We start from the raw sequence: 69,622 nt of genomic DNA, 5'->3' as shown, positions 1-69,622 counted from the left end.
TTAGTCTGCACACAGGAAGTTGGTGGGTTTGCCACCGTTGCATCTTCAGGGTCCAGAACTGAGTTGGAGGTAAGGCCAGCGCCTCGGAGAGCCTCCCAGGGACAGAACGGGTCACCGCTGCCCACGTGGCGGCCCCTCAGAGAACCGGCACAGGGCCGGCCCGTGCAGCCACTGGGGCGTGTCTGTCAGGCCCGTGCCCTAAGCCCCCATCAAGGCAGGGTCTGACTCACTGTTGGAAAACTCCCTCCAAACCCGTTAGAACCTGAAACCCTTAAATAAGCCCTTTCCGAGACACGGCTCAGACACCCAGGGGCACGGGCAGGACGCCAGCAGAAGCTGGGGCAGCCTGGCTGCCCCGTGTCCTGTGCTCCGCCTGCTTGTCCGTGTGTCCGCCTCACACCCGGCGACCCCAGCTCCTCGTGAAGGTAAAGGGCGGCGAAATTCAAGTGTACTTTCACAGTGTCTGTCCACGAAAGGCCATACTTAAAGTGGACCGTGTAAAATAGCTTTATAAATAGAAACCAGATGTGGAAAGATGTCTGTCTTCTCCCCACACAGGTACCCTGACACGCAGAGGTAGGGTAGCATTCCCCGCGACATTTCCGTTGTTTGGTGTAAATGGCCCAGTTGGAAGTCAAACAGGCTTCCCTTAATTTTCACTATTGCTAAAAATACTAACCGTCTCCCAGGCCTCCGGCGAGTCGCACCGTTTTGCTGGTTGAAGGTCGTCTTGCCCGGATGTTGAGGAGACCCCGATATACGAGAAAGTGACGCGCAGTAAAACGAGGCGTGTCTGTCCGCAGCACACAGCACTTCGTGCTCCTCCCGTTTGGCTTTCTGAACAAAGTCCCGGACCCCACACTTCATTTGGACCAGGTGAGGTGACTAATGTCAAAATAACAAACTACCTAAAACACACAGTTCGGCTGTGAAAGAAAGATGGGCTGGATGGCTCTTTGTTGCAGGGCAGGGCAGATGCTGTTGCCCCGGGAAGAGCAGTTTTCGAAGCTTTTGCACTTTTCTGAGTCAAGAGAATATGGAGCCACGAAAGGCCAGGTTTCGGCTAAAGCCTGACAGCGGCCATCGCCGTGGGTTTCAGGGACGGCAGCAGCGGGCAGACTCCCAGCCCGGCTGTCTCTGGGCGGGCCTCCCCCACAGAGCTTCAGCCTGTCTGTAAACCAAAGTCGGGCGTAGGTCGAAGAGCCTGTCAGAGCCCCGCGTGGAGCCTGCTGGACTCGTGCCCTCTTCGCCCTGTGCCCCTGGTGTGTGTGGAGGCAGCCTGGCAGTGTTGGGCGAGCCCCATGTGTTCCTGGGGGTGAGGGCTCGTGGGCGTCAGCAGGTCCCCACGTGGGGTCCTCGTGACCCAGTTGTCTTTCAGAGTCGATGGGTCATGATGGACACGTGCCTCGGGCAATGGTGATAGGGTGCCCAGGGATTTTGCCCCTCCCACTGAAGCTCTGGGCGGCAGCTGCATGTCCCCTGTGCTGGTGCAGGCGGCTGGATCAGGACGGGCTGCAAACGGGTGTTTTCAGAAGCCGGCCTCTGCCTGCCCCCTGGCAGGCTGTGTTTGCACGTGGGCAGTAGAGACCAGGGTGGCTTCGCTCTGCTGCAGCGCGGTGGCGGCTGCATTCAGCAGCTCTGCCTCCTGGCTCCGCCCTCCCCTGCAGGTGCCCAGCGCCCTCTGCCCCCCTCCTGACCCAGCGCAGGCACCAGGCTCACCTAGAGGGTGCTGTGCGCACATGTACCTGTGTAGTGGATCGCATGTGCTCGTTGTAACCACAGCTTTGTTCTTTATGTCGCCAGAACTCTAAACGTTACGTAAACTCACTCGTGTATCACCTGTAACCCTTTCAGTAAACTTAGGGAATAAAGTCTTGCTGGAATAGCCTGTGTGTGGTCACTCCATGGCGACAAGGGGATGGTTGAGATGACGTTGTGGCCATGGGTGCGGGGTCTCCATGTGGAGTAGACGCTTTGTGAGGATTCCGTGGCTTTTTCGGGGTGCAGGCAGCGACAGGCGGGAGCAGGATTTAGGAGATCGCTGTCGTGGCAAGCAGAACGGACTCGGAGACGGCAGACCTGTTCCCCAGTTGCAGATTTACGAAGATGCACTCGTGGGAGCCCAGCCTCCCGCCTCCCGGCAGGATGGCTGCCACCGGGCTGACCAGGGACCTGCTGCGCACAGAGGTGCCGCGCTGCCGGGAGGTCTGGCCGTGGGCACACAGCACCACACGGTTGCCTGGGGCTGCCCAGGGTGCGGACAAGCCTGCTTGGCCATTCCATGTGCAGGGAACTCGGCTGTCGTTTTACCTCAACTTGTCAAGTCCCAGATGAACCCACAGGCCAGCCACAAGTAAACTTCTTCCCTTCCCATGCACACTGAAGGTTATCCTGCCTGCCTGTGGGCTGTGTGCTCTTTTGTTGAAAACTGTGTATCAGGCTGCGGCTCTCACAGGCTTGGCCTGGCTGCCTGTGGTGCCTCTTGTCTCACCCAAGTTCAAATCCCAGGTCCGGCTTCCCAGTGGTCACGGAGCCCCCACACAGCACCCCGTCCCCCTCGCCCAGAGACGGAGAGACAGTCTCGTTCTCGGTTTAAGCTTTTGTCTTGTTGGAGTAATAAAAGCAGCTTTCCACGATTTCAAAATACAAGCGTAAAACTCAGCACAGCACACTGCTCTTGCATCCACGTTTAAGTTCGGTGCTTCTGCTCGTGAGAAAACGGAAGACGGGCGCAAGGGCAAACTGAGGCAGGGAAAGGAGGAAGCAGGAAGGAACCACTGGGTCCAGGTAAAGAGTACCTGTTCCCATCGCTGCCCACTTAGCCCAGCTCTCGGACAATCTAGAAAAACCTTAGTCCACTTGGTTTCTCAGCAGCTTAAAATGGGTCTGTCTGTACCGAGAGAGAGAAAGCTACTTTTAAATTCGAAGTTCAACATTTAGTTTCTTTGATTATAGTTCAGTTCCCCCATCTGCTAAAGGTTTTGGGGAGAGGCATAGCTTAGTTTCAGAAATCTGGGCATCAGAACCCAATTCCTTTACGTTTATTCCTTCTACCTGTGGTCATGTTGTTTTGCACGTCAGCTGTAACTGGAATCGTCTTAATCGTTCTTGAACTGTTTGGCGAGAATCACACGCCCTTCCGTGGCTTCTACTTCTGTAGTCGAGGAAATCGGAATCTTCCTGGGCCAGCACGGCCAGTGAGACGTCCAGGGTTGGGGTCGTCCTGCAAGAGTGGGCGAGAAGAACAGCTCAGGCGGGGTCAGTGTCTTCCCTCCCTCGCCCCATCTGCCCGGGCTGTGGAAGGTCCCTTCAGGCTGGAGTACCGGCATCCAAAAGCCATTGGTCTCCCAGACACCTGCTCAAACGCGGGGCGCAACCCCCGGGACTGAGGCCCGGCCCCCTTGGCTAGGACAGTCTGCACGATGGGCCAGGGTGGAGCTGGGTCCAGCCAGAGGGCGGTGCCCTGCAGCATGGCCCATAGCAGAAGAGCCATCACCAGAGATGGCTGGTACATGAGTATCTCTGGACGTGGTTCTATGAGCCCCCAGGAAGGGAACCCTGCTTCTCAGTGCACCACCCAAGAGAGCATCTGAGCTGAAAGGCTCCGCGGCGCTGATGACAGGACCATTCTGCAGAGGCGCCAAGGGGACAGGTGGCCAGTCCCAGCAGGAGGTCAGTTGGCATGGACCTTGCCCAGCGTCCAGCCCACCATCAAGAACGCCCAGGTGAGCCCGTCAGTGGCCATGCCCAGGTGGGGCCTCTGAGCACCTGGGTCCCCGTGTGGAGCGGGACTGGAGGGCCGAGGGGCTGCCCCTGCCTGCCTGGGACACTTCCCGACAGGACCCCGTGCCAGCACAGCCCGTGTGAGGCTGAACAAGCGCAGACCAGCTCCGGGATGTTTACTGCAGACCATTAAGTCCTTAAAACCCCTCACGAGGTGAATCCCAGAACTGATCACAGACCCAGGCTCAGAGAGGCGGACCCCAGGGCCCTGTGGTCAACCCAGACGGGTGCCAGGCCCTGACTCCAGGGCCCAGCTGTGCCCCTCGAGCAGCCGGCCGAGAGCAGCTTGCACAGCCCTGCACCTGCCCCCCAGGGCCTGCTTCTGGGGGGAGGGGGCCGTCTCTCCACCATGTCCCTGCCTCCACACCGCCCTCAGGTTCCCCTCCGACCGCACCTCCTTCAAAGACCCCAGCCTCGCTGCTGCATCTCTCCCTGCTCACACCCTGCACTCAGCACTGAGCCCCCCACACCCCAGCACACAAACTTGCTCGAACCAAACCCAGCAGCGCCTGAAAGGGGGGTCATGGGTCCCCCCTTCCCGAGCAGAGTGCATGGTCACAAAGCTACAGTCTCATTCCTCAGCCAAAGAAAAGGTCCTCTAATGGTGGAATCTGGCCCCCTGCAGCCGGGGGCAAAGGACCTACGAGGGACAGAGCACCTTTCCTCAGGGCTCAGGCCATGCCCCTCCTGTCCTGGGTGGGTCACTGACATGTCCACCACCCCCTGACCACCTCAGGGGCTTGTTCACGGAAGCTCCCACGGCCTTGCAGGGTCCTGCCGTCCACTGGGGCAGCCTGGGCGGTGGAGGGGCCTGCCGTGGCCCAGCTCCTCTGACCGCACCTTCCACACTGGCCATCTGCCCTGTCGTCGGCCCTGGTCCAGCCAAGTCTGTCCCGCCTCACACCACTGCCTCTGCAGATAAACTCACTCTGGTTTCTGAACACACTGTGTTTCTTCGGCCCTCCCAGCCTGTCTCTGCGCACGATTTCCTCTCCTGAAATGTGCCCCCGGCCGAGATCCCTGTTCAGCTGGAACACCCTTACCTACTTGCCACAAGCAGCCGCGGCCTTCCGGCTCCCGCTCTCCCCTACCCCCAGGAGTTGACAGCCTGCCCCTGTTTGTCTGCAGGAGCTGAGCACCCCCTCGCCACCACTCCGCCCCAGACAGGCTCCTGGGAGGCACCCCCATCTCCGAGGGCTTGGCTGCGTGGTGCTGGGAAAGCTTATAGGGAGAGGCGGGTGGGTGAGCAGACAGGACAGGCTGTTTGCTTTGTTCGTTTGTTACGAACCTTTTATTTTAGTGCGTGTCCCAGGGTCCATTTTGCCCTGCCCCACATTTGTGGCTGCCTCTCCACCTCCAGCGTGAGAGCCTCCCCCCATCCCACACCCACCCCAGCGGCAAAGGCTTCTTTAAACCAACCTCTGCCTTCAGCGAGTCAAAACAGCTGCTCAAAATTAGAGGCAGAGTGGGTTCCTCCAGATCATCTTACTGCATCCACCTCCTCATCCCGCAGACGAGGAAAACGAGCGGACCAGCCAGGGGCTGTCCCATCCCCAGGAGAAAACCCTGGATTCGGGGAGGGGGAGGGCGGTCACAGCACAAGAGGGAGGTGCCCTGCCCTGGGAGGGTGCGATCAGCATGGAGACTCAAGGGAACTCGTCAGAAAAGGACCCCCTTTCCTCCCGGCTGCATTGAAGGCAGCCCCAGAGGTGAAGCGACGCCCGGTCCTCGAGAAAACCCCCAGAAAGCCTGAGACTGTACACCTGAGAGGCAGCAACTGAATGTGAGCTGCAAGCCAGGCTCTCTGGACCCCACCCACACTCCTGCCTCCAGAACCTTCTCTCTGAATCTCCTGGTGCTCGCAGGGGACGTTCGCGGGAGACAGCCAGTTGCCACCGTTTGCACCAAATCCGAGGCAACTTGAACAGGTGTCTGCTCTGCAGCAGGTTCACGAGAGTCTAGCAGCCCCCTCCCGAATGCGGAGGCTCCTGCGAGCCGCTCCACAGGCCTCGGGTCCTCTGCTGCTCCCAGGACAGAGGGAGTCATGGTCTATGGTGTCAGCACCCCCCCCACACACACACCAGCTGAGGCTGCTCTGCAGTGCACACAGGCTGGGGGTGAGCAGGTGCCTTTAGCCCCACCCCCTGGGTGGTAGGTGTGGCCAGCGGGGGGCGGGCCCTGTCCTCCGGGGAGGTCCAGAGAGCCGTGGGTCCTGCCACTGGGCGGGGTGGGCGGGGGTCGACTCTAAGAAGAGGAGTTTGTCCTGTGGGTGAGCGATGAACCAGACAGTGGACCTGGGCGGAGGGTGGGCGGCCAGTAAGGAGTTTTTTGATGCTGATGAAGACCGAAGGGGCCAGAGCAGGAGCAGACGGGGAGGCCCTGTCAGCTCCCCAGACATTTCAGAGGCCACGTGGCCCATCAGGAGAGGGAGAGGAACTGGGGGAGGGAGGCGAAGGAGAGCTCCCCCCACCTCTGATGCAGGGGCACATCCGAGAGGAGACCCTGCGGTCCTAGGACATGGGCCCTGTCCCCCTTCATTAGCGCCAGCAAGTTCCAGCCCTGGGCAGGCCGAGGGGCCGTCGGGGGCAGCCCATGCCCATGCCACCTCCCTGTGTCCACAAGCTGGGGCCGGTGGGGCCCAGCGGGGGGCAAGGGGAGGTTCCAGGGTGTGTGTCTCGACAAGGACCCTCACAAGGTGTCCCCAGGCAACCTCTAAAGGCAAAAGAGCTGAGAAAGAGCCCGTTTCCTCTTTTAGGACAATTAGTTGGTATAGCTGCCCCGTCCATACCCACCTTCACCCTCCTTCCTGCGTTCCGAGCCGGTGGCCTGACCTGCCAAGGACACGGCCTGTGGTTACAGGCCTCGTCTGGGCCTCTGCTGCGGCAGACGGCACCGAAGGGCCTGGAAACAGGGGGCCCCTCCACCCACACGCCTCAGGCTCCCAGGGCGAGTCCCACCCCACCCCAGTCACACAGCCCCCCACACACAGAGGCACGAAACAAGCAAGGTGAGCTGTCCAGAAAAGTTCTGGCGGTGGACACAGCTGGCAGAACTTCCCTGGCCTCCACTCAGCTCATCTGTAACCGTGGCAACAGTCATACACCTCAGACTGACAGCCTGCAAGAAAGGGGCCAGTTCCTATAAACACAACCCACCAAGACTGAATCGCGACTCAGCCCCCTGGGAAGGCGAAGGAAGCAGACGCCCAAAACCTCCCGACCCCCAGCAGTCCAGGACCGGGGGGCTTCCCGGGAGAACTCTACTAAATAGTTGAAGAAGAGTTAATACCAAAAAATTAATCCCCAAAAAAATTGAAGAGGAGGAAAGGCTCCCCAGCTACATTGTGTGAGGGCACTGTTGCCCCGAGAGCAAAACCGGACAAGGGCACCACAAGGAATAAAACCCCAGGCCGATATTCCCAACGAACGTAGATGCAGAAGTTCTCGACGAAGCCCAGTTAGCAAACCAGGGTCGCAGCCGTTCGACAGGGTCGTACCCCGTGACCAAGTGGGGTCTACCCCAGGACGCCAGGCTGGCTCAGCTTCTGCAGATGGGTCACTGTGGTGCGTGGCGTACACACGGGAAGGGTGACAACCACGGGATCGTGTAGGTGGGCACGGAGAAGGAGGTCGACAAGGAGGGAGGCCCAACGAGACAGGGTCCATCTGCAGTCGATGACCAGGCCTGGGGGGCAAATGTGGGAGGGGCAGTGGAGGGGCGCAGGCTGAGTTGGGGGTGGCCCCGGAGGTGGCCTGGCTACAGGCCAGGGCCCCAGAACCACAGTGACGGGGCGCCATTATTTCAGTTTCTTTTCAGGTTCACAGTGACAAAGACGTCACCATCCTTGTCTAAGATCTGAAGAACTCTGAGTGAGGGGAATCGGGGAGGGGGGCCGAGGCGGTCAGCCTCACGGCCTGAGCCCCCGACCACAGGGCCTGCAGAGTGCGGCCTCCACAGTCCTTCCTCTGGGCCACACAAGCGCTGGTCACACCTGGATTTGACCTCCTGCCATTTCTGAGCCCTGCACCTCACTCACCACCCCCACATCCAACCCACCGGGCACTCCACAGCAAAACGCCGTGTCCGTGTCCTGCAGATGTGGGGGCAATCGAAAGCCGACACCTGCCTCCTTCACAGTCAGCTTGATCTGCTCCCCTCCCCGCTCTGCCACAGCCTGTCCCCCAGTGTCACTCACCCTCACGTCCACACCCTGGGTACGCCCATTCCCGGCCTCACCTCCTCACCAAATTGTTACTGAAGCCAACCAGTATGGGGGGCGGCGGGAGCAGGGGGTCGGGGGCGGGGGGAAGTACCAATCACTGCCTACTAGGTAAATCTCCAAAGACAAGAATTTGGTGGAAAAAGGAAATCTTTTATTTACTAGCAAGTTTCTGCCTAGAATATCTGGGTAACAAAAGTAAGGGGAGAGGAGAAGTCAGCGAGCCATCAAAAACAGCTACCACCATATCTGCCATCACAACTACCGCACAGGTTCCAGAACCGGAAATAACTCCAGGACCCACACCTGTTCCCAGCGCTGCACCAGGGGCTTCGGAAACAACAGCGAGTTTCTGCCTCAGAGCCCGTTCCCTCTGAGACACCCAGGGGAAACCCGCCCTGCCGCCTCGGCCGGCTCCGTTCAGGGCTGCGCCGGGAGCCTCCCTCCCACCCAACAGTATCAGCCGTAGGTGGCCGAGCTGGTCTCCAGTCGCTGCGCAGCTCCAGGCATCTGTCAGAGTCTGTGCCGCAGGCCTCCCCTCAGCGGCCCGCACTGGCCACCGTTGGCAGGCCTGCTGACTGTTGGCACCCCCCGCCGGGGAGGGAAGAATCCCACTGCCTTTCTGCTTTCCAGCACACACGGTTTCGGAAGTCCTCTCTCGGAATCCCAGGCGCGTCCAGGGCCAGGGGGCGCGTCCAGCCTTCCAACCCAGGGGAGCCAGTGTGGGCCGTGTTTGCCTTTGCCCCTCTTCCGGCCCGTGTGTAGCAAAGGGGCCAAGCCTCTACTCACACGTGTGCAGCTCAAAGCCCTCCCCCCTTTCGGGGGTGGGTGGTGTGTCCCCCGTTACATCTCAGCCTAAATTTGCTCATCACGGAAAGACGGTTTCTTACTGGACTGAACTTCCTTCGCCAGCCAGTCTCCCCCAAGATGAGCCCGCCCCACGTTCAAAACGCTCTTCAACCCAGAGGAAACAAAATCACGCCTGCAAGCAGATCGGTCATTCCCGGCGCCCGCTCGGCGCGCAGGCCCGAACCATCCCTTCACTCCACCTGCCTGCAGTGCCATCGGCGATGCGGCTTTTGCTCCTTCTCTGCCGGTGAAGAGACCCAGGCTTGGGGAGGCCGGGGCTGGCGCAGGCCACAGGCAAGCAGGCGCAAAGCTGGCCTGCAAACAGGTCCCTCGGCAACCCAGCTCTGCCCTCACCTCAGGGTCCCGCCCCCAGGGCCGCCAGGGGACCAGTAAATGATAACCTCTGGGTACGTGTTGAGTAAATGTGCCCTGTGTTTTTAGGTGCTGAATCTGGCAGCCCTCCCAGGGGACATCCCCACCCACCTGTGTCCTGAGCCCCGTCCTGCTGCCTCCTCCCAGGGCAGCTGGGCTCCTTCACGCACACGGCCAAAACTGCCTGCAAGGTGCACATCCCGGGGAAGCCCTCAGCAATGGCCAAGGGGTTAAGGGCGTGAAAGCCCAGGCTCCTCGCTGCGGCTGGGCCGCCCTCCGAGGACTGTGTCCGAAACCTCACCCGGCTTGGCCTCCTCCACAGAATGGCCTTCAGAGCTCTGGCCAGGTGGGGTCCGGCCCGTGCTGGGGTGAGGGGGCAGGTCTGCGGGGGAGGGGACCCAGGTGATGTCAGGCAGGCTTCCTGAAAGGGTCAGGTTCACTCACCTGGCCCCACTTTGCCAAACTCAGAAAGTTTGCACTTAGCAGCCAGGCCCCTCGGGAACAGGGGCCACGGACCCACAGCTGGACCCTGTCGGCCTCTCTGCCGGCACCAGCCGGCCTCCCACCTGGAGCCTCTGCCTACAAGGAGCCGGCATGGCCCTCCCGCCTGCTCTGCGTCCCCCACGGTGGTTCCCTGCCAGATGCCGGCCAGGCTTCTGGGTGGGACACCGGCAGAGTGCGGGGTCCAGGCCGGGGGGCCGGGGGGCCGGGGGACTCGAGGGTGACATTGGACTGCAGGACTTGGGTTTCGTGTGTGCTCTTTTGGGGCGGCTCTGTTTAGAAGTTTCTGTTTGGGGTTTTTTTCCGGAGGGTGCGGTTTGTTTCGTTTTGTTGGACCGAGGGGCCTGGGTTCTAGGGAGGAGAGAAGAGTGAGAACTGGGACAGAAAACATTTCTTTGGGCCCCAGAGGCACTGCCCTTGGGCCTCCTTCCCCCTTTGGTCGAAGTGTGAGCCGTTCCCGGAAGGGGACACGGGAGACGTCCCGGAATTGCCGGCTGTGATCCCGTCAGCAGGAAGTCAGCAAAAGCCAGCCCTCGTTTTCCCTGGAACTCACATCTTCCTGGAGGGGACACGGGCTGGCCGAGGAACCCTGTCTTAGGAGCGGCTGGACTTACAAGCTGACTCATGTAGAAAAAAACATCCAGCTCAGCATCTGAAGTGTTTATGATTAATTTGGAAGGCAGCTGGAAGGTTTCCCCACCCTGTGGGGTGTTTCCTGGGAAATGGCTCAGAGCAAAGCCTTTTTCATAGGAAACGACCTCTGAAAATACAGGTGGTTTTTCCTGAGGGGTGCATGTGTGACGTCATGGACCCCAGCCCCCCGGCTGTCCACTGGCTGGGCTGCCTGCCCCGGAAGCTGAGCCCAGCTCTGTCTGGACATCGTGCGAACGCCGGAGTTCTGAACCGAGAAGGGAGTCCACGGGCACTCGGCAGGCCCGCCCCGGCTCCCCCTGCCGGGCCCTTGCTCTGGTGGTTCCCATGGGCCAGTCAGCCCAGGGCGCCCCGGCTCGCTCTCTCAGCGCCCTTGGTGCCCCACAGGACAGGGGCCTGTCCCTGCAGAGCAGTGTGACTGGAGCATTGCAGTCTGGGGTGGTCCCTGGTGGGGCCGGGTCCTCGGGGCGGCTTCACTAGCGGTGAGAGGACACCTGGACCTCAGCCTGGGCTCGGCTCCTGCCTGCTCACAGACTCCGGTCAGACGAGGCCCGTCCTCGGCCCGACACGGAAACAGACCGACACTGTCACCTCAGCGCAGTTAGCGGGAGGACAGCTTGGCTTCTTCTGCTGGGGCCTCGGGCAGAGCTCCGCCCCAGGGAGATAGATTTGGGTGTGGAGGAGGCCGGCCTGGAGTCCTTGCCCTGTCCCCAGCTGTCTGCTTGGAAGTGCTTGCTTTCTATCCCTCTAGAAAGTTCTAGCCACGCAGCTCTCTCCTGGGGAAGCTGCTACAGGCACGCAGCTCGCTCTGCCCTCACCGTGGACCACGGGCTGGTCTGTGGAGAGTGAGGAGTCGGGGAGGCCAGGACCGCAGCGCACCCTCTGTCCCCTCTTCTTGTTAAGGGGAGTGACCCGAGTGGGTCCCAAAGCGGAAGGGACAAATGCAAGACAGGCAGGAATGGGGGACGGGGGCGTGAGAGCTGGGCCACCTCTGCCTCTGAGACCATCCCTGACGTCCATCCCGAAGGGGGTGGGCCTGTAACTGGGGCCACGTCCTCCATGAAATGGGGGCCTCGCCACTTGCAAGAGCAGCAGGGGGACACTCGAGGGAACTTGGGGAGCTGGAAGGAATTTGGAAACGCTGCTGCCGTGAGGGAGGAGAGGGGAGGGGAAGACTGCAGAGGAGGGTGTGGGGCCCAGTGGGGTCCCGGCGGGACAGGTCCCCTGTCTGATTCCTGGTCACCTGGAGCAGGACACTCCTGACCTCTGACAACGTCAGACTTTGCATTCTGAAGTCTAGTTTTAACACCTGCGCAGGTAAAACCGTAAACCAGAAGTGTAACCTTGCATTGAAGCGGTGCGGCAGCTTTATTAATTGAAAGGTCAGATGCAAAGGGCCTTGAAAGAGAGTGTTCCAGAGGCTGCTCCCGCCCACTCCGACGCCAGCACGGCCCTGTTTCCAGGTGCGGGGGACACGGGGCCTCGCTCCCAGCTGCGTCTCCGCCCCTCTGCTTCACAGTTTGGTTTCCATCTCCAAGCCCAGGCCCCAGGACACTCCCTGATGACACCTCACCCCCAACACAGTGAGGGGGCAGGACGGGGGTGCGGCCCTGAGAGGAAGGTCAGCAGAGCCGCATCTAGGGCCCCGGGTCCCCGCAGGGCCACGCACCTCGGATGGGACAGCCCTGTTCTGAGTCAATGCCGACCACTCGCGGCCCGAGGCCTCTGCAAACAGGCAGGGCCATCTGTGCCCCTGAGAAAGCTGCCCCCAGCCAGCCAGGCCCGGCCCGGCCCAGCTGTGGCGGGAACGGGGCCGCTAGCAACCCTGGCCGTGCTCCACTCTCCCGCCCCTCGCAGGAGACACAGGCCCCGCCACCCCCTTCAGCAACGAGGAGCCCTGGTCACCCACGGACACAGACCCAGAACTAACCACCGCGTCACTGAGTCACTTCTCTTTAAAATGCCTCTTTCAGCCAGTTGGCCCTCGACAAAGCCTGTGGGTGGCCCCCAAATGTCAGGGGTGGGGCAGTCACCCGATCGAGAACCACTGATAGAAGCGAAGAAGAGACACCCCACCGTCCCCAAGCTGTGGTGGGGACAGGAAGCTGTGAGGGCTGGGGATGGGGGACAGAGTCCCTTCTGGGGCTCCGGGCAGGGCGGGTTTTTCCCACACAGGGATCCGCAGCTGTGGGGAGGCTGGGCCTGGCCTGACCCTCTCCTTTGTCACCCCCGTTTCTGCCAGCCTGGCATCTGTTGTTGGACAAGGGAGGCTGTTGATGGGCACCACTACAGCGGCTGTGCAGCCCCCAGAGCCCGGGGAAAAGGGGTTTTATCAGCTTCCCGGGACCTCACTGAGACCCAGGGGACCTGCTGTGGTCTCTCGGTGTCTCCGAAGAACGTGCAGGGAGCCTGCCTGGACACAGGGGCGGCCCAGGACGCCAGGCCGGGGCCACCCATGACTCTGTCCCAGGAGGTGGTCATCAGCAGCCGCCACGTCCTGTGGCTCTGCAGTGAGCAGCCAGCTGAGGCTGAGGGTGTTTCTGGAGCCCCTGGGAAAACTGGCCCTTGTCCTGTTGGAAATGCTGGCCCCCGGGAAAGCCCCCGCAATCCATCTGGGACAAAGCCGCCTGACTTACTGCAACCCCCCTCCCGCCTCTGCAAAGGCGGCAAATATGGACAATGGTCAGAGGAAGCTGATGGGAAGAGGGAGAGGAACGGAAAGAAAAGGAAAGAGAAGGAAGAGGCAGCAGAAGCCAGGCGGCAGGATGGGAGTGGAGCAGGGAGTAGGGACGGGGGTGGGGGGTCGGGCAGGAGAGGCAGGGGTCAGGGGAGAGGCGGGAGGGAGAGCAGAGGGAGCCGCTTGGTCTCTGAGGTCCCCTGCTGTCGGCCCCGCAGTCAGACTGCGCTGGATTTCAGCTTCGAGAGCCTCATCAGGGCAGACGGTCGTGGTGGGGGAGGGGACTCCCTCCAAGTGCACCGTCCCCACCCTCCGCTACAGACTTTGAGGAGGTCCCCCAGCGGGGGTGGGCAGAGGGTCACAGGAAAGAGAACAGTGTGGGCACAGGCTGCCCCTCCGGCAAGTGCACAACCCGAAGGTGGGCTGAGGAGGGCCCTTCTGGGACCCTGGAGGACAGGCGGTTCCCAGAAGTGCCCAATCGCACAGTGGCGGTGGGCGTCAGGGCAGGGAGCCCACCACAGCCGGCGTGTCCCTCTGCTTGGTCCCTTCCTGCCGCCCGGACACAGGGCAGCGCCCGCCCCAGGCCCCGTCCCTGATGGTGGCTGTGCTGTGAGCAGGGGAGAAGGGGGTGGGGCAGGGTGCGGCCAGCACCTGAGGCTGAAGGAGGGCAGAGAGCTTCGGGACAGCGGCCCTGCTGGCCTTTGCACCCCATCAGGACGCAGCCACTGGCTGAGGAAAGTGACCAGGGACACCGCAGGGCAGGTGGGGCCACAGGCACCCGACACCAGCCTGGGGCAGACACCAAACGGGGGGCAAACGCTGCTGTCCCACTGACCCTCCGCACTCAGCGTCGGTCCTGGAGTGGACGGGGTCAGAGTCCCAAAGGGGACTGAGTCACAGTCCCAAACAGTCAGAAGCCACGCCCTGGGCTGCGGGTGCTGGGGTGTCAGGGCCTGGGGGCGGGAACCAGTTTCAGTTCTAGGAAAGCACAGCAGCGTGTCTGTGCCGCTGAGATGGCGGCCCAACTCCTCACAGCCGCCTTTCGGCCGTCCCTGGCCAGAGAAGTCACGGCCACATGTGAGGAAGTCTCCCGACACCACTGTGGTCAGGGTCTTGCCCAGTGCCAGTCCCAAGTCCCCGGTCGGGGCAGCTGAGCTGGGCCTTTGCCCTCCCCCCCAGCCTGTCCTGAGCTCGGGGCTCAGCTGGGCCAGGGCAGGGAGCCCTGCTGCGGGGGCAGCTGCCGTGCCAGCGCCGCTCAGCTGCTTCTGGGCAGAGGCCCCCCGAGGGGGTGTCTATGGCACCCTGGGCTCTGAGTCAGCAGGATGTTTGAGGACAAAAGCCACTGAAGCACTGGGTGTCTTTCTGCCCCAGGCGAGGGTGCAGCACAGAGGAGGGCAGCGAGGCCAGCACTGGGCAGCGGGGTGGTGGGGGGCGCGCAGAGAGTGGGCGAACCTGCTGGGCCCCATGCTGTGTGCTGGGCGAGAGCCCTCAGGGGCGGGGTGGAGGACCATGCCGGGTGCTCGAGGCTGAACGAAGGGGACGAGGGGCCTGGGCCACTGTCAGGGCAGGATCTGCTTCCTGCCCCCATGTGGAAGGACAAACGGGAGATTTCAGGGCTAAATCGGGGGGAGCCTGGCGCCCCAGGAGGCCAAGGTGATGGAAGAGAGACAGTCCCGTCAGGCTGGCCCCTGGCAATGCAGGCGCTCGGTCTGAGGAGCAGCCCCAGCCAGGGCCACGACCCTGACCCAGCTCCTGGGGAAGGCTGGACACATCCACCTCCGGGTCCGCTGTCCCTCCAAGTCCACCGGCCACAGTCCTCCATGCGAGCGAATCAGCTGAGCCAAAGGAAACTGCGGCTTTTCCTCGGTGAGGCGCCATCCAGGGGCCCGCAGACACGCCCGGCAGCAGGGAGCGTGGGGGGCAGGGTGGGCGGGATGGCTGGGGACGCGCCCCTGCCCGGCTGGGCTGTCCCCTCTGCAGGCGTTGGGCGCAGAGGTGCAGAGGGACTAGAGCCCCGTGGCACCTAGATTTCCCGCCTGCTGTGGTCTGGAAGCGTTCCGGACACGAGAAACTCTCTAGTTGGCATGGAGTTCTTCAGGTAGGGGTTTGGCGCCCCGTCCTCCAGCAGACTGGCCGGCCCAGCGCCCTGCGCAGAGGGCAGCAGCGGCTCTTCAGCTCCCGGGCCGGCGCCCCCAGGCCGCCTGGACTGCGGGGGCTGGGGCTTTCCGGGTGCCGCCTCAGTCGCCGCGCGGGGCTCCCTGGAGCTCTTCTCAGGGGGACAGTAAGGCCTGGCGGGGGAGGTCACGTACTCATTGTCTTCCCCTCCCAAAATGTTGCCCCGACCCTTTCTGGATTCCTCTGAGGAAACCTCCTCCAGAAAATTCCCGAAGTTCACCACCAACTTGTCAATAAGGTCACTGGGGGTGGGACAGGGTTTCAGAATCCTGTCTTCTGCAGTTGCAGAGTCATGGAACCCCTTCTGGGGTAGCTTCGTCTGAAAGAGAGAGGGACACCCCAAGGGTCATGGGGGGCTATGCACAATGTAACCGAAAGCCCATCAAGCTTAGGACACTGAGGCCCCGCCTGTGACCACCCCCCCCCCCACCAGCCCCCCGAGACCAGAGTGGGGCATCTCCTCCATGTGCCCTTCTAGAAAGCCTGGCAGGAGCGGCCCAGGCCTGAGAAAGAGCGCATAGGACAGCGGCTGCCTCCAGAGGCCTCGAGGCCCGCCCCCCCAGCCCTGCGCCCCCAAAGCCCAGCCGGGACGAGAGTGTCACAGAGTTCTTACAGCTGGGGAACCGCAGTCCCAGACCCAGTGACATGCCAGCCTCCCAGGAACCCCCGGTGGCCCGTGCCAGGGACAGTGTCTTCTTCTTCGTCACCCTTGCATCACCAGAGCCAGCCCGGCGCCTGGCGCGGCCTGAGGGACAGCTGAGCGCTGGCTCAGGGCCAGACCTGCGCGACCTCGGCCAGCCCTGCCTGTGAGTCATTTGCTCACTTAATTACTTTTAATGAGGAGGAAGGGAAATGGGGTCACACAAGACTGATAAAAGAGAGAAGAAAATAGAAACCCAAGTAACCAAAGTTAAAATATATGTAAAAATAATTTTTAAGTGTCCATGTTCAAAAAGAGACTTCGGAGTTGAAACAAGGGACAATACTAAAAACTCCTGCACCACGAGATGCTGGACACGACCTTTCAGTGGTGACGGTTTAAAAGTCTCATGTGATTGGGCTTATTTTCACTGAAGCAAGGAATTCAACCTCAAAGTTTTCAGAACTGTTTTCAATTTTAAGTTTTACAAAGAAGAGAGAGAGAGAGAGAGAGAGAGGGAGGGTTTCTACTTAGGACTCAGTCGTCCAAATCCCCGCTGCCATTCGAAGGGTGATGAGAACGTCCGCAGCCCGGAGGGCAGTTTGGGGCCCCTTCCCCGCCTCTGGACTCCCGCACATCGGCGTCCTCTCAGGTGTCCAGGTGGCCTCTCAGTTACCGGGGCTGTTTTTCAAATGGCCTCAGAGAGCTGGCCTCTGGCTCCCTGACCAGACAGCCAGGCCCTACGGGTCGGGCGAGCGTCTTTCTCCTGCTCACCCTCGCTCTGTAGGCCACGCCCTGCTCACGCAGGAGCCCGAGCCCCTGTGAACTGTGCACCAGCTGCGCCCGCAGGGCCGCCCACCCGCCCGCCCGCTCAGGAGCTCGGGCTCACCTGCAGGCCGTCCCAGCGCCAGGTGGCTAGGCTGCTCTGGGCGGGGTTGGGGACCTGAGGCCAACACAGGTGCTTCAACTTGCTGAAAGAGAGAAGATTCCCAAACAGGAGTGAGTCCCAGGAGCTTTCTGCATGGACACCGCGGCTGAGCCAGGGCTCCTGACTCAAACTGGGAAACAAGCGGCATGGGGGTGACCTTGGGAACATGGCAGGAAGAGCCCTCCCCCACACAGAGCTTTTTCTACCCCTGCAAGACATCAGACCACCCAGGGCCACCCCCTGCAAGATTCACGCTCTGGGAGGAGTCGGGCTGAGCCTCAGAAGCTGCCCGCCCTTCGTGTGGGGATTCCCGAAACGGGGTCCCAGCCAGCAGCGGCAGCATTCCCCAGGGACTTGCCACACATGCAGAGCCCAAGAATGTGTGCCTGTGGCTGGGTGACAGTCTGCATTTATCAGCCGAGGTTGACGTTAGCACGCCCATAATTGAGTGCAGCTGCTGGGCAGAGACGGCCCACGGGGGGGCAGTTCTGCTGAGAGGTCTGCCAGTGCTGCTGTTCGGTCACACGGCTGGTGAGCCACAGGGCAGGATGCAGGGTGCTCAGCAGCTGGGAACCAGGGCACGGAGGGTCGCCTGCTCCATGCTGGGGAGACCACCCCTACCCAGACGCCCCCAGCCCGTCTCCAGCCCCGGCCTCCTGGGCACACGCTGTCGGCTCTCAGCTCACCTGGGCTTTCTGAGGCCGTAGGCCACCATCAGGACGAGGAGAACGAGCAACCCACCGCCGACCAGCGCAGTGATGAGGCAAACCTCGAGGACACCTGTGGGGGAAGAGGGGACAGCGTGAGCAAGGGCGGAGCTCCTGCTTGCCTGCTAAAAAGCAAAGGTCTGCCCTGGCTGGTGTGGCTCAGTGGATTGAGTGCCAGCCTGCAAACCAAAGGGTCGCTAGTTTGATTCCCAGTCAGGGCACATGCCTGGGTTGCAGGTCAGGTCCCCAGTAGGGGGCGCATGAGCAGCAACCACACATTGACGTTTCTCTCCCTCTATTCCCCTCTCTCTAAAAAGAAATAAATTAAATCTTTAAAAAAAGTGCAAAGGTTTACATCTTCCTTCCCAGAGCCTCAGCGACACGTTCCTTACTCTTTCCTTTGCAGTCAGCCAAGTTCACTGGGTTCAAAACCACATGGAGTTGTGGCTCCCCACCCACTTCCCCTGAACGGCCTTGACAGACGGGTGCTCGCAGGTGCAGCCTCCACCGCCATCGTCACTGTTCGCTCAGTGACTGTTCACCGAGCACTCCGACACTTTCGAATCGCCAAACTCTGTGCCGGTAATAAGACAGACGGAACGACCGAGGACCACAGGACCTCCGCTCCCACGGAGCTTTCGTTGCAGCAGAAGAATCCAGACAACACGTGACACAGGCTTCTTCGAGAAGTGAGAGTTAGGCTCCCGTTACTAACGAGGAGAAGCCGCCCTGCAAAAGGCCGGGGGCAAGCACTCCCCGCAGGAGAACACAAGCGACTCTAAAAAGAGCTCAGGGGAGGCGGGACTAGTGCAGGAAAATGGAACCGGTCTCAGTGAGAGCGTGTTCTCCGCCGTTCTTCCCAGGGCCGGCAGGTCTGTTTCTACTCCTCTGAAAAGGGGACGGACAAGACGCTTTCAAGAATACTTAAAGCTGACTATTTGTAGCTGTTACTACAAAATGTATTCCTTCATTTTTAATATAAAATGTTCGTTCTGTGAAAGTTTTTTTCTTTAAAAAAAATCCTCACCCAAGGATATGTTTTTACTGATTTTAGAGAGAAGAAAGACAGAGAAAGAGAAACATCGATGTGAGAAAGGGACACCCATCAGTTGTCTCCTGTACGCACCCTGGGATCAAACCCACAGCCTAGTTGTGTGCCGTGACTGGGGACCCAACCTCAACCTTTTGGTGTACGGAACGACGTTCCAACCAACTGAGCCACACAGCCAGGGCAAAAGAGTTTTAATACATCCTTAAAATATAACGTCTTTCACTCTGGGACTTGAGGAAATGAACATATTTGTTTCTCCTTCCTCTTCCCTCACCTCCCTGCCCGTCCCATCTTCGATCCCTCTGGAATATTTCCCACAACCACGATACAGAACTATAACATAGTTTACATTTCTGTTGCGTTTGTTAAGTTTTCCTTGCGTCACCCTGGCTGGTGTGGCTCGGTGGATTGAGTGCCAGCCTGAGAACCAAAGGGTCACTGGTTCAATTCCCCATCAGGGCACATGCCTGGGTTGTGGGCCAGGTCCCCAGTAGGGGGCGCACAAGAGACAACCACACATTGATGTTCTCGCTCTTCCTTTCTCCCTCCCTTCCCCCTTCTCTAAAAATAAATAAAACCTTAAAAACTTTTTTTCTTGTTTCCTATTTTTAAAGTAAAAGCTGATGAGTAGAACATATTACATACATTTCTGCTTTTAAAAACTCCAAAAATGATGAGGTTAGGTCCCTTCCCATGGGCCCGTGGTGGGGAACGCCCTCCCTCACCCCCTGAGAGAAGCTGAGGAGACCGGCTGGGGCTGGGATGAGACACTCACTGATCGACAGCGTCTTGAAGTTTATCCTGGTGCCGTTGGTGCCCCCGGCCCGGGTGCTGGCCATGACCTGCAGAGCGTAGGACGTCCCTCGCGTCAGAGACCCCAGGCCATACTGCAGGGTGCCAGGGTCCACCGTGTGCGCTGCAGGGAGACACAGGCGTCAGAGGTCAGAACGCCAGGAACCGGCCCCTCTGCGTGGTCCCCCTGGGGCAGTGGTTTCTTGGGCCTGACCCCAAACACACAGCAACAGGAGGAAACAGGTGAAACTGGGCTTCACCAAAACTTAAAGCTTTTGTGCATCAAAAGACCCTATCAGAGCGAAACCACAACCCACAGAATGGGAAAAACCACTTCAAATCACGCATCGGTAAAGGACAGAACACATAAAAATCTCTTATAACTTGGCAACTGAAAGACGGGGAAGACTTGTCAGTTTAAAAACGGGCAAGGAGACGGGGAAGACTCTCCAAAGGAGACGGATGGCGGCCCACGAGCACGGGCGGAGACGCTCAGCACCGTCGGTTACTGAGAACGCACACATCCAAACCTCATTAGGACGGCACTTTGTATGACACCCACTCGGAATCCCGTACCGGTTTTTCAAACAGAAAATATCAAGGGTCGGTGAGGACGTGGAGAAATCGGGACCCTCACACGCCGCCGTAGAATGGGGCAGCCGCGGTGCAGAAGTCGGGTGGGGGTTCAGTAAGCTGAACTGCACCTATCAGAGGTATGAGTCCTCTGATTCCCAAAGAATCAAATGCAGGGGCTCAGACTGACATTTGTACGCTGAGGTTCCCGCCGGGACCCCCTCCCGAAAGCTCACGGCAGCATCGACCGCAGCAGCCAAGAGGCGGGGACAACCAGAAGGTCCAGGAACGGATGATGGAGAAACGGCACGTGGCCGCCCACAAGGCAAATGTTGTTCGCGGGAAAGGGAATGAGGCGCAGACACGCACCGGCACGTGGAAAACTGGGGAAAGCAAAAGAAGCTAGACACGAAAGGCCACGTGCTGAAGGGCTCCGTGTGTGACAGAGGGCGGTTTTGTGGACTCGGGGGCTTTTGCAGAGGGGTGACCGGAAGCAGCTGACGAAAGGAACAGGTGTCTACTGGAAACAGGCAGGGGTGGTGGGTGCTCAGCAGCATGGATGTAGTCATCGTACACTGGAAAATGTAAACGTGGTACGTTTTCTAAGTACGTTATCGGAAGAGAAAATTGGCCTGAACAGAAATCTGAGCCCAGGCCAGAAACGAGGATGTCAGCAGACACCGTGGATTCAAGAAAAAAGTGTGACAGGGAAGGGACAGCAGGAGGCTCGGTAAAGGTCCCTCACCGAGGTAAGTGCCACCCGCTGGGGTCTGTCCGCACCCCTCCCGTCAGCCCAGGGGAGCCCCATCTAGAATACTGGTCAGGAAGCTCCCGAGAGGGAACCTGTCCCCAGCCCGACAGGGGCAAACCATACTGATGCCTCCAGGTTCTGCAGGACTTTCCGGTGCTGAAACGTCACTCATCTGACTCCAAACACCTCAGGATGCAGGTGCCCTTGGCCCCCTTTTCAGAGAGGCTCACAGACACGGGGGGGGGGACACAGGCCGGGTGGCCCGCGGTCCTGGGTTTTTTCCTGCTTGGCTACGAGCAGACTTACAGAACCCCTCTCCGTTCTCGGCTTCGTAGAAGATGGTGTAGTTGCTGATGAAGCCGTTTCTCTGACTTTTGGGAACCTCTTTCCATGTGACGGTGACTGTCTTCACGCCAATGTTCTCCACCTTGGTCACGGGACCTGCTGACGGGACTTAGCAGGACAGGGGACAGACTGTAAACAGGAAGGAAGCACAGCAGGCTCTCCCCACAAGGCCCTGTCCAGCGCTCAGACGGGGTCGGTGCTGGGGGCCGGGCCGGAGGAGGGAGCCGCCCCTCCAGCCCTCAGGGAAGATGGTTCCCTGGAGCCCTCCTTCTTGGACAGGAGGGGAAGGGGGACTTTCTGTGGACCCCTCACTCCACTGTGACACCCGCTCTCTCATTCACACCCGTCCCGGCGATTACCAAGCAGTTGAAGAGTATGTTTCCATAGGCTGCTTTGAGTGACAAGATATACCTTCCACTGTGGGAGCTGGATGATGTTAACTTCCGGAAAGATAAACACGAACTCTGAGGTATTCACCAGGAAAACCCTTATTTAATTGCTACGCGATTGAAAACAATCTTTTGGCATCTCCGACTCACAAAGAGCTCTGTAGGGTCCCTCACTTGGCCTTAACTAAACGTCATTTCTGCTCGCAGTGCTGTTTGCCCTCAGCCCCTCTGGGACTTTGGGCAAGTCCTCACCTCCCTGGGCCTCAGCTTTCCATCTGTGACCCGAGGGGCTTGGCCTTGATGACGTCTGACGTCCACCCTGCTTTGAAACTCAGCAACTCTCTAACCCAGCTGCCGCAGCATCAAGCACACGGCGCACTGAAGGTACGGTGCACGAGCCCCGGCCCGCAGGCCTTCGCGGCCTGGGCTGCGTGCTGGACGCCCCGGTGCTTCCTGGCCCCCCCAACCCAGGACCTGGGCCACACCTACCGTCTTGCTTGAAAGAAACCTGAGTAGAGTATGGCTCGCCCACTCGGCCTGGCAGCATCGGGTACACCGAGATGTTATAGCACCAGAAAGGTAGTCTGTCTGTAAGAGGGAGAGAAAAGCGCTAAGTGCGGAGTACGGCACGTGGCAAGAACGCTAGACCGAGTTACGACCGAAGACATACGGCAGACTCCCTCCCTCCATCTCCTCCTCTGGAAATGAGGAGGCGAGGTTGGATGGTCTCTCACGTCCACTCCAGCCCTAATATTTCAAGTTAATGCTTCAAACTAAGCCCACACCACTCTGATGAAATGACAGAGACCCTGGGAAGGGAGAAGGGAGAAGGGAGAGGCCGGGCCCTCCCTGTCGTGGGTTTTGCTGTGTGATGTGGGGACAGTCCACAGCCCACCACCACGTTTGTGCGGGTGCCATGCGGTCTAGTTCTGCCCGCCTGCCTCCCTGCAGGGGCACGAGTCTTCATGCAGATGAGGTTATGTGGGGAAAAGTTCAGGCCAATGAGGTTGGGAGGATGAAGCCTCACTCGTGTGTCCTACGAGGATCAGGGACATCCTGGAAGAGAGGTGGTGCCCTGCGTCCGTCCCCTGGGGAAGGGGCCCGGCTCACAAACAGGCAGCCGGAACCGAAGGGGTGCCCTGGGCTGCACACTCTCTGTCGTCCATGTGGTCGAGACACCTGGGAAGGGCTCTCGGACGGCGGGCACTGAGGTGGTGTTTCCACCTGGAAACCTGCCGGAGACCTGGCCCGACACCCCCGGCATCCTGGCCCCGCACTGCTGGGAAACGCCCAGAAACATGTGCTTCCCGGCTCGTCCGACGCCATCAGCTGCAGTCACAGCGCTGAAGTCCGTGTGAAAGACTTAAACGCAGATGGAAATGGAGCGGGGTCCTACTCAGGGGGAACCTGTGGGACCACATGGGCTACCTCGCTGGATCGTCCAGTTCCTGGCCCGCGACACCGGTTCCCAGCACAAGGGGGCGGATTCCAGATCTGGGAGCCACTCCACCATCCACGTGTCCACATCTGGGCCGGAGCTCTGCCACGCCACCACCAGCTGGTCCCCGGTGAGGTGGGTCTGCATGTCCTCGATGCACGGAACCGCTGAAGGCAGAGAGAAATACTTGGCAGCCACCCAGCGCCCCCTCCCGATGCGCCCACCACATTGGCATCCGGCCGCTGGCCAGGGCGTAAAGAAGGTCAGTGTTCAGGACCTCTGCCACAGACCCCCCTCCGGGGTCTTTTCACCCCTTTTATTGTCCCCTTTCCTCACCCACCTTCAATGATTACATGCCCTCTGAATCCTTCCTTATCTCCCCAAACATACTCCCACTGCCATACTCTATGTTGATGACCCAGAGGCCTCACCTCCCGCAGGTGTCCCTGCGAGCCCAAGTGATACAAGCTGGAGGCGAGAATGGATCTCTAAAGGCAGGATTTCAGACATCAGCAATTCTGGGGCTGGGAAGCTGGGAGGTGGTGGCCCGAAAATCACACTAGGGGGGTGGTTTCATATTTCACCCGTCTCAGCTGGCCCTGCCCAACCTGGCCACAGAGGTCTGTCCCTGGGTGGTAAGAACTGGTCTGTACCAGGAAGATACAAATGAACCCAACCAAAGCGTCTAGTTGTCAAGCGGTAAGTAAGTGGCATTCCTGCCTGCCTGGGGGAGAACTCAGGCCTGGAAACAGGCCACGAGGATTCCTTTAGTAGGAAAGCTTCAGATCCAGTGTCTGAGAGGTGGTCAGAACTAGAGAGCTGTCTTGTTTGCAGGTGCGGTGAGGCGGGGCAGGGGGCTCAGGAGATCACAGACGCGCCCCCCTCCCCTGCTCACCCCCACCAGAGCCTTCGAGGTCAGGACCTGCAGCCCGTGTGTGTAAATGAACACGAAGTCCCAGGTGAGGAAGACGCAGAGACAGGGCCCCCAACAAATCTGAAACCCTCAGCAGCTGGAAGCCTGGGCCCAGCGCCCTGTGAGGTGAGGCGGGGGGTGTGTGTGTGGGGGGGGGTGACACGGCCATTCCCGGGCACTGGAAAGGCCCGAGGGCTGCATGTCCGCACAGACAGCCCTGCTGCCAGCCCCGTCCCGGCCCCTCTTCTCAGAGGGGCGCGAAGAGGCATCACAGTTTCTGAATGACGGCTGCCCTCAGCACAGTTACTGCGGCCGTTCTCCAGCTGATGTCACTTTACTCCACAGCATCCTGTGTCTGCGTGGGTGCCTCAGCCTCCCGTGTAAAGAGCCAAATAGTCAACATTTCACAGGCCGATGGTCTGTCACAGCCACTAACTCTGCCCTTGCTGGACAGAAGGAGACAGACAACAGGTGAACTAGTGGGCGTGGCTGTGCCAGTAAAACTCGGTTGACAAAACGGGTGTCAGCCAAGGTTGGCTCACAAGCTGCGGTTTGCCTGCACCTGGTCTGGGACCATCCTAACTGATGACACGGTGACACTTTGGACGCAAAGTGGGCCCCCGCAGAGCTGGGGGAAGCAAACGAGAAGCCCTCTGGGAACTGAGCAAGCTTTTAGTTGAGGTCTGGAGCAGAATAAAGCAGGGAGATCTACTGCCTGCCATGCCTCGAATGAGAGTCAAGGAAGGAATTTTATTCTAAAACAGGGTATAAAGTATGAGGGCCGAGGAACAGTGCAACGTTAAACTCGCCTTAACAAAGGCACAGTGAGCGGCGTACGGGTGAGTGTGCACGCGAGGGGTTCCCCGGACTCGGCAGTCAGATGGGAGAGTAGGGGTGTGAGCAAACGGGACCCAGACGGGGACCGGGACGGGGACAGGGATGGGGATGCCGACATGGTCAGGACTGAGGGGGGAGGATTTCGAAGGAACGGAGGCTCTGCCTGTTACGTGGGGCTTGGCCTCGCTCAGCCCGAAACAGACACAGCTGCCCGGAGACCTCGGGGGCTCGTGGCGTTGCCTGGCACCTCAGAGGGCTGGTTTCCACAGAGCCTTTGTTCCCCGGATGTTACTTCATGGGCTCATTAATTACCGGAAGGCCTTGCTCTTCCCACAGAACCTAGAAAGCCTCCACCTGATTTTCATTAAGGGCGAGGAGTCCGCAGCACTCACGCTTTTCGGCGACGGCTGGAACCCTCAGTGTGGCTGCGGGACACTGTCCGAGAGAATTGTAGGAGACCACAGACACCCAGTAGGTCTCGCTGCCCAGGTACAGCTCCAGGTTCTGGTGGGTGGTGTTCACGGTCTGTGCGAGGTGGGTGCTGTTTTCTGGAAAGTACTGTACGAGGTAGCCGAGCGTTCTCTCCAGGAGCGGGGCTCCTCTTGCCTTCTGCACACAGAGGAACCCCAGTTTATTGCCAAAAACAAAGAAGGACAAGCCCCGAGCTGATGATGAATGGGGGGAGGTAGGGCAGGGTGGTGTCAACTCTGTGAGGCTCCCTCCTGGGGTGAACCACACAGCCGGTGCGGTGACATCGAAGCTTCACGGGCATTTGCTGGACGAGCCCTTGGTCTCCACGCTAATGGAAGCCTAATGCCATGAGGCCAGACCAGGGGAGTACCTGGGCCCGTGCAAGCAGGACACCCCACTGTCTGTCAGCTGCCTCTTCCCCTCCGGCCCACAGGACAGAGAATACCACTAAATGGCCCAGCCAACCCCAAGTGCGTCCTGGCCCCGGGTACTCCTTGCCTGGGCTGGAGAGTCCTGGGCAATCACCTCTTCTCCCCACCCCCCTCTGTGGAGGGGGCTCACTTCCCCAGCCCAGGTGCCCCAGGACCCCAGCTAAGACGGGGGGCCTCTCAGCCCACAGTCCCTGGTGAGCAGCCTCAGGTGACCCAGGGGCTCCAAGGCAAGCTCCTCCTTTCTGCCCTACACTGGAGGCCACCAACCAGAGGTTTTCCCGAGGGGCAGCACGACCTCCTGCTCTGATGACACCCAGGCTGGGCGGGGTGACCGCCTGTGCGGGCAGACGGGACTTCGGGGTCCCTGGGTCCGCTGCCCTCCTGGCCTGGGGCTTCCTTCCCGGCCCCCACGACACAACAGGCCAGGCAGACCACCCTTCCCTCCAGACATGCCTCCCCTGTCAGAATCAGGACTGCACGGAGACGCACTTCACGTGCCCTGCTTGAAAGTGCATGACTCGGGGGGGCCCCCGTGTGCTCGCAGAGCCCCACGGTCCTCGCTGCTGTCTCCACCCTTCCTGACCAGCTCTCCTTCCTAGAACTGTTCCTACTGCAGCGAAAGGAGATGCAGCCCCAGACGTGGGCAGGAGGAGGCCGCGGAGGTCTGTCACCTCCCTCGAAGGTGGCCCAGCTGCCCCACATTGTGGTGACCAACCACCTGTAGGGTGTGCATTGCTGGCTTCCCCTCCCCCCGGGGGGCAGACACCACTGACTGAGCACCCCCCATCCCTCTGCCGCCAAGGGAGCCCACAGTCCTGGAAGAGGGGAGGGGAGGGGAGGAGAAAGGCCAAGGCCAGAGGATACTCTGACCCTGGAGTGCTCAGGATTGAATGTCGTTTGGCAGAGCTGGGCAATTTCTCCATCTTCGGAAGCATGTTGAACTCACCGGGATCGTAGCAAGCCTGGGCGAGCGTGCCGGTGCTCACTGAGACCTGGGGACACGCCGAGACCTGGCAATCCCTGCCCCACCCCTGGGCGCCCCCAGCTCCCCCATCTTCCCTGTCTCCTGGCTGGGCTTTTTTCTCCGGTTGACCTTTTCCTTTCCAATCTCTCTCTTCTTCCCCCTCCTTTCCGCCCTTCTCCTCTCCCCTTGCTCCCAGGTCCCCCCCACCCCCAGGGAGGACTCTTGGGCCTGCTCTGTGCTGCTGGGCCCCCCCTACGCAGGGACATGCACCACACGCATCTGTTGTGGCCCGAGGACACCCCCACGGGCTGTGGGCTCTGTACCTCCCATCGCCCCCAGAGCCCATCAGCCCATGGGGGCTCTCAGCAGCGGCCAAGGGGCCTCCTGCACTTGACCTGGCACCTGCCGCAGATGCCCGTGCTCCGGACGGAAGGACAGAGGGGTCACGGCTGCAACGCACCCTCAGGCCATTCACAAGGCACCTACAGGCTTTGTGAGCCAGGATCCAGGGTGAGACTGGGCATCACAAAGCCTCTTGGGAGGGAAATTCAGGAGGTCAAAGTTCAAGACTCACAGTTCTTCCAGGAATAAGAGGCTTTAAGCAAAGAGAGGACCCAGAGGCAGTCACCTTCCACAGCAGCTCCACGGGCCGTCGTCCGTCCGCCTGGGCCGGGCCGAGGACCCTCCATACGTCCAGGCCGAGAGGAGCTGTGGGGACGAGAGGGAGGCTCAGCGCAGATGGTCGCCTCCAGGAGGCCGTGACCGTGACCTGGGCAGCTGGGAAGGAAGGATTCGCTACAGTCCAGCAGGGATGGCATTGCACCGACCGGTGAGGTCTCAATCTCATGGCTGAAGGACTGGACTCAACCAGGGAGGAAAATCACCTCCCGCAGGTCGCTGGCTTAGTGTGGGGTTAGAGGGGAAGGGCAGTAGACCCCGTCATGATAGAATTTATCGCCCGAGTGTGGACCAATACGCGACACTTCATATCCTCTGGGGCATAATGTCTACACGCATTAAAGCTGGGAACAACAGACACAGCTGGTACGGAATATATATAGTTTATACCCTGCCTGCTTCCCAAAAGGTCGAAACTGCACCCTTTCCCTGTTACAAAACACGAGAAAGAATCAAAGAAGAAAGGAGCAGAGAAATAATCTGCACTTCTTCCCCCTCCGAGCTCCACGTTCAACGCCGGCCTTCCTGGCAGGAGGAGAGGAGAGGAATCGCGTTGTGTATTTCTCGAGGCCTCGTAAAACCGAAACACGGAAGTCCACATGCAGAGGCGAGTACTTCCTAGCGCAGGCTGACATGAGGCCGCCGTGGGCAGCCAAAGTCCAGCAGAAGCATGTTTAGACCAAGGGGAACACGTCACATGTGACCCCCGCATTCCTCCGGCGAACATTACCGAAGACAAGCCAGGTCAAGTGCGCTAGCGTCTGACCACACGGGGGTAAAACTTGCCAAAACAGAGGAATTTACATTTCACTTGGGCTCTGGACTCTATCTTGTCTCAAGCAGGTTTTGGCAAGAAGTAGATCACTGGCGGCTCCCAGCTGAATGCTCTGCACCTGACAGTTCGAAATGCTGAGCTTCGGATGGAGAACGAAGTCCCGAAGAGCCGCGGGAAGGCGAGAGGCCTGTGGTCTGGAGGAGTGAGGAGGTGGCCGCTCCCTTGGAGGCTGCGGGGTGCGCCCGAACCTTTTCTCCAGGGAAGCTCCAGCGGAAGATAATGCCGTTGGGTCTGCAGAGAACGGGCTCGGCCACGGTCCTGAACTATTTTAGTGCAGAGATGGTTTTCAGGGGTCTCTTTGACTTCTGGTGACAGTGTCTCAAAGTGAAAAGACGGAACCCAGATGAAGACAACCGCACAATGCAGGAACCGTGCCCAAGGCAATCAGGCCAGCAGCCTGCGCCGTGGGGATGGAGAGGCACGGCCTCAGCTGTTCTCAGAGAATACCAGGTCCAGTCATCAGCCCGAGTCTCCAGGAGAGAGTGGATTCCACGGTGGTGATTGGGTCTGTTCGGCCTCGCGGTGACTTCATTGCCTTCTACAAAGATGCTCCTCTCCGCCCTGCCCTGCCGGAACTTTCCTCGCTCCCCCCCCCCCCAGGCCTTTAATTAACCAGGAGAAAGAACAGCCGGTACCGGCTTCTCAGACAGGGCACACCCAGCCAATTTCAGCCTGTCTGAGGCGGAGCAGAGACCAAGCTCCTCCCGGCCACCTGCACTGAGGCTGTGAGGTCACTGGACCCCAGGGAAGCCCACGCTCCATGAGGGCTCTGACCCCGTCTCCCACCTGCAGTCTCCCTGTTCCACTTACGGGGGGTCAGGCTGGGGGACAGAAATACCGAGGGGGGGAACCGAGAGGCCCAACGTTCATTACTGTCTGGTCCCCAGTATCCGTCAGAAAGCCCCATCCAGAGAGGCAAACGTAAACTGGTTATGAAAAACCAATCATTCCAGTCACTTGGTTAGAAGCATGAGCGAAATTCTCCTTAGAACCAACCCAGAGGCAGCCACTTCGGGTCGGTAGGCGGCGACGCCGAGTGGAGGTTATCGGGTATTTGCTCTGTGGGCCGAGGCCGCCAACGCCTGCAGACAGGGCCCAGGAGGAAATCTTCACAAGATCGACAGCCTCACTCCCGTGCGAATCCGCAAATGTGCCGCCAGTTTTCCACTAACCATGAGTTAGTAATGGATTGGAGGTTTCATCAAAGGGAAAAAGTAAAGCTTCTGTATTTGCGACAGAGCGAAATTAAACTTTCCAAATCTGCCCCCACCAAACTCTACGAATTCCAGGGCAGCCATCCTTTGGACCGACACAGGGACCCTTGGGTGCGGTGCCGCCTCTGTGACAGCCGGGGCGCACACCTGAGACCTCCTGGCGCCTGCTGACACGGGACGAGGAGAGCCGCCTGCTCTCAGCCAGCCGCACCCACGTACCCTTCGCCGCAGCGTCGCATTCGACCCCACAGCCCTGCAGCTGGGAACCCCGACCTCGTCACCCCTGCATCTGAAGCCCGGAGCAGTGAGGCAGCTACCTGCCCTCATGAGTCTCTGAGAAACAAAGCCGGATTCGAACACGTCACGTGTGTCTGTGGAAGGTACTGACATGCTTGCACGTGGGTGGACATCCCGAATCATCCAAGAGAAGAGAGGTGATGCGTCAACCTAGAAGTTTCCAAACAGTTAGGAGAGGCTTGCGGCACCTTGTGTTAACTGGCGTGTCGGAGTGAACACAGAACAAGTCGTTTATGAGTGAGAACAGGGGAAGTGAGGGTTTCCTGGGGGCAGATGGGTGCGTTTTCATTAACCTCTTCTGGGATCCTGAAAAGAAATGGAGAAAAACAAAAGCAAAAGCTTCCTCCTGGTGGCTTTGCTCAGTGAGTGTTGATTGGATTTAACCAGCGCAGGGCACAGAGCGCCTGCTGTTCAGCTGATTAATCTCCACCGAGTGGCTGAGATCATTAGCCAGCTGCAACAGTGGCCAGCGGCAACTCCAGGGGTGACACCAGACGGTGGCCAGACCGTGAAGAGCCTGCAGGAGACACTGAGCTGTAAGGACCAGGAGGTCACCTGGGAGGCCAGTGACAGTGATGGGGAGGAGCAGAGCTGAGCAAAGAGGATGCCCTGAAGGGACCTGAACTCTGGCTGGCCTGCCCAAAGGTGCGGCCCAGCGGGGCCCTGGCTGCCCAGCTAGCTGCTCCGTTTCCCCCCGATATTTTAGAAGGAGGGACCCGCCGAGACCGGCAACAAAGCCTGACGGCTCCGATGGCCTGTGACCGTCGGACCGTTTTTCCCGTGAGTGACGGCTCCGGGGCCTACCACGTACATCTTCAACGCATCTCAGGAGGTCTCCTGTACGATACCACTTCGGGTGTAGTGGAAGAGCTTTACAGCTTAATAAAGAATCTGAACTTCTGACCCCGGGACAAAAAGCTGCCGCCAGAGCTGGCACCGCCAGAGGCGGCTGGCTCACCTGTGGGCGAGGCGGGCCCTGCTTGGCAGGAAGGTGCAGGCCCTCTGGCTCCAGGACCGTGGGCTCCCAGTTCCCAGGCACCACACTTGGCAAAACCCACAAAGGGTGGCCCGGCCACCCTGACCCAGCACCAGCAGAAGGGGATTGCGAGAGCCCACTTGCCTTCCTCCTCGGTCATTCCCATTGCTTCTTGGCTCCAGCCACTCCAGAACTTGGACTCCTGAGCCACACACCGCAGAGCAACAACATACGCTGCAAACGCCTGCAGCCCCGTGAGGTTGTAGGCTTGGTCTCCGTCCACCTCTTCCTCGAAGCTGACTTCCATCTGCAAGGCACAGAGAGTGCTGAGCCGGATGGGAAACCGGGCATCTTTCTATTTCTCGTCTTCACTCCCCAAACCCCTCTTACCTTTTCAGAACTGGTGGCATTGTATCTCAAAGTTTTCAATGTATAATTTTCATAAATAAACCTCCATGCATGCCCACGGACCCAAAAACCACTCCCTGCCACTTCCCGCCTCTAAGCTTGGGAGGCAGAGAAGCCGGCCTGGGAGCTGGCATGAGCGAGCTGTCCTGTGCTTCTGGAAGAAGCGAGGTGGAGCTCTGGGGCCCCCCTCAACCCGGGCCTCAGCTCAAACTCTGGCAGTGACTCTGGCACCTAGAGATGAGGCCCCGGGGGACAGCAGGTCCCCTCAGGGGCACTGAGTTCAACCTCACGTCTGGACAACACCGGGAGAAGCAGAGGGACCGCGGACGGCCTCAGCGCTGTCATCAGCAGGAGCAGATCGGAGCTCCGGCTTCTGCAGTCCTAGACGCTGCCTTCTCCCTGACCCCCCGTCCAAGGACCAGTCTTTGGGAGACTGGGCAGCTGCCAACGTTGGCCACAGCCTGGATGCTCCACTCCCTTCGACACTCCCAGAGGAAAGAAGTGCTTCTGAGCCCCAGGTCCAGGGAGCACCTCCACCAGCTGCCCCTGAGATGCTGCGGGGCCAGGACAGGGCTGCTGGAAGCAGGACTTGGGACAAGCCACCATCACTGGGCAAGGAGTCTCCCCGGGGGCCACCATCGGGGAGGGTGGGGGGCAGCTGGAGGTAGATGGAGACCTTCGTGGACGGCTGTCCTCAGGCAAATGAAAATTGAAACGATAGTAATCCATGTGCGAGGGAGTCAAGTAAAGTCCTCTCTCACTTTTCCTGCTTCTTGAAATAGATGGCTTTAGGTTTTAAATCTTTCGGATGTTTCCTGTGCTTTGTTAGTCCCCGCGCACGGGTGCGGCTGTCTGCTGGGTGTGCTCGGCCTGGCTCAGCTCTGCCCAGCACAGTGCGGGGCCCGTCCCCACAGCCTGGACAAGTCCCCGCAGCCTGGACGCCAGAAGAAGGCTGCCGGGCACTCACACGTGCCCCCAGGGCCCCTTGTACTCTGGCCTTTTGTCCAGGGTCCACTGACCCCCCCATACGGCTTTAGCCTAAAACTTCCACAGCTCAACACAAGCAATGAATTCCAACCAAAATATTAACTCATCAGGTTGGTTTCTAATTCCACACTTGGTGCCAATTCCGGCTCACCAAGGCGTTTATGCCTTCAGAGGTGGACCGGGAGGTTGGTGCAAAGCCTAAATCAAACTCTTCAGCCAGCCCGGAGCTCCCTGTGGAGAGTGCGCACCACATGATCCCACCAGCCGGGGGCCACGGGGAGGTGCCGGGGGGTCGCTAGGGATGGTCAAGTGCGTGACTGAGCCAGAGTCAGGAACCTGGGCTCAGCCTGCGACCCACAGACCCCGCAAACTTGGGGAAGTGATTTAATCCCGCTACACTGCCATTTCCCAATTGACATGGGCAGGGGAGGTGGCAAAAACTGGAACTTATTCATTACAATTGTGTATTTATGCTTACGTGTTTAAACTTCAGTCACCTCAAAGTGATCTCCATTTTATACAATACGCCTATTAAGACTTTTTCTTCCATAGCTCAAGACTGTTTTTGAACTTGTCGATTTTGATGCCTTTCAGTGCTTCTGGGGTGTCTTTTTGTTTTACCTCTTGCACATGGGAAAAACTTTTCTGTTTGAGGACTTTTCTCATCAGGGAAATAAACACAAAAGGACCGGGTGAGTAGGGAGAGAGGGGCACGGGGTCATGCCATTTTTGGTCAAAAACTGCTGAGCACTCAGTGTGCTGTGGGCAGGTGTCCTCGTAAATCACCCAACATGAAATGGGCAAACACATTGAAAGAGTCTTCAAAAAAATTTAAAAACTCCCTGAAGCCTAAAGCAGCCTCTCACAACAACGCCAGCTGGTGCACTGATGGATATGGGTCCCTGGAACACCCTGTAGCAGGGGAAGACCTGTTCTTTTTTCCTGCCCTTCAGAAGATAATTCCGGGTTTATCTGGGTCCCCCTTGTATAAAAGCTAAAAGTAGAGGCGCCTCACTCCTAGGATCCTTGCCAAGATCAACCTGTGTGGAGCAGAAGCAAGCCCTGCGCAATCCACACAGCCTCTTACGAATATGGGCCTTGCTACTGCGGACATATCGGGACTTTAGAGTTAGCCTGTGCGTGGTTTAGATTAGTTACACAAACACTTGTTGGGCACACGGGCCAGGCAACGGGAAAACGGAGAGGGGAGCCACGGGGCCCACAAGCGAACATGGGGAGAGACGACGTAAATGGCTGTGTGGGCTGTGAAGGGCAGGGACAGAGGGGCACCCAGCCCAGGCTCCCGGGAGGAAGCGCGTCGGCCCTGAGGCCTGATTTGGCCAGGCGCATAGGGGAGAAGAGGCATCCTAGGCAGGTGCATGGAAGAGGAAGCAGTGTGATGCCAGGGAGATGGGCAGGACCACAGGTGAGGCTGAGGCGTCCACAGGGCCCAGTCTTGGAGGGTTCCAGATCTGGGCCTTTGTCCACAGATACCAGGAACCAGGCCCAGAAGGCTGGGTCGGGCTGGTTTAGAGACAGCTGGACGGAGAGAGATACTGGCCACATTTCCCCCCTTCCCACGTCCTCCCAGAGAGCAGGAGGAAGGACCTCTGACCTCAGGGACCAAGAAAGGAAGCGCAGACAGAGCAGACGGAGGTGAGTTTGTCAAAGTGGGGTGGGGGGGGGGTGGATGGTGTGTGGGATGCCGGGAGCGGCAGTTGGACTTGCTGCTCTCACCTGGTGCTCTACCTGGTTGGTCGTTTTCCAGGGGGACGGGGATCCTGGTTAGTGTTTCTTGTCGAGCCCTATCCCACAGACCCTGGGCCCAGACACACAGGAGAAGTCGCTCCAGAAGTTCCGCAGGCGCAGAGACCGTGCCACGAGGCGTGCAGGAAGGGGAGCCCTGTGTGGGGGTCCCTCCTGGTTTCCAAAAACTACAGACCAGAGAGCCTTGTGTCCCATGCAGTCAGGCTCTAGGACAGTGGCCAGAGAGAAAAGCCAGGCCACACAGGGAGAGGCATTTGCGATGCTCACCCAACAGATAAAAGACTCATAAACAGAACCTGTGCGGAACTCCTACAGTCAGTAAAAAAATCAGGCTGTGCAACAGAAAAAATGGGCAGAAGGCTTAAAAAACAATTCACAGAGGAGGGCTCCAAACGGCCACCAAACCATGGAAAGGTGTGCCGCCCCGTTAACAGCCAGGTGCACGCACATTCAAGCCACGGTTCTGCCGTGCTCGTACCGTGGAGTACTACACAGCAAGGAAAAGTGTGGGCTCCGGCATCACGTGATGTGAATGAGCCTGAAAAGCACAGGAGGAAGAGATAGAACAGACACTTCTCCGAGGAGGACATACGGAGGACCCAGAGACATAGGAAAGGATGCTCATCGTCGCTAGCCATCAGAGAGATGCAGATTAAAACCACAGTGAGATACCACCTCACAGAGGTCAGAATGGCCACCATAAACAAATCAACAAACAACAAGTGTTGGAGAGGATGTGGAGAAAAGGGAACCCTAGTGCACTGTTGGTGGGAATGCAGGCTGGTGCAACCACTATGGAAAACAGTGTGGAATTTCCTCAAAAAACTAAAGATGGAACTGCTTTTCAATCCAGTGACCCCACTGCTGGTACCATACCCTAAGGATCCTGAAACACCAATCCAAAAGAACCTATGCACCCCAATGTTCATAGCAGCACAATTTACAGTAGCCAAGTGCTGGAAGCAGCCTAAGTGCCCACCAGTAAGTGAGTGGATCAAAAGTCTGTGGTATATTTACACGATGGAATACTACACAGCAGAAAGAAGGAAGGAGATCCTACCCTTTGCGACAGCATGGATGGAACTGGAGAGCATTATGCTAAGTGAAATAAGCCAGGTGCTGAAAGACAAATGATCTCACCTTTAAGTGGAACCTAATCAACAATACGTGCAAGCAAGCAAAATACAACCAAAGACGTGGAAATGAAGAACAAACTGACAGTGACCCGAGGGGAGGTGGGAGGGAAAACGGGGAAAAGGGGGAGGGATTTCAGGAACATGTATAAGGGACCCATGGACAAAGCCGAAGGAGGGTAGGATCCAGGGTGGGGGGTTGGGGGGGAATGGAGACAATGGTACTTGAGCAACAGTGAAAGAGAGAGAGATAGAGAGAGAGAGAGAGAGAGAGAGAGAGAGAGAGAGAGAGAGAGAGGGAGGGAGGGAGGGAGGGGGACAAAGTGCAAAGGGTATGGATTCCATTGATATAGTGTCCAACTACGTTGCTCAGGGCTACAGGCCTCGCACCGTAATAAAAAGCAAAGAAGTATCAATAATTACCACGGAAACCAGGATAACTGTTAGCTCTGAGAGGAGCTAATAATAATGAAGGGAGCTTCTATCATTAAGTGGACAATAACAATTTGTTAAATGCAATATTTATCCTTTGTTCACTTTTCTAAACCTGTATCATGTATCATGATGTCATAAAAGGTTGGAAAAGCAAAAAAAGGAAGAGACAAGCCCTGGAATCTCTGGCAGCCGAGACAGCTGGGCCCGACCCGGGGTGGATGGCCAAGCGACCTTCTCACTCCTCAGTCCGGCCCCACACCACGGTCCGAGCGCGGGGCGTGGACAGTCGGAGACCCCCAGGCTACCCGGCCACGCGGGCGCTGGCAAGGAAGGCTCCCTTGTTCTCCGTTTTCAGTTCGGAGAACGGAAAGTGGTCCCAGGTCAACAGAGGCTGCGGACAATCCCCTCCTCCTGGCCCCCTAACAGGAACATGTCACGGGGGCGCTTACCCAGCGGTCACTCTCGTTGGTTCTGAATCGAAGTGTGTAATTGAGAGCCGATGAGACAGGGGCCAGCGTAGGCCTCGCCCACTGTATGTGAAGCATTCGCTTGACGCCCGGCACTGGCTTCACACTGGAAATCTCAGGTGGTTCGAGTTTTACTGAAAGGAAAAACCATGGAGTTCTCCTATCAGCAATCAGATCAGAAAGTACCAAAAACATCCACCCAAAACTGAAACGAGAAACAAGCGCCTAGGAAAGAAATGGCGGCACCTGTTGCATGACAGGCTGTACCCAGATGCATTGCGGACGCAGAACTGAAGAACCGCTCCAAGCCCCACCCCGAAAACCCCCCAAATGTCCAGGGAGGACGTTCACTGCTTGGGTGGGGGATGTAGGGCAGGATGGAGGTAAGAAGAGGCTGCTCGACCAGCAAATGGGTGTTTGCTCCCCTCCCCCTGCCCTGCCTCTCTCTTTGCCCCCACCCCCCATGGAGGCGCGCCCCGAAGAAAACAGCCTGTCCCGGCCTCCAAACACGACGAACATTCTTGCCCCAATCTCTCCCTTTGAAAATATGTATATATTGTTTCTGGTTATAGAAGTAACATATGCACATAGAAAAGTGCAGAGAAAAACTTTAAATTACCCATAATGCCATCAGACGAGACAACCATCGTTAACACGCTGGTGTATTTTCAGGTTTTTTTCTATGTGGCTATTGCATATTTTTCCAACAAAATTGATATTGTGCTAAATAACGCCCTCCTCTTTTTTAAAGAATGTTATGCAATCGGCACATACCCTCCCTTGCATTAAGAATTCTTCAAAATGTGAGTTTTTTCAAGGCTTCGTAAGGTCCCACCTCTCCGATACGCAACACTGACCTGGCCTTTCCCTACCGCTGTCCACTCGCAGTTTCCAAGCCGTAGAGCCCCCGAGAACACAAGCCGGCCTCGATCACAAAGCCCAGGATGAACAGCGGCACTGAGGAGGCACCTGATACTTGTGAAGTGGGTAACTCAGTGGACGAGAGTAGCACCTTTGTCTGCGTCCCCGCCGGCTCCCTCAGACCCCCCTGGGTGGAACGACTAAGTGCAGGGGTGTGCACACGGCTGGGGCCACTTCCACACCGGTGTGCTTTCTAAGAAAGCTGCACTGATCACGCTCCCACCGACTGTGCGAGTTCCGGCGCGCCACACCCTTGCTGCCAGCACCGAGTGACAGACCTCGGCAGGCCTGGGAGGAGTGGGAAATCACCAGGCGGGAGACTGCACCGTGGGGAACTGCCTGCCTGGGACGCTGCCTGCCGGCCCTACCCAGGGCAAACAGATGCCCGACTAAAACAGGGGTCTGGGGGCGGCCGATCCGGCATAACAGGATGCAGCTTTAACTTGAGCCTGACAAGATGCACCAAGAACAAAGGTCAGCAGAAACGGCACCCGGCCACCAGCTCTAGACAATCAGACTCTGACATCCCAACCAGTTACCCTTCGTGGGTTTCTGTGCTTAAAAACCCTGCCCTGAGAACAGCCGCGCGAGTCCCACCTCCCTTGGTTGGCCCCACTTTCCGCGTTTTCCCCGCTAACAAACCCTGCTCCTTAGCTCCCTGTGTCCACCTGGTTTCTTGAAGGACTCTGACCTAACACTGAGTAGTGTCAGCTCTCTCACCTTGGCAATCCCTGGAGGCTTTGGGAAAGCGACATCCCTACTTAGATCCAGGGAAGTAAAACATCAGGAATTAAAATACTCTTTGTAGCTACTCGAAAAGTAGTATCGCTTACCGTGTCTGGCCCAGCCGAAGGGGCAGTGGTCAACCCCTGTGGCCGCTCCGCCCGCTGGTGCAGCCACGAACAGCAGACACACTGAGTGGTTAGTGCGAGGCTGTGGCTTTTATTGAGCACTTTGTAAGCATTTTGTGAGAAGTGTCCCTTCGCCGACGCCTCTCAACCACTTAGCATTTGTCATACTCATTTTTAAGAAGGTAACATTGAAATTTTTGAAGGTTAAATAACTTTCTCACAAGAAGCTCAGCTGGGATTCATTCACACCCACTCCACAATCCCTGCTCACACCCGTGGAATCAGACGGCCTCCAGCACAGTAAACACAAGTCCCTCCTGTGCGCTACTTAATCCTGCACATATATCACCAAGGAGATATGTTATTCATTGTTACCCTGATTAAAACTGGCCCCCAGAACTGCTCATGAGGAGCCGATGTGCACTGAGTGAGGACAGCCAATTGATGGCCCGGGAAAGTCCAGGTTTGTGCTCCCCCATAGAAACGAAACTCAAAACCAAACACAGAAACTGCTCCAGCTCCTCTGGCTGGAGCTCTGGAAACTGGTCAAAGGTCTGTGACACCCGTAGGAATACCAGTTAAGAAAAAGTCCCCTTCAAAGAGGCAGGAAAGGCCTTGCCTCGTCCTACCCCCTCCCCAGCATGTCAGAAACCCAGTTCCTGCCACCCTTCCTGGAGCCAGAGAGGGCACGGCAGACCTCGTGGACGCCTAAGCGCCCCCGGGAAAAGGCAGAGAGGCTGGTCTCTGTTTGGTCTCGCCCACACCTCGGGCGGGAAAAGCAGCAGCCAAGCCGCAGGGAGCGGGGAGCCAGCTCCCGAGCCTCGGGCAGGAGGCCGTGGGTAGCGAAGTGGGTCACTGAAAGTCTGAGGAGATTCGGACACTCAGAAGCTTTGTGTAGACAGAGGAATTAAGAAAACACCATGCAAGACGCAAGCTCAGAAGAGGCCTGAGCAGTTTCAGCTTCCCCCGAGACTGAGCCACAGGCTCCGAGCAAGCCCAGGTGATCCGCCAAGACCAGGAGAAGCGACCGTGTTTCGAAGGCCCGGTTTCCACAAGCAATCACAAGGCATGAGACGACCCAGGAGAACACAAATACGGTGACAGAAACTGTCTTTGAGGATGCCCAGACCCCAGGCTTCCTCGACAAGAACTTGAAAACAACCGTCTTAAATAAGCTCAAAGAGCTAAAGGAAAACATGGGCAAAGAACTAAAGAAAACCAAGGAAACAACATATGATCAGAATGAGACTGTCATCAATAAACAGAGTGGAGTGGTAAAAAGGAACCACACAGAAATTCTGGAGCTGACAATTATACTAAAATGAAGTAAGAAATTCACGGGAGAGAAATAAATAACCGATGTGAGCAGGGAGAAGGACCAGCGAACCTGACGACAATTAAATGCACCGCGTCCGAGGAGCAGAAAGAAAAAAAACACACAGAAAAGTAAACAGAGCCTGAAGTGCTTGGGGGACACAGAATTTCTGTACTTCGTGCAACTGAAACTCTGCGTCTTGTACCTTCTCCTCCTCCGCCCCGCCCTGCCGGCCCGGCCTGCTCCCGAGGACGTCCCTGCTGCAGGTTCTCCGCGCAAGCGAGGTCCTGAGTGCGAATCGCTCTGTGCCACTCAGCACAATGGCTCTGCGTCCTTCCGTGATGCTGTGAACGGCAGGGCTCCTTCTCGTGAAGGCTTGGTCGTACTCCACTGTGTGCATCACGGTTTCCTTATGATCCCACCTGTTGGTGGACACGTGGGTGATTCCTAATCCCAGCTGCTGTGAATAGCACGCATGAGTGCAGGTGTCCCTTGGAGACCCTGAGTTTGGTTCCTCCAGGTAAACACCCGGGAGGGGGCTCACTGGGCCCTGGGACAGTGCCGTTTTTAGTGTTTGGGGAAACTCCATACTGTCTTCCATCATGGCTGCGGCCATTTGCGTCCCCAGAACATTGTACTGGAGTCCCCTTGTCTCTGTATCTTCGCCGACATTTACCCTCTTTATTTTTCTAACAGCCTCCCCAGCAGGTCTGAGTGGTATCTCACTGTGGCTTAGGTGTGCATTTTGATGATGAAGGGGGATGTTGAGCACCTTTTCACATATGAGGGGGGACCCCCAAAACCCTGAATTTATCTATAAAAGTTGTGTTTTTTTATGTGTTTTAACTTCATGTGTTTAAACTGCAGTCACCTTCAAAGTACTCTCCGTGGGACGCAATATGCCTGCGGAGACTTGTTTCCACTGCTCAGTTTTTGAACTCATCGGTTTTAATGCTTCTGCTGGGTTTTTTGTTTGTTTCACTTCTTCTACATCAGCGATACGTTTCCCTTTGAGGGCTTTTTCCAACGGGGAAACAAGAAAAGGTTGCTCAGGGCAAGATGGGGTGAATAGGGCGGGCTGGTCAGAAACTGCTGACCACTCAGTGTGGCGTGGGCAGGTGCACTCGTAAATCACCCGTCTTGAAATGGGCAAACACGTTGAAAGAATCTTCAAAAAACAAATTCACTGAAGCAGAACACAGCCTCTCACAACAACACCAGCTGGTGCACTGGTACAGATGGGTTCCTAGAACACTCACCTAGGGGGGAAGCCTGTACTACAAGGGGCCTGCCCTCCAGAAGATAATTCCAGGGGGTTTTGGGGTCCCCCTCATAGCTGTTGGCCATTTGTATGTTTTCTTTGGAGAAGATCTGTTCAGGTCCTTTGCCTATTTTTATTGGATTATTGGTTATTTGATTTTTTGCTTTTAAGTTGTAAGAGTTCCTTATGTATTTTTGATGGTAACCCCTAATCAGATATATGGTTTGCAAATGTTTTCTGCCATTCTGAAGGGTGGCTGGTCATTTGTTGATTATTTCCTCCGTTGCACAGAAGTTTTAAAGTTTGATGTGGTCCTGCTGTCTCTTTTTTGCTCTTGTTGCCTGTGCGTTTGGTGTCTTATTCCAGAAATCATCGCTAACATTAATGTCTAGGAGCTTTTCCCTACATTTCCTTCCAGGAATTTTACGGTTTCAGATCTTATGTCTATGTCTTTAATTTGTACTGAGTTGATTTTCGTGTGGTGTAAGACAGGAGTCAGTTTTGCTCTCTGGCACGTGGCCGTCCAGCTGTCCAGCTGTCACTATTGACTGAAGGGACTGTCCTCTCCCGTTTTGTATTTCTGCTGCCCTGGTTGAAGATCAGTCGACCGTGCACGCCTGGGTTTGCCTCTGGGCTCTCTACTCTGTGCCATGTGTCTGGTTTTATGCCGACACCACACTGTTCTGATTGCTACAGCTCTGTAGTATACCTTGAAATCAAGTAGTGTGATGTCTCCAGATTTCCTCTTGTTCAAAATTGTTTTGGCTTTTCAGGGCCTTTTGTGGTTCCATGTGAAATTTTGGAATTTTTTTCTATTTCTGTGGAAAATGTCATTGGCATTTCGATAGGGATTGCATTTAATCTGGATTAAAATATTACTTCTAACAGTATCAATTCTTTTAGTCCGCGAACACAGGATACATTTCTATTCATTTGTGTCTCCCTCAGGCTCTGCTGTCACTGTCTCCGCGTTCTCAGTGTGCGGCTTTCTCCTCCGGGTTAAATGTATTCCTCCGAGTTTTATTCTCTTTGATGTTATTTGCTGTCTCACTTTTGTTTTCTCCATTTCTTTTCCAGATAGATATTAGTCCTTAGCAACACTTTGCCAGTCCTAGCAACAGATTATAAAAACTAAATTGCTTTAGAGGTTAATTTTATAAATCTGTGTGTTACTAATTTAGATTAAAATTTCCCCTTAGTCTAAATTGCAATCAGTGGCAATCACAGAATATTTACATATCTACTCAATCTGGTTGAAAGAAGAATAGAAAGCTTCGGGGTTTCTTCTTATGACTGAATTTCTTTTTTAATATTTTTCATTGCTGAAGTGATACATGTTCATTTTAATAAAGTATAGATAATAACATTAAAAGTTTACTTAAAACGTGAATACTCCTGTCCCTTCCAGGTTCATCCTCATGAGGCAATGTTTACAGTGTGAGGTCAGCCTTCCACAGGCAGTTCTACAAAAACAGTTTTAAAAAGAAACCCAAGTCAAAACGTTTCTCGAAAAGAACATCTCCAGCCTGGACAGCTACACTGGCGAAGTCCACCAAAGGCTCAAAGAAGAGTCAACACCAGGTCTCCAGAAACTCTTCCCAGCAGTGGAGACCAGGAGGCACATCCCGACTCACTTTATGAGGCCGGTATTACCTGATTCCAAAAACAGACGAAGACATCACAGAAAACAACAGACGAATATTCCTTATGAATATAAAAGAAAAAGTCCTCAACAAAAAGCTAGCATCCAAATTCGCCAACACATAACAACCAGGTGAAATACATCCCAGGAATACAAGGTTTGCTTAACTTAGGAAAATCAGTCAAGAGAATACACCATTCTCTTCTCAAAACCGTGTGGTTTTGTCCTTTATTCTATTAAAATGGTATATTCTCTTAATACACCATTTTAATAGAATAAAGGACAAAACCACACGGTTATCACGCTCAACAAACTGCGAGTACGAGGGAATTTCCTCCCCCCAGAAAGGGCTTCTACAAAACCCCACAGCTAACGTCACACTTAACGGGGACGCCCTCCTGAGGTCGGGCAAGAACGGCTGCTCTTTCCACTTCTACTCAGCAAGAGCTGGTCATTCTGAATGGGGCAACCGGGCAAGAAAGATAAAGAAGGCACCCAGATTGCAAAGGATAAAGTGAAACCGTACTTTTAAATGACAGCGTCTTGTACAGAGAACATTCCTTAGTGACAGACACACACACAGTTAGACCCAGGGTACGGGTCCAACACGCTTGCAGGTTACAAGATCAACATACAACAATTAATTGTATTTGTTTAGTGAGCAATCCGAAAGCGAAATTGAGAAATCAATTCCATCTACAATAGCATCAAAAATAATAGAATACTTGAGGATAAATTTAACCCAAGACGTACAAGACTTGTACACTGAAAACTATAAAACATAACTGAAAGCGAGTAGAGAAGGCCCAAATAAGCGGACAGATACTTCATGTCCATGGACTGGAAGACTTTCCATCATTGATAGCGATAGCTTACCGAAATCCCAGCAGGCTTCCTGGCAGCGATGGACAAGCTGACCCTAAAATACATACGGGAATTCAAGAGACCCGACAGTCAAACCATCTTGAAAAACAGTGAGATTGGAGGACTCACTCTCCCAATTTCAAAACTTATTCTAAAGCCAGAGTAATCAAGATAGCGTGACACGGGCCTAAAGATGGAAACACGCATCAAAGGGACAGAACTGAGAGCCCATGGGGAAAACCTCACATTCCTGGCGAGGTGGTTTTGACAAGGGTGCCAAGACCACTCGATGGGGGAAGAATCGCCTTTTCAGTGAGGGATGTGGAGACAGTGGGACAGTCCCAAGCAAAACAGTGGGGTCTGACTCCTGCCTCACACCACGTACAAAGCGCACTTGGAATGGACCAAAGAACCAGACGCAAGAGCCAAGACTCTAAAGTGCTCAGGAGAAAACACAGCAGTAAGTGTTTGTGACCCCAGTTAGGAGATCTCCTTTTTTTAGATCTGAGAAAGCACAAACAGTGAAAGAGTAAATAAATGGGACTTCATCAACATTAATTTTCTCCTGTTTCAAAGGACACCATCAAGAAATTAAAAACACAGCTGAGGGAAAGGGAGGAAATATTAGTAAATTATGTATCTGATAAGAAACCTGTACCCAGACCGTATAAAGAACTCCGAACACTCAACGTTAAACAGATGACACGATCTAAAAATGGGCAAAGGGTCTGGGGACACGTTTCTCCAAAAAAGGTACACAAGGGGCCGATTAGCACACAATGAGATACTCAACATCATTCTTCAGCAATTGGGGAAGCGCAGATTAGAGCCGAGGTGGATGCCACATCACGGCGAGGACAGCTCCGATCATCCGGACGGACCGCACTGATGCTGGGAGGGTGTGGGGACGCTGGAGCCTTTACAGTCGCTGCTGGGGAAGGACAACGGTGCGGCCCCTTGGGGGATGTTTGACAGATCTCCAACACGCAGCAGACAAAGTTACCACATGACCCAGCAGTTTCACTAGGCACGAGTCTCAGGATCGAGACGTGTCCCACAAAAGTCTGCACACAGATATTCATAGCAGCCAAATTTAAAAGAGCCAGAAGTGAAAGCAGCCCAAATTCCCATCGACTGATGAGTGGACAAACACAATGTGGTCTATCCCTCAGGCGAAGTGTTAATTATTCAGCTACAAAGCAAACGACCGGCACTGGCGAGGCTGTGAAACGGATGCCCCTTGAAAACATGACTCGAAGTGAAAGAGCTCAGGTATGACAGCCGTAATGCAGCTTTCTCCTCCTACAAAATGTCAAAACCAGGCAAATCCGCACGGACAGAACATGGGTTAGTGGTCGCTAGAGGGTGGGGGAGGGGAACTCAGGAACCGGGCATGAAACGTCCTTGGGGGGTAATGAAATGTTCTGGAATTAGATGCGTGCTCACCTTTGTAAATATGACAGAAAGCTGAATTGTCACTTATGAAACATGAACTTTATGGCATCTGAATTATATCTCAACAGAGCTATTTACAAATTATATAATAAAAATGAGTTTTTGAGAAAGAATAAAAAATAAGAATTGGTGAGACTTTTTTTTTAAGTAAAAGTTTTCCTTTCCTTTCCTACATGAGCAACGATGTTTCAAAGGGAAAACTCTGCTTCTTTGAGTAGAATTTATGGTACAAACTGCAGGAAGAAATCAGGGATCAGAAAAATGTCTTTTCTCAGTCTTTATTTTTAATTTAGTCAATTTTCCCTTCTTTCCTTCCTTCCTTCCTTCCTTCCTTTTCCCCTCCCTCCCACTCTCCTTTCCTTCTCCGATAAGAAGACAGATTTTTTGTTTAGGAATAACACACACCCACTACATCCTCAGTCTTCGAGTCTACTTTTGAGTGCACAGGTATCTCTTTGAAAGGGGGGGGGGCATCTTTTGAGAAAAAAGCACACAAGCCACCCAACAACACTTACTTATGGCATCCAAGTTCCAAACGGTGACGTCGGAGTCGGCCGTCCCGTCCGCGTTCCGAGCTTGCACTTGAATGTTGTACTCGTCTGGGTAAGTGATTAGACGGACAAACGAGCAGGAAGCACGGCCCTCACTCGTGGAGTTACAGGTGTCGCTATCTTCTCCGAAGGAGCTTCGAAGGGAAAGACGATCGAACACGGGCTGAGTTCAGCAGCTTGCAAACAACGCCACACGTGACGTGTTGCGCATGCGCGCGTCCGTTTCAGTCTGGGCCGCTCTTGAGAGCTGGATAGACCCGAATTCGCTCCCCCCCCCTCCAAAATCCACCCTCACCTCCTGGGGGAGACAAAGTCCACTGCGTCCTGCCTGCCTGGGACGCCGTGGACCCTGGGGACCTCCTCGGGCCCCCGCAAGCCCACCAAAAGCGACACTGTCGTGCATTACCTATTGGTAACAAATAACGAATAGGCCCCAGATTCTAGCCTTGGAACTTAATTTTAACAGAAAAAAATTAAAGAGGATTTGTTAAGCTCATGATTGCAGATACATGAGCAGAATTTAAAATGGCAGTGTTCAATCATTTCTATGTGAGGGTGTGGAAAGGTGCCCGCACTCTGTCTCGTGTTGGTGACAAAGAGCAGGACGCAGGTTATGTCCAGAATAATCGCCCACGTGAGACAGCTCTTGGAGGTGTCTGCAAAGGTCCCCGTCCAAATGCTGAAGTCGTCCCCTCTGAGACGGGGTCTGGGTGCTGTCGTACATTCTTTCTCTTTTTCAGGTTGAATTCTGGACCATTGGTATATATTGTTTTCAGAATACTCACTAAAATTCATGCCAGGAACTTTATGAAATTGATAAATAACCTAATAAATTACCAGGCAGGTCACGTAAACCCCAGCAGGCTGTAACTTAGCGCACACCAGCGTACGCCCTGCCAGGGCCCGCGGGGCGCGGCTGCAGTCACACGCCCGGGGAGTGCGCAGGACAGGGAGGTGGCTGAGGACAGGCAGGGGCCACGTCACAGGTGCCACGTTTGCAGGGGGGGCAGGAGCAGAGCACAGACGCACGGAAGGGGGAGTCGGAAAGTAGAAAGAGCTGCAAGGGTTGTCCTCGCTCTGGGCAGCACACACATGACCCCAGGGCCACACTGGGTCGTGGGCACAGGCCCAGGCTCTGGGCTGGAGTCCTGGCTCCACCCCTAAACCCACGCCGAGCCCTGCTTCTCTCTGGGTCTGCAGTCTGCGCCTCAGTTCCCCACGTCTATAACACCTGCAGCCGGGGGCCGTCAGGAGGGTGAGGGGCGGTCAGGCACGGGGTGTACACGTGACACCCGGTACAGGTCATTGTTGCCTGTGCGTGACCTCCTCGAGAACGTGCGCGTCCACTCCTCGGAGGAACACCCTCTCTCCCCGCTGCTGCGCCCCCGCAGGGCCTCGGTCTAGCGTGGAGCCCCCACCTCCCCGAAGGCCCCCACCCGCCCTCCTTCCCGGGGAGAAATCAATCCCTGCTGTTCCATCAGCAGAGCTTCTGTTCACGCCGCCGCCCCCGCCACCAGCTCTCCGAGCCCACGGTCTGCAAGGAAACCCTTCCCTTCTGCCTGGAGAGAGATCTTGTGGTCACCTCACAGGGACACAAGCTGGTGTGGGCGCCCCAGGAGCCCCACGGCCTGGGGCCATGGAGGGCGCTGGACACCGGCCCGAGGACACCCAGGGGCTCCTGACCCCACACAGCAGCTGGAGACAATAATGGCCGCCCACAGGAAGCGTGGAAGGAGAGGGCAGAATGCCTCAAACAGCAAAATGCGAGTGAACCTGGAGAGGTTTCCAGACTCGCATTCTCCCGACACATGCGGGTGGGGGGCGGATGGGGTCGGTGGGCGGGGGGGGGGGGGGGGGGGGGGGGGTTGGGGCGTCATTCTCATTTTCAACAGCATGGCCCGCAAACTGTTCCCATAGGGCCCGCAGGCAAGGACAGGGAGCACATGGTTAAATGGTTAGGAAAAAAACCAAAAGAAGACTATTTTGTGAAAATTTACATGACACTCAAATTCCAGGGTCTGTGAAGGAGGTTTGGTGGAAGCGGGCTCACACCTGGTCGGAGGCGCGCTCCTGCCACAGCGGCCCTGTTTGGTGTCTGGGGGACGGCCCACCTCCCTCGAAGCCTGAAGGGCTCGCTCTCTGGCCCTGCAGGGAAATTCTGGTGGTCCCTGTCCTGACCGGTGTCTCAGTCCCACCCCTGATGTAGCAGGGAGGCAGGGCACATGGGGTGCTCCCCCCTTCTCCTTCTGCGAGACTCAAGCGGACTCTCCCCGCCCCCCAGCAGCCACCGGTCCCAAGGAGAAAACAGAAGGGCGGTAGACACGAGGCCCTGTGTCTAAAACCACAAAGGAGCAAGCCCGGGGCGCTGGAGGCACTCTTTCTGAAAGGGAACGCAGTGCTGACCACCTGCCCCCACGCCCAGCGCCCAGCACAGGCCTCGGGTCCGTGACGGGCCGCACATGTGGGGCTGTTTTCAAAATCTAAAAACCCCTCTTCACACTCACTGAAACACCTAGCTTTTAGCCAGAAGTATGATAAGAAAAATTTACAATTTTTTATTCCAGCAGAATTTGAATAAAAAGGGAGGCCTGAGGTAGTGCAAATTTGGAACCTATTGTCCTGGTGGGTTCCTGAGGACAGGGGCCACACTGCAAACTGGCGGCAGACAAGGTGCCCTCCCCACTATGCCTGGATCCAGGAAGAGTGAACAGTTTTATCACACATTCTGGAAAGAGGAAGAATGCAGCTGAACACCGTAAATAAACAGATTTGTCTATGGCGTGCACCACGGGGACTGCCCTCAGCCTGGCCAGGCGCCACGCCCTCCCGCCCCCTGCCGCCCCCTCCCGCCCCTGTCATTTCTGATCCTGTCTGTCAACAGGGCTGCAAGTAGCTGAGAGGCTGCTGGCCACTGGAGCCACAGTAGCCACCCAGAAGCTGTAACCAGAAACACATCTCCTCTTCCCGCCGACAGCGCGCAGGCTCCGTCCAGTACTTACTGCGTCCTCTTCACCTGGTACCACGTGTGGTTGGCTTCTCTCTCCGGACTCCAGGTGCAGGTAAAATTTCTCTTATAGTAGAAGACGCAGGAAATGTTCTCGGGCTTGGCTGGCAGAGCTAAACACACACACACACACACACACACACACAAAGACTTCAGTGCGCAATGGACTTCTCGAGCGTCGAGCATTTTGAGGAGACCAGGCTGATCGACGCTGGGTTTGTGGGCTCGTGGCAAAGTACAGCAGCTTCTCCTAATCAGGACCACGGAAAGGATCTAACCCCAGCGCTTCCATCATCCCCTCTGAAGAGCCAGACTTCCACTTTTTAAAAAATACTTTTACCTTCGTACCCACATGCACCCTCTGAGTCAAAAATTACATTCAACACCAGGCAAAGCAAAGCAGCGAACGATGGAACCACTCTGGACGGCCGGGCAATGGATGGGGGGGAGGAAGAGGAGAATGAGGACGCTGAACTGCATTGCACTTCAGCCGTGCCCAGCAGCCGCTGTTCCGTCCTGTCTTACCCACATCTCGCTCCTTGCAGACTGCAACCCCCCAACCCCGCACAGGAGCATCCACCCCTCCCCTGGGAGGGCAGAAGCTACCGTCAGAACAGGGATGTGGACCCTGCAGCGGGACTTCAGGCCAGCACTGGGGCAGGGAGGTTGGGAGTCAGATGACACACCCATGCCCAGGCAGAGCCGCTGTCCCTCGGGGGACAGCCAGGGGGCAACAGAGGGCAGCAGAAAGTCCAGAGAAGGGTGAGAGCAACACAGGACCCCCTCAGATGAACTCAGGAGCCCCTGCCGATTCTGGGAAGTCACATAAACCTACCCTGGACCCAGACGCCATCTTGGGCAGCAGCGGGGGGACAGCGGGCATTCACCCCACAGAGGCTGAATTAGGGGGAGACCCGGTGAACAAGAAGAACGGAGACAACATTAAGGAATGTAAGTGCTACTGCCCCTTGCCTTCTCAACCCTGCCTGGGTTCCCGGGGGAGGGAATTTCTTCTGAAATTCCTTAGCCAGACCTCGGAGAATAAGGATGTTCTATTTTTGGTGTACGCATGTGCACACTTGGTCTGTGAGATGGGCGTTGTGCGCGCAGGTGAGGGAGCCCCCGGGGATGACAGAGCAGGGCGCAGGGCAGCCAGGCGCAGGACAGCCAGGCGTGGGCGCTGCGGCATTGGAAGACTGGATGAGGGTACAGCAGACCTCCCCGTGCTGTTCGCACAACCTCCCTACAGATCTCGACTCCGTCAGAAGCCGATTAACAAAGGCATAACTGAAGGCTAGATTCACCGCTGCACACCTCTGTCCTTCTCCCACACCCTCAAAAACTCCCGTCACCATAGTCCTACGCTGCCAGAAATAGCTATTTCCCCGATTTGTAGAACTAAAAGGGCAGGGGGGATATTCTCGCTCATCAGAGAGGTCCCCACAGGCGGCGGAAAGCTTTCCCGACTAAAGATGTGTCCGTTCTCCCCTGGGCTCACATCGTTTTGGTGCCACTGCACAGTTAGTGTATTAAAAAGTGTCTTGAAATCGAAGAACAAGTCTGAGCAGAGGCCAGGGAAGAGCGTTCTAGAAGGGAAGCCAGGTGCACATGGGCGCCAGTTACGTAGGAGACGGTGAGGACAGGCGGTAAGGAGACGGACAGAAGACAGAAAGGGGGGGTTGGGGGAAAGGGCGAGTGAATAGGAGCCGCGAGGCCCGAGACCAGAACTTTGCGGGGGGTTATGGGCGACTGCGGATGCTGAGCTGGCCAGGAGGGGCTCCGAGAGGCGGAGCCCCGAGCAGAGGAGGGGTTGGCCAGGACGGAGGTCTGGAAAGCATTGTCATCACCTTGGGGTCATGGGGTGCCCCATGGCGACCCCGATTTCTACACACTGTGGACTGGATTACACGCCCTCAAATCCACACGTTAAAGTCCCATCCCCAGGGGGCTGAAGGTGGACATTGGGCCCATCAGGGGTGTCAGTTAAAATGAGGCCACTGGGCGGCTCCATCCCTCTGACGGGCCGCCTTCTAGGGAGAGGAGATTGGGACATACAGAGGGATGACCCTGTGAGAAGCGGCTGGACGGAGGTCACCGGCGAGTGAAGGGGAGAGATGGCAGAAGGAGCCAGCCTGCAGGCACCTTGACCTTGGACTGGCAGCCTCTACAGCTGTGAGGACGGGACTTCTGCTGCTGACCCCCAGCCCGGGGCATCTGTATCAGCAGCCCCAGCAGGCTCCGCACAGCCCTCTCTGCCCTCCCAGCGCCCCAGCCCTCCTCCCCCTCAGGTCTGGAAGAAACCTTCTAACGTCAGACAGGACGGAGTGAATCTCAGCTCTGTGAGGCTCAGCTCGGGTGTCACAGCCGCGTCTGGAGTCGGGCCGTGGTGGAAGCATGGGAGGGGGTTCATCATTTTCCTTTATGTTCTTGGGATGAACACAGATATGGGAAGTTTACGTATTTTTGTTTCTTTGTGTGTTCTGTATGAAATCTCCACACTAACACAGACGCTATTGAAATAAGCACTTATCTTCCTCTAAAGCAGCGGACCTTTTGTAGGGGGGAGGGGTCGTCAGCTAGGCATCCTGCCGAATCCGTACCTGCACAAGCATGCGTGGCCTTGCACACACATTCGGGGAGCTCGCAGATGCCCCACTGCCCGTCGCCTGTTTCCCCGGGCCAGGCACCCCTCTGCTCTCGAGCGAACAATTCCCACCCAAAGAAGAAAATAAGATCCGTAAACCTACCTGCCCAGGCGGGTCTGCAGAGCAGGGCCAGCAGCCACGGTGCCCAGGACCACATGGTGCCCATGGACACCGGCAGGCCGGGGAAGGCGCTGAAAAGGTCAGGAGTCAACAGTTAGCTTGCTTCTCTCGTTTCAACGACTCTATTTACAGGGATGCATGGATTCTGAGGGTTTTGAGGGTGAGTCCTCCATTTTTTAACATCATTTTATTTTATATGTTTGGCTACCATCTCGTAGACCTGTTATAATTACCCATCAGCCCCAGCCCACACTTCATTTTGCCCACACTTCGTCCACTGTGGGGCATGGCAGGCGTACCGGTCACCAGGAAATGCTCCAGAGAGAAAGTGCTGTGGGTTCCAGGCGCTGAGCCCACCCTCGGGCACTGCCTGGTCCCCGCACCCCGCCGCACGCCCCTCCTCCCTTCCTGAAAGCACCGTGGTATTTCACTTCTCCGTGTTCCTGCCTGGAATGCCCTTTCCCCCATCCCGGCAAATTAACCCCCCTCTTCCAGAGCCATCCCACGGCCACCCTCCTCCAACCACGCTCCCTGGGCTCCCTGGAGGAGCTGGCCAGCCCGCCCCTGGGCCCCTCCTCACCCCCTGCCATCTGGGCTGTAGGGCAGGCATGAAGAGTGGACAGGAGAGGGGGCCGTACCTGTGGTCTCCTCGGAGGCGGCTTCTGACCACCGGGGGAAGAGCGGGGCTTCTCCTCTTGGAAGCCTTCACACTTAAGGCGGCGCCTGGTGTGAGGAATACATTCCATGTTGTCTGTGGGTTAATTAGGGCAGCAGACAGCTGCCCCTCCTTTCACCCCCGGGAGTGGAGGGGGGCGGGGGGAGAGCAACTGCGCATCTCAGGAAGCAGCAAAGGGCGCCCCCTGCCCCCAGTCATTACGGGAGGGAGGGGGCTCCCCACGATGGGTCCCTTGAGAGACAGTGTGAGCCAGCAGTGTGAGCCGGCGTCTGGAGAAAGCCACAAGGGCCCACGGTCTCCCAGGCAGCCCCGCTGAGATTCCTAACTCCGTGAAAACGCCCACAGCGAGGCAGCGTGACGAGAACCTTGCTCCCTGGTAATAAGAACGGCACCATGGAGCGGCGGGAGGCTGGGTGCCCAGTGCCATTCGAATGAGCTCCAAACCTGAAGGCAGAACATTCATGTTCCAATGAAGAATAAATGTGTTCTCTAAAAATAAACTGTTCATGAATAGCCCTGTTAAGCTCTCATTGTTCAGAACTGTGTCTTCACTCTCTGTCTCTTGGCCAGAAGGCGAGCCTGCACAGGCCCTGCAGGCCTCCCGGGAGGAGGGAGGCCGACCGTGACCATGACCGTGGAGGCTGGGATGCCCAGGGTCTCGGAAACCGGCTTCGTGAACACTTCTAGACACCAAAGCTAAAGTGGGATTCTGAGACGGGGCGTGTGCGTGTTTTAAATTTTACCAATATTAAATATTGAGTAGAAGAAGAGTACATAAAATATTTTTAATTGGTGGTAATTAGTGCCTGGCTCCTTTACAATGAGATTACTCACCAATTATTTGTGAAATTTAAAAAAATCCCATGGGATCTATTTCACGGAGAGGCAGGGTGGGGATGCTGCGGTTGGGAGCTGACAGCTGGCGCCTGGAGACGGCCCTGCCCGGGCCGGCCCGGCGTTCTCATGAATTCTCCCATGGCTTTCGCCTGCTGTCATGCGCCCGGCACTGGCTGGCCACACGTTAGGTGCCTGGGACGAACAGGAGCTTGTCCCTGGATGCCTTCTAGGTCAGTGGTCTTTAACAGAGAGAAGGGGCCAGAGGCTGGGGGACGGCAGCTGGCAGAGTGAGGCACTGCGTCCCAGCCCTCGGGGAGTCGAGCAGGAAGAAGCGTGGAGAGGCACCGATCTGCCTGCAGAGACTCGCCCAGAGGGGCAACCCAGAGCGCCCAAGGGGACGAAGGACCGAGGCAGACGCCAGGGATGACCCTGCACCTGGACCACTCTGCTGCCCTGCCCCTCACACACCGGGCAGCCACTGCAGTGCCTGCCAGGTCAATGCAAGCGTGGCACCGAGTGTGAGCGGTGATGCAGCACATACCTGTGCGCCGTGCGATGCGGGAGCGAGTCCCAGAGCAGCTCAGTCCCGGCCCCAGCCAAGCACGCCTGGGACATCAGTGCTGCCACTCCGGGCAGGAGCCCCTCTGTCTGCCTGTCCCCCTGGTGGAAGGGGGGTCCCGGGGGGCGTCAAACACTGACAGCAAGAGACAGAAGTCAGCATTTCCCCAGTGCCACCACGGAGGGGACGGTGACATCCTGCCTTCTATGGTCGCTGATTTAGCTGAAGGAGGGTCCCTGAACGAGGGAGGAGAGCCTTCTGCCTGCCCTTTGTACCAACACACCCGAGTCCGGAAGTTTTACATGAGAGGGCTCAGCCCCCCCAAATGTGCGGTTCTGGAGCCGCAGGCCCTGGGCCACCAGGAAGTCACAAACACTATGCTGTGCTCTCGAGAAAAGCCACCAAGCCACTGCCTGCGCTCCCAGAGCCATCGGCCCTAGCTCTCAACACACAGCAGCACGCGGTCACTCCCTGGAAACACGCAGTCTCTCTGAGTGGACCTCACTCGAACGCGGCACTTCCCGGGGCCCTGGAGTTCTCCAGCACACGGCAGACGTGCCGACTGGGCTAAAGACCCTCCAAACACACTGAGACAGCATTCCAGGAACACGGTGGCTCCCTTTAAAGGTGGCATCTAGTGGTAGCTGCTGTGACAAGCAGAGTGACCGGAGACAAACCCAAGTGGTCCCTTCCGGCTACGGCCTGTGGTGGAGACAGGAGGGAGGAATCGGAGTGGGGCAGGCTGTCCCTGCCAGGTGGTGCTAAAGGTTCTAGCGAGGTAGTTACCCCTGCCTCCCACATCCTGTCTCGGGAGGCCGGAGCCAGAGAACAGAGCGTGGCTGTGTGCTCTCCAGCCAGTCCCGGTCTCGCCCGCCCCCGGCGGCCCGGCGGGATTCAGGATTTCCCACTCAACACTGCGTCTAGACGCTAAGTCCCGTCTGCTCTCACTTGTACAGAAGAACCGTGTCAGGTGGGGTTCCCTCGGGCGGGCCCCACGTTCACCCATGCACGCCCACACTCGCTCCACTAACGTGTGCTGCTGGCCTGTGGGCCGGACCTGTGCATAGCATGGATCTGGTTCTAAAGGACGGCCCGGAAGGAGTGAATTCTGGGGACGCGCTCTGTAAGCGCTAAGGCTGGCAGGGAGCAAGCGGCTAGCCGCCCAGCTGCCCTCCGTGTGGCTCACAGACCAGTCGGAGCCGGTTCTGAGTCCACCGCCCATCGACCCAGCCCGGGGGGGGGGGGGGGGGGGGGGGGGCCCTGGTCCTCATTGCAAGTGCAGAGCCAACAACAGCAGAAGCGGCCTTCCATCCATGGAGCACTTTCCTAGGTACGATCGCACCTGAGCTTCGTCTCCTGTGAGACAAGTGAGGCAGGTTTTTAGGTCGACCTCACGAAATTGCTATTTTTATGTGGAAAACAGTCAAATATCAGCCATGCCAGCCTGATGAACTAACAGCATCGTTCTTTCTGGACGAGGCAACTGACGGCGTGCCCGGCCCCAGGTGACATTAGGAGCTGTCCGCCAGCGACCAGCGCTACCGTGACCGCTACTGAGACCGCCTGCGTGCCTGACAGCCACCGAGCGTGGACCTCAAAAGATCTCCTCACCTCGAGAAAACCCGCAGCTACGCATGGTGGTGGGTGTTAACTAGAGCTGCGGTGGTCAGTCCGAAACGCATGCGGACATCGGATGATTGCAGGACCCCTGATACTCACAGGACGTTATGTGGCAAGCACGTCCCCGACATTTAAAAAGAGCCATCAGCTACATTGCGTCTCGGAGCCTGTGCCCTTGCGAGGCGCAGGCCACCTCATACTGAGACCGCTTCGAGGTGGCCGGTGGCAGGGTCAGCAAAACGCAGTCAGGAGTCTACACAACGCTAATTATCTCACACAAATCGTTAACCGTCCCTCCAAAAATCCCGAAGAGTTTGTAGGCTCAGCAATATTATGCACAACCAGTCTAGTGGTGTGGCTGGGATTCGAACCCATGACTGTCTTATTCCACAGCCTGGACTCCTCCCACCAAAATCAAGCAGTAGCTATTACAGGTTTTCTACCCCTCAGCCCTCCTGACACCAAACTCCAGGACACACACAGGTTTTCCTCTGAATCTCCTGGGTGTAATTTTCTCCAGCCTCAAGTTCCCAGACAGATAAACCCATTTTGTCGGTGTTTCCCCAGCCCCTCACCTCTGCCCGCTGTGAGTCCCTGGCCCGACCCCAGCACTTTAAAATATCAGCCACCCAAAGATTAGGTGCCTTGTGACCGCCCCAACCAATCTCCCCAGGAATAACTCACGTGGTTGGTTCTGACCCTCGCTTGCCGGGGTTGAGTCCTCAGGCTCAGTGGGCGAGCGTGGCGCTCACCTGCCCGCCTGCACCAGGGGCCGGCCCCAGGCGTCCTGCTGGGTCGAAGGTGCTCCGGGAGCCAGGCGTGGAGGGCCAGGCGTGGAGGGCGATCTGGAGTCCTGGGCAGGGAGACATGTGAGTGTTTCCTCGCTGGCTGTCCCGGGATTTTCCTTTGCTTTTAAAAAAGCCCAGCCCAGGCCAGGACGCCACTTAAGCCACTTATGCCGGGAAGTGCAGTGCATTGCGGTCAGCGAAAAAAGCCCAGCGCTGCTGTGGGACCACTCCAGCGCCCAGGGCAAGGCCGCCCGGCAGCATCTTAAGCGATGGGAAGGAACGCCTCCATTTCCCCTCGTCCGTTCAGGAAGCCCTCACGAATGCGGTACGGGGTGGGGTGCGGGGTGGGGTGCGGAGAGAGCATCTCTTCAGCTGGAGAAAGGACTGTGTGACCACACACTTATCTTTAATCAAAGGAGGAGACAGGAAAGAACATAATAGTAGCTAACTGGGGAAAGAGGGTTATAACTCTTGTTTACGTCTACAGGGAAGCATGCTCAACGGGGAGCAGGGGCCCAGCTAAGCCACCCACGTAGCAGCTTCCGATGATGATCGTGACAGTCAGTGACACGCAGCCTGTACCGTGCGCCCAGCAGCACACTAAGACCTTGAAACGAGATCACCCGGTCTTCACAACAGTCCCCCGGGAACACACTCACCCACGGGTGAGTGTTACCTACATCCCACAGGTAGTATTCTTATTCCCACTACACAGACGGGGAAACTGGGGCCACACCACAGAGAAAGGGGTCCACTGTAAGGGGAGCAGAACCCAGGCAGCCCGACCCTGGGTTTCAGCTCACTATAAGCCTAAGGGTTGAAGTAGGCGGTTTCGGGGCATCTTCGAGCACTTGATTCTACACCCCTCTGTTACTGACAAAATCGCACAGAATAAAGAGACTGAGGAAGAGCCTGGGATGGGAGAGAAACCCAGCCTGAACCCAAAAACACGGTGTGCCTCCTACATCTCGTCAGCAACGTGGAGGCAGCTGTCGAGGGGCTGCTTCCTCGCGGCAAGGAGATGAGCAGCAGTCAAGGGGGCCCGCGTCAGGCGTGGGGCAACGTCCAAGGGCCACGCGCAGCAGCAGGGCGTCCCCCTCGGCAGCACCAAGGTTGGTGCGGCCCAGGCAAAAATGTGTCTGCTGTGTTGAAATAAAACGCTGGACCCGGTCGGGGTGACGGATTTGCTTCTAGCTCGGGGGTCGAATGATTCAAGCGTCATTATGCAGCACCTCACATGGCAGGAGCGATCTGTCTGCGGTGCTGACGTGGAGGCAGCTGAAGAATTTGGGGGAACTCTGGCTACAGACAAAAACTCCCGTTTCCGGAAATGGAAAGAACTTCCCCCCAGAAGGAGGCCGAGTCAGTGCCAGGTTGTGGGGCTGTTCAGGACAGGGTAGCAGTCTTGCCTGGGGCAAGGGCAAGGCCACACAGGGGACCCTCTGGGAGGGGACGGGGGAGGGGGGGCAGGGCCTTCAACTGTGTCCCTGCACCCCGTCCTCAGGAGCCACGGGAAGCCAGGCTGACCCAGCTCCTCTCTCAGGAGGCCCCCCATGGCCACCCCAGCGGAGCACCGCGGGGCTCCTTAGAAAATAACACGCTCTCAGGACTTGGCTGACTGCTGACCAGGCTCCAGCACCCTCCCGGCATCGGCGATCTTGGTCCCAAATCACAGCTGCGCTTCCCCCTTCAAACACCACCGCTTTGGTGCAACCAGGGGGCCAAGGGGTTCTGGCAGCTTTCCAGGCTGGGCTTGCCCCCTGAGCAGGGCCTGTGCCCGGCTGCCACTGCCTCCGAGAAGACACCATGATTCCAGAAGGACCTCAGTGCTTGCGGCTGCCTCGGCTCCCAGTGAGGCCCCCCAGGAGTGTGGCATCCAGAAGGAGACGTTTAAGGACTCGTGCGGGACTTCAGAGGCTTTGCCGAGGGTGAGGAGGCTGCAAAGTCAACAAGGCCTCGGATGAGACAGCAGGCAGCTTTCCCCTGGGCGGGCATGAGGGTGGCACCAAGGAGCCCCCAGAAGGGGCACCCAAGGAACGGACGCACTAGGGCTTGGAACTGGAACGGGACACAGAGCTGAGGAAGAGGCACGAGAAAAGGCAAGTAGAAGAGGAAGAAGAAGAAGAACCCCCAAGAAAATTCAGCTTGGGGGTTCACAGGAGCGCTGGCCAGCCTGGGCCAGGAGCCCAGCACCCAGAGGTTTGCGCGAGCAGGGAGGCACATCGGGGGTGCGCTCCCTGCTCACAAGCAAATCTACAGTGGGAAAGGGGAGCGAGCACGGACGGACGCGTTCCTGAGAGGAGCAAGGCCCCGAGGAAGACCCCCAGGCCCGCCCTTCGGGAAGCGTTGCAGAAGATGTGTGTTGTCCCGGAAGGTGACAGCTCCCTGCATAGGTGGCCCCGAGTCCCTCCCGGGGAGGTGGACAGGAGGTGGAGGCGGGGACCGTGGCACCAGCAGTCCCGACATTGGGTAGACCTCAGCTACTCTGTGCGTTTGTGTCTTAGTTTTTAACAAAAAGAAGTTTAAAAAGTAAAAAAAAATATTTTATAGAATAAGAATATAAAAAAAGAAAATATTTTTGTACAGCTGTCCAAGGTTTTGAGTTTTAAGCTGTGTTATTACAAAAGACTCAAAATGTTTAGATAATTCAGAAATTCATAAAGTAAAAAGGGTATAGAAAGCTAAGGTGAATTCATTACTGAAGAGAGAAGTGTCTTCCATAAAGTGTGCAGCGAGGCGGACGGGGTCCCCGGAGCCTGCCGTCGGGAGCAGCCACGTCCTTGGCCCTCAGCCGCTCACCACTCACTCCCGATGCGCCCTGAGCAGCCTGCAACCCTGCAGGCTCTGTTCGGGGCCCCCGCCCTGGGCGGGTGCACCAGGCCCATCTTTCCGACCACGCTCTCGCTGGGCCTTTTCCTAAAAGGTTTTGTCCATATCCACCCATTCTTAGAGAGAGGGGGAGGGAGGGAGGAGGAGAGGGAGAGAGACGTTGATGCAAGAGAGACACATCAGTTGGCAGCCTCTCACATGCACCCCAACTGGGGACAAACCTGCAGCCCAGGCATGTGCCCAGGCCAGGGACTGAACCGGCGACCCTCTGCTCTGTGGGACGACGCCCACCCCACGGAGCCACACCGGTCAGGGCGCCACTGCACCTTTTCTACGTTCAGACACACGAACCCTCACCACCGTGGGACAGGTGCCTCCAGCGCTCAGCACAGGAAGGTGCTGCGCGGGGCTGCGGCCTGGAGCGACAGGCCGGACCACAGGGCCCGGGCAGGGAGCGGGCTGCCCGCCGTGGTCTGCAGTGTTGGCTCAGTGACGAAGTTTCTAGAGGGGCAGCTCCCCGATCGCACCTCCGCAGTGAAGTGACAGGTGACGGAACCTCGAGCAGAGCGACACTGAGGTTGGAGGGAAGAGGCCCACAAAGACAAACCAGAGTCAGGTCCTGCGCTCTGCGCTGTGGGAGCAGGGCGGGGGCGGCAGAGGCCCACCCAGGCAGCGTGGGCAGCCGCACCCAAGGTGCACGCTGACTAAGGGACTTGAGCAATGGGCTTTGGGAAACCAAAGGAGCTGCTGGCTCCACCCTGGGAGCGGAAGTGACTAGGAGAATCTTAGCAGAGCACATCGCTCGGGAACAAGTGTACAAAGTCACGGTAAAAAGTCACAGCACTCCTGGCGGAAGTGTGTCGGAGCCCGACACTTCCAGCCTGGCAGCGCCTTGCTCGACCACGTGTCCAGGAGGGGTCTACCGGTGGCTCCCCGAACTCCAAGTGTGACCTTGTTTAGAAAAGCGTCTTTTCAGATGTAACTGAGGTAAGGGTCCTGGGTGAGCCTGGGCCCTGAAGCCAGTGACCAGTGTCCCTCTGTGAGACACAGAAGGAGAGACACCGACAGAGGCACACACGGGGAAGCCACGTGACCGTGGAAGTGGAGATGAAGTGCTACGTCTGCCGTCAGGAACACCAAGGATGGCCAGGCCCCCAGGGGCTGGGAGAGATGCGGGGGACAGACCGCCTGTCACAGCCTCCACAAGGGGCCCACCCTGCCGCCCGCTGGACTCCGGGAGTTCAGCCTCCAGAACTGAGAGAATGAACGTCTGCTGTTTGCCACCGAGTCCCTACCCTGGGTGACCTGTGACTCACGCAGGGGCCAGGCTGACCCAGCAGATTACTCATCTAGGAGCACAGCACATCCACAGAGGATGGCCGTGGACAGCGGGGGTCGGGTCAGGGAGGCGGGCAGCCGTGGGTCAGACGTGCCAGAAGAGAAAGGAGGTTAGCGAGAGAGTGAAGAGAGGCGAAGAGTGGAGACGAGGGGAAGGTCCAGCTCCACGTGACGATACACAGTTCGGTCCCGACACCTGGTGCCTCGGGGACACAGGAACCCCTGGTGCACCACCCGCAGCCAGTTTGCAGACCTTCACGGCCGTGTCCCTGGGACACCTGCTGCAGCTGCAGCTGCCCGGAACCAGCCTCTGCTCCTGGCAATCGAGGTGCTCGGGAGTAACTGGTTTCAGGACAATGTAAGAGGTGTGAGTACAGTGGAAATCACTGAACACGAATCATTTCAACGTGTAATCTGATCAGAACACAAACAGTAACTGCTGGGAAAGTTTGGCAACAAAAAGGCTTTCCGGCCCTGGCTGGTGTGGCTCAGTGGATTGAGCGCCAGCCTGAGAACCAAAGGGTCACCCGTTCGATTCCCAGTCAGGGCACAAGCCTAGGTTGTGGGCGAGGTCCCCAGTAAGGGGCGTGCGAGAGATAACCAGGCATTGATGTTTCTCTCCCTCTCTTTGTGCCTCCCTTCCCCTCTCTAAAATAAAAGAAATAAAATCTTAAAAAAACAAACAAACAAACAAGGCTTTCTGAATAAAAAGCAAACCATGTTCTTTTACCATCGAGCATGTCAAGTATTTCGGGCCAGGGTGGGTTTTCCAGTCGAGGGAGGGGATGGAAAAGGAGAAAGTGGTGGACGGTGGAGACGGGACGGCACAGCCCCCAAGCACCCCCCGGGGCCAGTCCTGGGGTCCCGAGTGCCGGGTCGGCTTGGGGCCTTGCAGTCTCCGTGCACCTGCCGGTGTCCTCCTCGTGCCGGGACGGAAGGAGGCCTGTGCCATGACAGTGACGGTCTCAGGCATGCCTGGTCTGGGCTCACCGTAGGGCAGATGTAGAAACGGACCGTCATTCCCCCAGGAGACACACATGGGAGGGAGGACCACACGGGCACCGCCCCGAACCTGGGATCTTTGGAGATGGCCGCACACAGCTGGGAGCAGACAGAGCCACAGCTGCTACAGAAGCAGTGCCTTCCCAGCCCCCCTTCTCCCTCCCCAGCCCCCAGGGCCCCTCCTGTGTTCAGGGCTCTCTCCACCTCCACAGCGAGACACCCCCCACCTGTGGTGACCCCTTAGCAGGTGGCCCACTCCTGGGGTGGGGGGGCGTATCTGGGGAGTTTGGCTCGGACTCGGTACAGTCACAGTGGGTGAAGAAAGGCCCCACCATCGCTTCCATCCATCCGAGCCGTCCTTCAGCCCAGACACCAACGGCGGGCAGCTCAACCGAGCTCCTTCCAGAACTCACATCAGGCCATCTGCACACACGCCTGGGAACGCTCAGTGTCTTAAGAAACCCGTCCGCCAGCACTTCCACGCTCATGTTTGGTGCCCCCAGCGGAGGCCAGCGACCACTCCTTACTGAGCCCTGAGTGGGGTCCTCACCAGCCCAGGGGACAGCTCAGCGCATCACAGCCCCACTTTGGCCCAGAACACACGGGGGCCCTGATGAGAAAGGGATTTGGGGGGGTGACGCCTGGGTGCCCCAGCAGGGGGAAGCCCCGGGGTTGCGGAAGGCTTTCTGCTGGGACCCGTGGACCCCAGCCCCGACAGAGCGAAGCCCGGGTGGTTAGCGGAGAACATCTCCGTTCTCAGAGACCAAGGGCCCTTTTTGCACACTGAGGACTTTCTGCAGGTTGTGGTTTTGGTACACTAGACACGAGTGCCCCTGTAACAGCAAATCCTTTCCTCTTCAGAGCGACCAGTCATGGGATGTCGGGTTTTTCCATAATTGCAACCTTAATTGTTTTGACTTTAGTTTGTTTTCATCAAATCCAAACCGATGGATTCCGGAAAGAGCAGCTTGAATACAAAGGTTTTGCTTTGCTCCCACTGTTCAATTAAATCAGCTCATTTATTAACCTCACTGTCAGCTCTGCGCACTTAAAAGTGGGCCGGCCGCGCTGCAGACCCTCCTTGTTTCTTGGGCGTCGTCTGGGGGCCGGGGCAGACGTCCCTGCCCACCTCCGGGAGCTTAACCACCCAACGCAGCGCCCACTCGCCTTCCCTGTCCATCAGGAATAGAGGCCCTGCAGCCACTGGGCCCGAGACACGTGGCCGGTGCAGCTGAGGAACTCAGTTTGCTGTTTTATTCAGTTTCATCAATCTACACTAAATGTGAAGGCTGAGACTAGATTCAGCTGTGGGAAAACTTGCAAGTGTGTTTGGAACAACTTGGGTGTGTGCATCTTTCCTGGGTGTGTGAAGCGTAGCGTATGGTGCGTGTCTGTTCTATAAACCCTAAATCCCGATCCAGTGCTTCCAGCGAAAACCGCATCCCGACTGAGACAGGAGGAAATTGTGAAGCGTGCACTGGACTCCAAAGGTTTAGTACGAAGTCCTCAGCGTTCCTCCCCTGCTTCCACATCGAGATGGCGTTCGGGCCGCACCGGTCCCAGGTGGCCCACACTCGGTCCGTGCACAGGCTCTTGCAGGGACTTTGGGGGCTCTACTCCTCAGCCCACGCCCACTCTTTGCCCTTCCTTCTTCCCGGTGCCCCAGGGTGGACATGGCTCTGAGCCACCTCTCTCTTACCGCTTGAGGGTGTGGATGTGCCAACTCCAACATCTTAGGGGTGTCTTGGTAGCTCCAGGGACAGGTGGGGAAGGAAACAGCTTTGCACTTCCCCACAGGCCCTTGTAGGTGTCCTTTCCTGGTAAGTCACTTAGACATGTTTTTAAGTTTTAAAATCACAAAGTCCTGAAATATTAATGAAAGGCAAAGTGATTTTTTACCTTTTTCCAAATTATATCTGTTTTATAAATATCAGCTCTTAGATAAAGTTATGCTGGGGAAAGCGTCCACAAAGCACTTTAAGCCGTCACAGGGTGGACCTAGGAGGTCATTACTGTTTGTACTGCTATGGTCACTCTCCGAACCCTGCAGCGTAGCTCTGTCACAGGAACCAGGGATGGGGAAGATGGCCTAAGACCCTCTGAGCAGGTCCCATGGATTGCTGGCTATTGGCGGATGGAGACATGACCTCGGTTTAACGAGGAAGCCCACGGCCTGTCCCTGGAAGAGCTCGTTCCATCCGCAGTGGCAGAGGCTGTCTCTGGGGCAGAAGACTACAGCTTCCGGGGACCCGTGCGGCTGCATATGACTGAGTCCCCCACGGTGGCATGGGGCCCGTAGAACTCGTCCAGATGGCCTCTCCTCCTCCCCCAACCCCGGACCTTCCTCCATCGTGATGAAGAGAAGCGTAGAGACTTCGTGAGCCATACACAGATGCAGGGCCCCACGCAGGAGAAGCCTGGAGCCCTATGCCATCACGACTTGAGAGGCCACCCCCCTGCCAACAACACCCTCCCTGGACAGTCAGGTGAGCAAGACGTGCTCCGAGGTCGCCGAGAGTCACTGAGGTGTGAAAGCAGCCCCGCGACCCTGACAAATAAAACCAGGGACCCAAAGGACTGTAATTTTGCCTGAGGACAAACCCTTTCACAAAGCTTGGTGTCGGGCCACCCCTTCATTCCACCTGCTCTCCCCCGTGTGCCCCCCCAGGGCATTGTTTGCAGGACTGAGGCTGGGGAGGCGTGGGAACAGGCTAAGAAAGAAGAAATGGCCGGTGGGCACATAGAAAGACGCTCAGTGTCACTCGGCACTCGGCAAACATAAAGTAACCCCCCCCCCCCCACCGCCCGGTAAATGGCCCAAATGGAAACACCAGCAGCACCGTGCAACGGCGAGGCTGCAGAGTGAACAGCACATTCACAGCGCCGGCGGCTGTGTCAAGTGGTACAGCTGCTTCTGCAAAGCTCTCTGGCCGTTTCTAATAGCGTTAAACACACCTACACTATGATCCAACCATTCTACTTCGAGGGATACACCTAAGACAACCGTGTGCTTATGTTCACTAAAAGAATTGTGGAAGAAGTATATGCAACAGTAATTGGAGTTTTATTCATCATGGTAAAAAAACGTGAACTCCAATGCCATCAACAAGGAGCCGGACGATTTTTCCGGAACGCTGAGCAATAAAAAGGAATGAACTTCTGATACACACAATGTGGATGAGTCTCGCAGATACTTTGTTGATCAACCAAACACAGACTTATGGTCAAGATGGGGGCATAGGTAGACATGCTTCACCTCCTTGCACAACCATAGAGAGAATTACAACTATATCTCAAAACGAGTAACCACCAGAACCCTCAGAAAATCGAGCTGTATGGAAGTCCGACGACAAAGGATTTAAGGAAGCCACATTCATCCACGTGGGTAGGAGGGGCGGAGTCAAGGAGACAGGTGCAAAGGCACGGAGACACGGAGTGGCACGGAGAGGCGGTGGCAGAACGGGCGGTCCCATCATATCACACATGGTAGATAAAAATCGGGAGGGATGCTTTGGGAGAGAGCGATCCCAGACAAAGGCCAGACCACACTGCCCAGGGTCCCAGCGCCAGGAAGATAAAGCCCCATAACTTCTGGCTGTAAAAACTAGTAGGGGTTGGGGTGACGGGAGAAACTGCCAGTTTGTCAAGAGAGTCCATTTAAAGGGCCCCACAGACTTAGAATGAATGCACACCCACCCCCTCTGGGATTCAGCACCAGGGAAACAGCTGGAAGGGTGCCAGTCACACAGGGTGAGTGCCAGACAAACCTCCAGAAGCCAGGCAGTGGCACTGTCCCCTCTCCAAGCCCTCCCCCCACACAGGACCACCAAGCTGTGCAAAGGTTGCCCCACCCTGGTGTGTACCGAAGGCTCTGCCCCACACAATTTACGGGTGCCTTTTACAGGGTGTCGAAGCAGCTCTACCTAATAACAGAAACAAACACAGGGAGGCTGCCAAATTGAAGAGACAAAGAAATAAGGCCAAGGTGGAAGAATAGAACAAAACCCCAGAAAAAGAACTAAACGAAACAGAGACAGACAACCTATCAGATGCAGAGTTCAAACACGGGATCCAGATGCTCAGAGGACTCACTGAGTACGGCAACAACGTAAGGGAAGAAGTGAGGGTTACGCTAAGTGAAATAAAGAAAAATCTACATAGAACCAACAGTGGAGGGGAGAAGCTGAGAATCAAACCGATGATTTGGAACACAAGTAAGGAAAAAGCATTCAATCTGAACAGCAGGAAGAAAAAAGAATTTTTTTAAAAATGAGGAGAGGCTTAGGAATCTCTGGGACAACTTTAAATGTACCAACATCCGAATCATAGGGGTGCCAGAAGGAGAAGAGGAAGAGGAAGAGATTAAACTTAACTGAAAAAAAAATAATGACTAGAAGAACCAAAATGGCAGCGTAGGTAGACACACTGCGCCTCCTCGCACAACCAGAACTGACAGAAAATCGAACTGCAAGGAAGTCTGACACCAAGGAAATAAAAAATAAACATTCATCCAGACCGGTAGGAGGGGCGGAGACGGGCACCGGGGTGGAGAGGACTCGCATGGCCGTGGCGGGACCGAGACTGGCGGAGTGTGGGACGAACGGGGCAGGCAGTCCGAGCACTAGCAGACCCTGCGACCCCACATTCTCGCAGATAAACTGGACAAACGGCGAGGAGCAAAGCAGACTGCACAACCAAGGGCTCCAGCTTGGGAAAATAAAGCCTCAGACCTCTGATTGAAAACGCCCGTGGGGATTGGGGCGGCAGCAGGAGAGACTCCAGCCTCACAGGAGCCTAGGGCGTGCACAGGCCCACCCACTTGGGAACCAGCACCAGAGGGGCCCAGTTTGATTGTGGGTAGCGGAGTGAAAGATTGAGGTCCGGTGGAGAGTGGAGCAGGTGCTCCCTCTCGGCCTCTCCCCCACGTACAGCATCACAGCGCAGCGACCAGCGTTACCCCACCCCAGGGAACACCTAAGGCTCCGCCCCTTTAAGTAACAGACGCACCAAGACCAAAAAAACCCCCAAAAAACAAAAAAGGGCCCAAATGACAGAACACTTCAAAGCTCCAGAAAAAATACAACTAAGAGAGGAAGAGATAGCCAACCTATCGGATGCACAGTTCAAAACACTGGTTATTAAGACGCTCACAGAATTGGTTGAATTTGGTTGCAAATTAGATGAAAAAATGAAGGCTATGCTAAGAGAAACAAAGGAAAATGTACAGGGAACCAATAGTGATGGGAAGGAAACCGGGACTCAAATCAACGGTGTGGACCAGAAGGAAGAAAGAAACATCCAACCAGAAAAGAATGCAGAAATAAGAATTCGGAAAAATGAGGAGAGGCTTAGGAACCTCCAGGACACCTTGAAACGTTCCAACATCCGAATGATAGGGGTGCCAGAAGGAGAAGAGGAAGAACAAGAAATTGAAAACTTATTTGAACAAATAATGAAGGAGAACTTCCCTAATCTGGCAAAGGAAATAAGACTTCCAGGAAGTCCAGGAAGCTCAGAGAGTCCCAAAGAAGCTGGACCCAAGGAGGAACACACCAAGGCACATCATCATTACATTACCCAAGATTAAACAGGAGAGAATCTTAGAAGCAGCAAGAGAAAAGGAGACAGTTACCTACAAAGGAGTTCCCATAAGACTGTCAGCTGATTTCTCAAAAGAGACCTTACAGGGAAGAAGGGGCTGGAAAGAAAGTATCCAAAGTCAAGAAAGGCACAGACGTACATCCAAGATTACTCTCTCCAGCAAAGCTATCATTTAGAGTGGAAGGGCAGATAAAGTGCTTCTCAGATAAGGTTGAGTTAAAGGAGTTCATCATCACCAAGCCCTTATTATATGAAATGTTAAAGGGACTTATTTAAGAAAAAGAAGATCAAAACTAAAAACATTAAAAAGGCAACAAATTCACAATTATCAACAACTGAATCTAAAAAACTAAGCAAACAACTAGAACAGGAACAGAATCACAGAAATACAGATCACATGGAGGGACGTGAGCAGGGCTGGGAAGAGAATGGGGGAAAAGGTACAGGAATTAAGAAGCATAATTGGTAGGTACAAAATAAACAAGGGGGTGTTAAGAACAGTATAGGAAATGGAGAAGCCAAATAACTTATATGTACAACCCATGGACATGAACAAAGGGGGGACTGCTGGAGGAAGGGGGGTACTGGGCAGAGGGAGACAAAGAGGGAAAAATTGGGACAACTGTAACAGCATAATCAATAAAATATATTTTTAAAAAGCCACACACAGCCCTGGCTGGTGTGGCTCAGTTGGTTGAGTGCTGGTCTGTGAACCAAAAGGGCACAGGTTCGATTCCTGGTCGGGGCACATGTCCGGGTTGCAGGTTCCCTCCAGGGTTAGGGGCAGGCGAGAGGCAACCAATCCATGTTTCTCTCACACATCAGTGTTTCTCCCCCTCTCTTTCTCCTTCCCTTCCCTCTCCCTAAAAAATAAACAAAATCTTTTAAAAAAGAAAAAAAAAAAGCCATACACGAAAGAGGAGATCCCCTAGGATCCCAAACTTACAAGCTCCAACAGGCACCTGGGATGGCGGCACACGGACTGGCCAGCGGATTCCCTCCTCACCAGGGGAGTGTCCACGGGTGAACTTAGGTGATCCCTTAAGGGCTGAGCATTTTATTGTAGGTACATTTTATCGTAAAGGGGAGATTAAACATTCGGCTTCTCCCAGAGCACGCCACGGGGAAGAGGTAGAGCTGGGATTCCGACCCAGGCCAGTCTCGGCCTTTTCACGGCAGCAGGGCACGTTCTCCTCCTGAACTACCCCCTCCTCCCCTCCCCAACCAGAGATCTTGCCTCCTGCTGAGCTCATGTGCATGATCAGCTGGCCGGCAGGACCCCCTCTGCATATTTTATTCATAACTTCCATGCTGTGATAACCAGCAAAGATTCAGGCACCCAAACATCCTCTATTCTGCTGCAAATGCTGGCGCTAATTGTGAGGCACCCTAGCAAGGGCAATGCTGTTTCTAGAACCGACACAAAGCACTGGAGACTCGCCTTTCCCTGCCCGGAGGACCGGCAACCCAGCGATCGCGGAGCTGGAGAGGGCCCGCAGGCTCCCTCCCGGGCAGAGCGCATCTGGGCCGTGTGGCCTAACACCGATGAGACTGCTGGGTGAGGAGCCCAGTAAGACGCCCACACAGTCAACGCACAAGTGATGACAACCCGTGTGACGACCCCACAGTGCAGGTGCCACCTCTGACTTGTTTCTCAGTCCCCATGGCAGCCGTGGAGAAAGCCTTGCTCAGGCCACACCAGCCAGCGTGCGGGCGCCCAGCTGCGCACCGGGTGACTTCTGTCCCGGGTGCGGACGGACACCAGGAAAACCCAGTTGTCGTCTCCGTTTTTGGAGATGAGCCGAGGGATCACTGCTAGTCCGGCACCTCCCAAGCAACAGCGAAGCCCGCGCTCAGATGCCAACAGCCCCTCGCTCGTGAAAAGGAGCTCCCCCTCCTTATTCCGGGGCGTCTCCACCTGCACATAGAAGTTCTTCAGTATCGTAAAGCGTAGTGGTTTCTGTTAGGGTTTTTAGGCCCCCACAGGTAATCACCTCCCCGCTCTAGGACAAAAGTCACATTAAGAGAGACACATCCAGGCCTTCGGGGAAAGTACTGAGTTCACACATTCAGAAGCGGAAGAAAGGTTGTGTTGTGTTCTGAATGGGGAGAGAGGATCCCAGCAATAGGAGACTCCAAGCCGCACCAGCGAGTGGAAGCGAATCTTCCCAGGAGTTCTCACATGCAAATCCCCCACGGAAAGGGGAATGCCGGTGCCTACTTTGAACGGAGTGACAGTCTCCCTACATCACAGCAGAAGGGCAGGGACTCCCTCCGGGAAAGGACTGAGGAACTTACCTGGCTCCCCAGCCCCGGACTCGGTTCCGCGCGCCGGCGTACGGGCGCGCAGGCGCGTCCTCCCTGGGCCGGATTCCTGGAGACCTATCCTTCTGCAGAGCTGGCTCCTCCGTCCAGGCCGGCGGGTCTGGGGGTGGGATCCAGAGATGCTGGTAAGTCCTCGAGGCTGTAGGTGAGCTGGAGTCTGTAACCGTGGGACCCGAAGTGGGCAGGCACCGAGATTCTGATGGGGAGCCCAGGGCAGCGGGGGCGCCTCACCTGGACGCCAATCGCTTAGCCCCGGTGGGCGGGGTCCCAGCCCTGGTCCCGGTTCCTGGACAGCCAACCTCCGGCCCTATAGGGAGGGCTCCGCCCCAGTCCTCAGTAGGTGTCGGCTGAAGCGCACTGTGCCAGGCGGGTCTGGGCGCAGGAACCAGCGGGTCGAGCCAGGAGCCGCGTTGGGGAGCCTCTTCCAGTGCTGGCAGCTTCCCAGTGCGGCTCGCCGGCCAGCTGGCTCCCTCCTGACTGGATGGAGAAAGGCGCTTGGGAGGTAGTTCTAGGCTGACTCCGAGGTGGCGGTGCAGGGCGGGGACCTAGGCTCCTGTGAGCACAGCCGCTGGGCCGCGCTCCAGCAGCCTTGCACGCGGGCAGGGGCTGACCTCCCCCCACACGGGGCCCTCGACAGGTACCCCCTTGTGAGGAGCTCACAGCCGGTCTGCTCTCAGGCTGCGGAGCTACCGACACACCTGTGCCGGTAGGGCAGGAGGGAGGCTGCAGCTCCGGTCCTAGGTGTGCCAGGGGCCCACCCGCACACACTCTGGGCCCCGTGGAGCTCATGCTGGCCAGTGAACAAGAGGAGTTTCCTCCTTCAGCCCAGGCCAGAGCTTTTGACTCACTAAAATGCGTAGAATTCGGGGAAGGAATGCCAGGTTTTATTAGTCACTTCTCAGCCTATGACTGCTTCTCACGTCAGGCCTTGATGACCTCAGGGAGGGCAGAAAGGATCTGGGGCAGACGGTACAGAAACGGGACAGCTTGCTGGATTTGACCAAAGCTAGTGTTAGGAGCTCTGATTTCCAGCGCCACAACTTACATATTGAAGCTTACATTTCTGATGCCAAACAATGTAAAAAAGATGATTTCACAGGTTAAATTCCAGGGATTAAAAAGTATTAGTAAAGCAGAAAATACACTATTAAGCAACGTTTAGAAAAACAGAAAATAAGGTAAATGTAAGTACTAAAAATAATAAAAGAGTTGGAAGTAAAACTTCTGCCAGAACATAAGCAAAAAGATGAAAACAAAAAAGGTTTCGATACAGATAAATTCTACAGTTCTGCCACCTGACTAACAGAAGTCCCGTGAAGAGAAACAGGGCAAAGGCAGGGGAAATTAGCAAAGCAGTCCCCGTTAGAGGGTGACCTGTGAAGCACACCCGTACCGGCAGGGAGGAAAAGGCCCGCTCAGGATAACATTTAAGACCGCCACCACCTTTTGGGATGAAGCTTCCAGAGCACGCCAACTTTGGACCTGCGTGGCCAACCTGGTGAAAAGGGCAGGTCTCCCCCCCCACCCCCCCGTCCCCCAGCAAGGAGAAAAGGAAGACAAACCACAGGGCAAACACATCGCTCGGGAAGAGGGCAGCCCAGGTGAAAAGCAAACAGGGATGGGGAATGGCCCCGATCCTTTCCTGTTCGCCCGACATGATAGTTCTCCCTGGAAGCATGGGGCGAGGTGGTGGCGTTGGGAGGCCGGTGAAGAGGCAGCTCCGGAGTGCCCACTGGCCCACCTGGGGACAGTGGTTACATGTCC

The 69,622-nt window shown here is 56.6% G+C and overlaps 1 protein-coding gene across 1 annotated transcript; it reads right to left on the bottom strand.

Annotated features, from left to right (window-relative positions):
• Positions 1-11,736: 11,736 nt before the first annotated feature.
• Positions 11,737-50,329, bottom strand: IL31RA (interleukin 31 receptor A). Its single transcript, XM_053914893.1, has 14 exons — positions 50,266-50,329; positions 47,514-47,631; positions 44,479-44,648; positions 35,637-35,788; positions 30,602-30,764; positions 27,086-27,165; positions 24,984-25,200; positions 22,832-23,008; positions 21,893-21,991; positions 20,976-21,122; positions 19,329-19,469; positions 17,482-17,575; positions 16,757-16,838; positions 11,737-15,546 (listed from the first exon to the last, which is right to left on the bottom strand). The coding sequence occupies exons 1-14, from the start codon at positions 50,327-50,329 to the stop codon at positions 15,076-15,078; spliced, it is 2,175 nt and encodes a 724-aa protein (XP_053770868.1). The 3' UTR covers positions 11,737-15,075.
• Positions 50,330-69,622: the final 19,293 nt, after the last annotated feature.

This window comes from Desmodus rotundus, chromosome 1 (assembly GCF_022682495.2).
Source record: "Desmodus rotundus isolate HL8 chromosome 1, HLdesRot8A.1, whole genome shotgun sequence".
Lineage (NCBI taxonomy): Eukaryota > Metazoa > Chordata > Mammalia > Chiroptera > Phyllostomidae > Desmodus > Desmodus rotundus.
The sequence above is the reverse complement of the archived record's forward strand: the minus strand, read 5'-3'. Positions and strand labels throughout refer to the sequence as shown.

Coding starts and splice junctions, on each gene's coding strand:
- IL31RA (XM_053914893.1), bottom strand. CDS start 50,329: ATGGGCACCATGTGGTCCTGGGCACCGTGGCTGCTGGCCCTGCTCTGC. Junction 35,789..44,478: donor TTGGAACTTGGATGCCATAA/GTAAGTGTTGTT, acceptor TTTTCCTTTCAG/TAAAACTCGAACCACCTGAG. Junction 21,992..22,831: donor GAACTGGACGATCCAGCGAG/GTAGCCCATGTG, acceptor TCCCTCTTACAG/ACAGACTACCTTTCTGGTGC.